Here is a 71,538-nt window from a genome sequence, read left to right on the forward strand (position 1 = left end):
AGAGTGGCCTGACTTTCCCCTGTGGCTCAGGAGGCTCAGGGAGCCGAGCATGTCCTTGTTCTCCTCGGAGGATGGTGAGTTGGGGTCTTGTGGGTCACCCACCTAGGGCAGAGGGTCTTGGTGCTGGGAAGTCACCCACCAATGGGGAGGCGTTTCAGGCTAAGAATCTGTGAGGGATGTCTGAGCAGGACGCTGGTGGTGATGCAAGATTTGGGCTCTTCCCTTAGCCTGCTGGGCTATTTGGTGTTGTCATGTTTCGACACGGCACGGCTGAGAGTCAGGCTCCTGCTCGTTGGTTTATGGGATGTTAATAGTATAGTCTGTCTGGTTCTCCCACCTGGATGTGGGGAGTGAACAGTGCAGTCACTGGAGCCAGAGAGGGAGGAGTCCTTCCCAAAGACCCTTCTCCAGTTGTTGGTGTGGTGAGGGTAGTGGTAGTGGGGAGGCTCAATTCCTGCAGGGTGAGACCAGCTGTATGAGGGGTTTAGGGGGAACACATTTGCTTCTGAGGGGGATCAAGACTTCAAGAGAAAGCTATGAAGGGCCAAGGAGAATATAGAGCTTGGAATGGGGCTGGGGGGTCCCTGGGAATGGCATCACTGAATTTTCTCTACTGGCCTGAAGGTTGGCATCATTAGGCCCATCTCTCCAAAAGAAGAAAGTGGGGCACCCAGAGATGAAGTTGTGGATGGTCCACAAAGTCAAACTCGGGTCTGCCTCAGACCTCTTTCTTTCTCGATGCTCTTTTTATGGTCATTCCTGGGCAGGGCAAGCGCCATCCTTCTGCTCAGGAGCATGGGGGTAGGTGACTTGCAGAGGGCACACAGCCAGTGAGGGCAGGCCTTCAGCCAAGTCAGGTGTGATTGCCATGCACTATCCCCATGCCTCACAAGGTTCTGTACCTTCCGTAGCCCGTTGCTGACTCCCCTCACACTGAAGGCTCCCTCCACAGGACAGGAAATTCACCAAAGATGAAGAAGGGAGCAAAAGCCACTGTCTCGCAGGGGTGTAAGGTGGAGGTGGCCCTGGGAGGGCCTTTGGTCCCCTCTCACGGCCAAGAGTTCACCTCAGATAGGGAGAACATCCCCTGCTCAGGGCAACCTCCAGAGAAGGGTAACCCATATCCTTCTCTATTTACCCTCTTAGATATATAGACACCATCCAGAAATCCTATCAACTGTGGTGACCTCAGACGGACCTGCTCTGCTAGTCTATCCTTAGTGAGAGAGAGGTGTGGCTTGCTTTGAAAGGTCGCCATTTTCAGCAGCTTAGTGCTTAAATGTGTGTGTGTGTGTGTGTGTGCACATGCTGGTTGGGAGACCTGGTGCTGTGGAGAGACCACTGGACCAGCAGTCACAAAGTAGAGCCCTGCCCTGGTTCTGCTCTGGGCCTTGGTTTCCCAGGTTGGATGCAAGCAGGTTGGACTAAACAAGCCATAGCTTCTTTCCAGTGCCATAGTCTATGCAACTTTCTCTGCTCCAAGTTAAATAACCCCAGTCCCTAGAACCTTTCCCTGTAAAGCACATTTTCCAATCCTTTGATCACCTTGGTTATTTTCCTCTGAACTCCCTCCAAGATGCCTATGTCATTGGGTAAGTATGTCGCATAAATTAGTTAGTAAATCAATCTGTCAACATCTCTCTTGAGCAACCACCCTGTGCCTTGCAGGAGGTGCTGGGCTGATACAAAAAGAGTTTTCACTCTGGCTCAGACCAAGGGTTCATTTGTCCAGCAGTGGTCTGAGTCACTGGAGTCATGCTGGGAGAACATGGTTCCTTTTAATGCCATCATCCCCCAAAGATCAGGGCCCTTCCCCAACACCGGTGTCTGAATTGTCTTAAGTAAACACCTACAGGTACCTGCTCCATTCGGAGCCTGTGCTAGGCTCCTCGAGGATTAAAAAATGAGTGCCATGCAGATCCTGGCCCTCAGGAGGAGAGGCAGGGACTTGAGGTGGAAAGTCGAGGTACAGAAGCAAAGAGGATCCTAAGTGGGGAACTAGCCAATCTCAAGGCTGCAAAGGGCCTTTGGTGTTATATGTGGCTTGCTTTGAAAGGTTTTCTCCCAGATGCAATATGATCAATAATAAAGTGAAGTAGCCAAAAGAATTCAGAATCTGGAGAAAACTATTTCTTTATTTGAATAGTGGTTTCACCACTCATTATTTAAGCTTTCTGAGCCTCAGGTTCTTTAAGGACAACGTGGTAGGATTACAACCTTACCAGGAAGGATTGCTTGAGCTTTGATGACGTCATATTTATAAGTGTCTGGTGCATAGTAGGTGATCCATATGTATAATCTCTTCTCAAAAAAAAAAATCATGATCAGTTTCAAAAGAGTCTTCAGCTCTTATGGATGGATATATGGTGTTGGCCATCCACTAGTTGGTTGTTAGGTGACTATGTGTTGTATACAACAGTATATATTGTCTCTGCTTATTGATTCCAACATAATTTTTTTCAAGGTTGAAGGACAATCTTTTATTTATAGTATAGCATATGCTTCACCATTTTATAGTCTTAGATCAACAATTATGATCTTGATCTTGTCTCTTGATTTTTATCTTTATGGTTGGGGAGGTATGGCCCATACTCTTTTTTTTTTTTTTTTTTTTTTTTTTAGTTTAGTTTAGCCTCTGATTTTTGTATTAGAGAGAGCACTTAGACCTTGATGAACAACCTCTGGCTAACCTGGCAGGGTATCTTGGACAAATCACTGAGGAGCCACCTTGGTGCAAAGCAATCACTTCTCAAACATGTGTGTGGGTCAGAATCATCTAGAAGTCTCAGGGAAATACAGACTATTGGGATCCACCCCAGAGTTTCTGATTCAGTGAGTCTGGGTGGAGCCTAATGATTTACATTTCTAAGAAGCTCCCAGGGATGCTGAGGCTATGGGTCCAGGGCCTGTATCGTGAGAACAGCTGGTGTAGGAAGAACAGCCCTGGAGTTTGGCCCAGTGAATAGACCCTTCTGAGCCTGCTTCTTCATTTACAAACTTCTACCTTTCAGGTCAGAGTTAAAGGTTATAATTAAACAAATTATGGTGTGGAAAGCACTTTATACCCTATAAAACGTAGTGTACCTATTAATAGCTTAATATTCTCCATCAATTTTAACTTACCTATAAAATGGGGATAATGATAGTAATTTTTATAAAGATTAAGTGAGATGACCTATGTAAAAGCAATTTGTGAAAAATAAAGAACTATAGATTCTTGCTCTTATAACTTCCCTAAGCCTCAATTTCCTCATCCAAAATGTGACAGCATGGCCAATGGGTTCATCTTGGGTGCCAGTCTTAGTCATGTGGCAGGTCATAATTTCAAATATGAATGCAAGTTAGTTTTCAACACACTGCTGATGCTGCTCTGTGTCCTGTTGACCCTTTGGTCAAAGCTGCCTGTTGGGCCACTGTTCTGTTCGATTGCTTCTGGCTTCAAGAAACAGAATTCCCAGCTAAAAGTCAATTTAAGATATGGTATTTGTTGTCTCATCTAACAAGTGCAGAGGCAGGGAGGTTTCAGGGTTGTTTAACTCAATGGCTTGACCACTTTAAGACTCTGGAATTCTCTTAGCTCTCTACTCATAGCCACAAGGTGTCTGCAGCAGTGCCAAACGTCCCATCCACACACAACAACAATCAAAAGCAGAAAGAGATGAATCCCTAACTTTTATTCCTTTTAAAGAATAAAAATACTTCCTTAGAAGCCACATATTGGCCAGTGTTGTAACACATGCCCTATGACAAGGGAAATGGAATTTCATGACTGAATTAGAGGAACCAGTATTCAACCTCTATGGCCTCTATGGGAAGAGGCCCAAGAAACACATGATTACCCAATCATGCCTCTGCCAGCAAGTGAGAAAGTGGTGTGGGAATGGCCGAGGGAGGAGACCAACAGTGTCTGCTGCACTCCAGTGTCTTTTTCCAATTGGAATCAGACCTTTAAGGGCTTTACTAATACATCTGCTAATAACATGGTGAGATCTTCCTGTAGCTGGGAGTGCAGCTAGAAGAGGTTCCCAGCAGAATCTTGAAAGGCTGTTTAAGTTGGTATTTGTGAACCTTTGCAAGAGAAACTGAGCTCTCTAGGACAATCCAGCCCCCTGTCTTGGTGAGGCAGGGTCTAGAAGGACAGGGAAGACCACAGCCTCTGGATTCAGAAGCCACTGGGCTTTTCCCAGGCAAAGTGCCTGACCCTGAGGATTCACAATTCAATACCACAGCATTACTCTGATGTGTGGTGTATCCTCCTGAATCTAGCATAAGGTCAGTGCCACAGGTGCCTGATAAATACCTATGTTTTTCTTAAGAAGGAAGCTCTAACAGCCATTATTTAAGTTGTTTGGTCAGCAAGTGTGGATGGGGAGAATGAAGAAGAAGAAGAGAAAGAAGAAGGCTTTTGTAGTGTAATAGGCTTTGGAGCATTCTAAGAAAGCATGACTGTCTGTGGGTTGTTATTTCTCTATAATCTCATTCTTCTTTCTCTGTAAGAGCTTTGGTAAGTCCCTTAGAGTGGCAGATCCAAGAGTTTTCTAAGGGAAGGGAAGACCCCACCAAGCCCCACCAAGTGTGTTTTATTTTATTTTATTTTATTTTATTTTATTTATTTTATTTTTTTATTCTAAGGAGCAGGCTTCTGTCTGGTCTCAGTGATGGCCAGCAGCTCTGAAAGGAAGCAGGGCCAGGAAGAGAGGGAATGGCTGTAGCCCTTCATGCTGCAAGTAGATGTCCTTGACCCTGAAGACTCATTCTCGCTCGTGTTAAGTGTTGTGGGAAAGCTGTGAAGTTGCTATCCTTACAGGTGTCCCTAGGGAAGGTATCTGCGGGATAGGGCCATCATGTCATCTCAGTGGGAACTCAGTCATTTTCACAGGGAGCTCTGACGGTGGGACAGCTCTTTACTGCCATCTCAACGTGGGGCAGGGTGACCAGGCCGCCATAGCTGGGCCTAGATCTGTCATTGGATGTGCGCTGTCTTGTAGGGGGTGGCCTTGGGTAAGGCTGTTTTCTGCTGAAGCAGTTCTTAAGGGGAGGGAGGGTGACAGCTGAGGGTAACATTTGAGAAAAATGGGTGCAAAGTACTGGAGAGCACAGACACAATAGAGGCCTTCTGTGCCCCTCCTTTAGTCTTCACTGTTATCTCAGCAGCCCTCTCTGAGGGGAGCAGCACCTCCTTGTTTTGTATGTAAGACACTGAACAACTCAGTCACTTACTGGCACATAGTGGAGGTGGTTGAGAGCTCCAACTTCCTATCTGAATCCAGGGCCCTGTCCATGCCTGCTGCCCTTAAGTGTGGGCCACAGAGGCTCTGCCATGGGCCGTGGGCATTAGAGGGACTGGCTTTGGCCCTGCTCCATCTGCACCGCTTCCTAGAGGATGGGTAGTTCATAGGGATATGGGATGTTCCCTACCCAAAGCAATATCCTTCCCTCCCTTCTTATCCACACAATGGGACCCAGAGTTTCCTAGAAGATTCTGAGATCTCCATCAATTCTTCTCTGTGTCCATCCTCCCTGTGAAGTATACAAAATCCTTCAATGGCTCAGAAATGAAAAATACATTCTTACTATAACACACCAGGCACCCAGCCACTCAGAAACCAGCACTGATGTCCATACTTCTGGATTCGAACCCAGCTCTCCACTGCTGCTTGCCTCTAGGTAATTGAAATCTCTGAACCTTGTCCAGCTGGTGTAGCTCAGTGGTTGAGCATCTTCCTATGAACCAGGAGGTCGAGGTTCCATTTTCTGTCAGGGCACATGCCTAGGTTACAGGCTTGGTCCTCAGTAGGACCAAGAAACAGCCGATCAATGATTCTCATCATTGATGTTTCTCTCTTTCCCTCTCCCTTCCTCTCTGAAATCAATAAAAAAATTTATTTAAAAATCCTCCAAACCTCCACTTCCTCCATCGTGAAGTGGAGATGATGATGGTGGGTCCTGTGTATATGTGTGTGTGGGGGGGGGAGGGGAGGGGAGGGATTTGGGGGGATCAGGCTGGCAGGGAAAATGACCCCTAAAGAATGCTGCTGTTCTGAGATCCTCATCACCACAGCCTCTCAGTAATATCCCTGGCTCTGACGACGCAATGCTGTCTGCATGGCACCTTCTGCTTTTCCTCACACAGTTTGGTCCTCACCTGTCTCCCAGACCAGCTTTTCACCTGTCTCCAAGCTCTGAGCTGCAGGGGTGGCTCTATCATGTTCTCAAGAATAAAGATGGGGCAGAGCAGGCACAGGGCTTTGAAGGAATCAGGCTTCCTGAGCAAGACAAAGGGCAAGCAGATTGGGAGGAGAAAGCCAACGTCAAATAACGTGTCCTCCACCTGACCTGGCTGTGACAGAGGGACTGCACTCCCTGGCCTGATGGGAAATAGCCTTTAGGGTATGTTTCCTAGGATCACCACAGCCCTGATTTACAGGTGTCCCATTTCACAGTTGGGAGGATGGAGGCCCAGGAAGTGAAAGCGGAAGGCTCAAGGTCACACGACTTCCCTCCCTTCCCTCCCTGGCCTTCCTTTTGGGCAGAATGTGCCCATCTGGGTTAAGTTAGCTATGATTCTCCAACCTGGCTGGGCATTAGAATCACCTGGAACCATAGCTCCTCCCCATTCCCCACCTGCATAGGTTTGGATTCAGTCCTATGGTGTTTGGAAAATCTGTGACTTCAACCAAAATCTCATGGCTTGCATATGTTTGACCTTGAAGACTGATGTTTTCTCATTCCCACAAGAACCTGACACATTATAAAAATCCAAGAGAGCACTGTATGGGCTCACTCAATGGAATGCCAAACGACATTAGTACAAAAATCACTCAAACCAGTGGTTAGTGTTATATAAACCAGATAACTGGCTGATTTTTTTTCGCCTTTAGTGCAATAACAGCAGAGTGCCAACCCAGCAGGGCTCTGGGTGGGTCCTACCAGGCAGCTGCGTTTAAGAATTGCCCCCCCCGCCCCCCCCTGGTCACCGGCATCATGGCATCCTCAGGGCAAGCTAGTGGATAGGCAGGGATTTTGTTTTTTATTTTATTGACTTTCAAACCTCAGAGGGAAAGTAGGGGAGGGTGGGGGTAAGGGGAAGAGATCAACCAAAGGACTTGTGTACATGCATATGGGCCTAGCCAGTGACCATGGACAACAGGGGGGTGGAGGCATATGTGGGGAGGGGTTTGGGATGGGAATGGGGGAATGAGGACAATTATGTGATATCATAATCAATAAAAAAAAAATAAATGGTGAAAAGGCTGAGACCTAAAAAGGTGAACAGACCATCCAAAAGCTAGGGAGAAAAGGGCTGCTTCCGTGTCTCTGTTCAAGATGCTGTAGCCTGCCCTTGACCCAGTCCACGCTCAGTCGCACCGAGCTGCATATAGTTGAGAAGAGGGCTGAACCAGGCCCTGGGGTCTCTGTGCGCCTTCAAAGGGCAGGGGTGCGGCAGAGGTGGGAGGCAGTGAGGCAGGTGGCCTCGCTCTGGAGCTGCAATTTGGAAGTCACTGGCTTCCTACAGAAATACAGACCTGCAAGGTGGACAGACTCTTTAGGGGCCATCACGTCTGGCTTCTTCACTTTTTTGGAGAAGAAATTAGAGTCCAGAGAAGTCCCTGAGTCCTCCTTACCCCAGTGAGGCAGCATCTGGTCACCGGGCCCCACTCCCGAGCACTCCCTGTGATGCTGGTTGCCTGGCCTTTGAATGGAGCCCGAGACTTCCTGGAGAAGAGGGCCAGGGGGGCTGTAAGCTTTCCCAGAGGCAGAACTGAGCTGGCTGCTCTCAGGATATGCATCCCAAACCTGGCAGCTCACCTCCTTGCTGACAGAGGCTGGAAGGCTCTACTGCCCTCCCTCACCACCACCCATTCCCTTTCTGCCCACCCCTGGCCATGTTTGCCAGGATGACACAGACTGCGCCCAGTTTTATTGCTCTGGTCTTGTAAATCAGCTCCTTGTAACATTCCAGTTGCTTCCATTCTCTGAATTGCATGGATCTATTCGCATGTTTCTGGACTGGATGCTTTGCCACACACCACCACCTGCCCAGGTGAGAGGTAGCTGGCAGCCCCCAGGGGAGGAAGGAGTGTTTTTCCAGCTCCCACATGAGGTTGTTGGCAGAACCGGGATCTCCTCTTTCCTGGTGCTGGGACCAGTTTTCCTCTCCCAGGCAGGAAATGCCACATTCCAGCTCTTTCCAGACTCGTTGTCATCTGGAAAAAAGAGACAGATGGGAAGACATTGTTGATGTTTTTCTAGGGCATTCATGTACATGCGCTCCCCTCCTTTCTGAGAAGCTAAGAACGTGTCTCCCATCACTGATCCCCACGTCTTGCAGTGACTTCCCAGCGGATTGGTCATCCTCTGGAGGAAGTCAGATTCGGAGCCATCAGAAAGGAAAGATGGAACATGAGCACCTCCTGGGTGCCAGGTGTTTTCAAACACACGCTCTCGTGTAAAACTTGGGGTCATTTTAATTTTCTTCTTCAGATGAGCAAACGGAGGCTTAGGAGCCTAGTTAATTCCAGAATTATGTAATAGTAAGGAGGGAGAAAACCCAAAATTTTACTTCACCTGGGCAGCTCTCAGCTTCACTGTGCCTTGATTAAAGCTCTGCATTAAAAAAAGAAAGAAAAAGAACCCCCCTGATTTTCCTCTTAAAAAAAAAAATATATATATATATATATATTTTAGAAATTGGTCAGTTTTGCTAGAGCATATGTCCTATGGCTTATGCTGCCTAAAAGCACTGTGCTTGCTTTTTAGCCTTCACTTCAGCTAGCTGTCTCAGGAGACCCAGGTGCAGACAATTCTGAGTACTGCCTGGCGGTACTTATCAGCCTGCTGTCAGAATAAAACACACACCATTCTGACATTAAAAAGAAATGACTGATTGATTTTAGAGAGAAAGAGGAAGGGGGAGAGAGAGAAACTTCTATTCTTTGTTCTATCCACCCATGCATTCATTTTGAGTTAATTTTTGTATAGGATTGTATAAGTTGAGGTTGAGGTTATTTATTTATTTATTTATTTTTTACTATGGAGCTCTGATTGTTCCAGCACCATTTGTTGAGAAAGCTAGCCTTTCTCATTTTTCATTTTTGCCAAAAATCAGTTGAACATAATTCTGTGAGTTGTATTTTTGGGTTTTATATTATATTTCATTCATCTATGGGTCTATTCCTGCAACAATAACTTCTGGGGCTTTTAAAAGAAAATTATTTTTACCACATAAAGTAATATTACATGATAGAATATCGAATATACACCCTTGGGTTCATGAAACAGAAATACTCATAAGATGCTCAAATAGCAAAGCATATTAAACAAATTGAAAATATCGGTGGGAAGCAAAGCTAAAGAGGTGGGACAGGTTAACACAACTGTATTACCTGAATTGTAGGTTACACAACGTCCATGATCTATCTCTCTCTCTCTCTCTCTCTCTCTCTCTCTCTCTCTCTCTCTCCCCCCCCTCTCTCTCTCCCCCTCTCTCTCTTTCTCTCCCTCTCTTTCTTTCTCTCTCCCTCTCTCTTCCTTGTCTTCCTCCTTCCCTCCCTCCTCCTTGTATTACCTTTCCTGCTGATGATGGGGTTGCAAAGACTAGAGCTGAGGGTGAGCAAATATAACACTCAGCAGACATAATGTGTGCTTTCTCTGTGAGCACAGGTGAGAACAGCTGGCCCCAGCTGCCCACCTGTAGCTCCTCCCATTAACCCATCAAGCAGCTAATGGATTTGTCTGTGTCCTTCTATCTGACGAGACCCCTTATTTGTTTTTAGCTCTGGTCCCAATAATTCCAACCCTCAATCTGAGTAGGAATTTTAATCTAATTTTGTAAGAAAAAATTCAAAGGAATGGATGATCGCAATTCTTTCTTTAACTTTTTTTTTTCTGTTTGATTCACTCAAATTTCTGTTTAAGTCTCCAATATCCGTGGGAAGGTCCTACTTCATCCTCCCCAAGTGCCTGTGGATAAATGAAAGTGTGTTTGCATGGGTGTTTAATTTGCATAGGTAAGGTTAGCTTCTACTTTTTCTTTCACATATGAAACACACATAAAAAAAATATTACAAAGCAGTGTTCGCCGATTGTTTCTCTCTGTCATGGATTTAGGGCATGTTCCCTGGGTCTGTGTTTGTACCTCTTAAGCTGCTCTGGCCTCACAGGCCATCAGCTCCAGGAGTGGGTGGGTGCCATTGCCACTCTGCAGAGGGCACCGGACCGGGGCTGCAGACAAGAGGGTGGGGCCATCCCAAGAACTACTTCCTTATCAGGAGGATACAGAGTCTTGAAAATCCCCCCACCCCCGGAGCTTGTGTTTCCTTTTGGATCTCTGGGCATCTTTTGATCTTGAAACTAATCCATTTTTCCTCTCGCTCTTCCTATTTCCCCCCCTCTTTTTCCCCTCCTGTCTCAACAAATTTAGGGAAATAGAGCTTATGTGGGAGATAAGTTCCCACAAGTTCCAGCCACATTAACTCTTTCCTGCAGAAAAATCTCAGCGGACAGGTAATTAACCAGAACATCTAGCATGTATCCAGTAGGTTGCCTAACTACAGAGGACGGTCTTTTGACTCTACTTTTTATTGATATGTTTATTCCTCTATATGTTGCCAAAAAAGACCTAGAATATTCTTCCGGTCCTCACATAACACCTCACACTGTAAATGCTCATTAAATTTATCATTTAATTGCCTTGATGATTCATTGTATTAGATAAATAGTGTTTTAGATAAATAGCTCTGCTCGGGGGACAAGAGGGCCTGTCACTCAGCAGGTTCTGTGACAAGCTGGAGGGCTCTGGAATAGGAAGCTGATGCCTCTGAGTGTGCAAGTCTTAAGTTTGGGTCTAGATACCTGACCCTGAAGGTTCTACTCTGTTGGCCCTGAACAGGCCTTTCTCCTCTCTGGTCTCATGATCTTGTGCACTAAAATGTTCTGTCTGTCTCCTTTACAAGGTTGCTGTGGGATCAGCTGAGAGTGGGTGCAAAGAGCTTCCCTAAACAGGGCCTTTGTCATGGCCTCAGGTCCTGCGGCTGGGCCGGCTGGGGAGCTGTCTCAGGCTGACAGGCTGACCTTTGCCCTGTGCGCTCTCACTCTTCTGGGCGCCTGGCAGCTTCCCAAGGGGCATTTGTGCCCAGCCGGCCCCAGTGACAGCGAGGATGGGTTGGTTCCGACAGGCTACGGTGTCAGGCCCCGCTCTGAATTACCTAATCCCAGCTAAGAGCATTTCTGATTGCTTGACCGCTGACCTCCCGCAGCTGGATTATCAAATGTGGCTTTGGGGAATAGGCTTGTTTATAATGCCCGAGACAAAGGGAGGAAACGCAGAGCAGTTAAAGCAACAGTCCTTCCTGTTGCCCCAGCGCCTTTCATCCAAGGAGATCATGATGAAGGAGGCTCCAGGGGCTGGCGGGGCCCTGAGATGCCTCAAGGAGGAAAGGGAAGAGGAAGGCAATGAAGGCAGGAAGGCACAGGTAATACTCACAAACCTGCAGGGCAGGTGGTGATGTCTCTACTCTATGTAGGAGTGGTGGCTGGGCTTAGACAGAGACATTCATGAGTTCAATTCAATGAAGCTGCTAAAGAGTAGCACTGGGGCTTTGAGGGAGACTGGCTTGAACTCTCTTTGCTTCATGTTGCCATCTTCATACTGGACGAAGCAAGGGTTAACCCTTCCCATTTGCCCCCAGTGCCTCTCTCCAATGCCTAGACATGAGGGTCCCTGGAGTCTTTGTTACCGACTCAGAAAGGATGAACATTGGAAGGACCCATAACATCATTGAGTTAAAGAACTCATTTTACAGATAAGGAAATTGAGGCCCAGAGAGGTAAAGCAACTCATCCACACTCACACAGCACTCCACACCTCACCTGGCAGTGGCAGGTCACCCTCAGCACTGCTTCCTTGACAAGCAGCTCTGTACAGCGAGGGGAAAGGGAGGGAAGTAGAGGGAATGGGCTGCTATAGAGTTATTTAAATAAAAAGATTTTCCCTTTCTCTGTTTCATAGTTGCCAGGAGAAAAAACATTAGAGAACTCTGTCCTGAGTAGCCTTTCTTGTAAATGCCCAGGACCTAGTAGGTATTCAGTAGGTAATTGTGGGGTGAATTGGCCTCATACACTAACACAGGTTTATTAGTTATGGTTCCTTAAGATGCCTAGGAGGGAGCAGAAGGTATAAGAAGCATTGGGTCTCTAGGGCTGGGTTGGAATGGCAATGCACAGTAGGGTGAAAAAGCCTGGAGGTTAACTTGGGAGGTGGCTGGATACGTAGAAGGTGATCCTCTTGGAGGAGGTGATGGGATCACAGGCACTGAAGCTCACAGGTTACTTGGAAAGCACCTGGGCCTTCATCTCCCCCAGCTTCCCCAGTGAGATGAAGTGACTTCCTCATGGCAGAATCAGGATGAAGAGCTAGTCTTTTGACTCCTAAGCTTTGCCTCTGGCATTATAAACAAGCCTATTCCTCAAAGCCTCATGGCAGAATCAGGATGAAGAGTTAGTCTTCTGATTCCCAAGCTTTTGCTTGTCCCCCCTCATCCCTAGTTCAGGTGTTCTGTGCATTTATTATTATTGGCCATGTAAATGTAGCAAAGAGGAGACAAAAAGCTCACAAACAGCGCACACTTTCATTTAGGTATGGCAGAAAAAAATTGGTTAAGAAGGCTCCACACTACCTAGGACCTGGTGGATGCATTCTGACGGAGGTGGGTCCCTAATTCCAGGCAAGGAGGGTCCCAAGGAGACTGGAGAGGCCATGCTTATTGGTGTCTCTTGAAGAGGGGAAATCCAAGTTGGGGCGAGTGGGCTCATTCCAGGTGGAAGAACCATAATGCCTAGAGATGGGTTTGCTCTGCCCACAGATGGGGGTGGGGCTTCAGTGATGTTGGAGCAACTATGCCTATAGGTCCATTCCTGTTGGATAGCCACTAAACCCTTATGGCCTCCTAATTCAGCAAGAGCCCAGGGACTTAGTACTATTCTGCCAACTGCCCTGCCAAACCTAGGGCCTCCTTCAGGTCCAGCAAGTGGTATTTGAGCAATGCCAGTAACTTTGGGGTGGCCCTGGACAGTCATGGAAATCAAGAAACAACACCATATCCACACCCACTTTCTGTACTCGACAGTCTTGCTTTCTCTGGTTTGATCATTTTCAACTATTCACTATCACATAGAATCAGTTCATATACTTGCAGGAGCCTCAAAGTTGCCAACTTGTCCTGTAGGATGCATCTTGTCCTGTGGTCCATATGGTGAGCATCTTGCTGCTCTTGCCCACAGCCATGGATCCTGGGAGAGCATCTATTCTGAACTGTTTGCAGAGGAGAGGGGGTAGACATGTGGTTGAGCTTAGGCAGGAGCTTGTGTCAGAGAAGAGCCAAGGGTACCCACCTTCTCCCCATAGCAGGTGCCTTCATCACTTTTTTTTCCTCTCAGACATCTGTGGTGTGGCCCAGCTTGACCCTCTGAGCTCTGTCTGCTCTGCTTTAGGAGCCTCAAGCCTGCATTTGGGAAGCAGGGTGAATTTGGGAGCCTGGTCAGATCTTCAGCCACCCTTCTCAGCCACGGGCAAAGAGAAAGGGTAGAGTTTTCAGTCTGATACTTGGATTGTTCTCAGCCCTGTTAATCAGTTTTTTCACCTGAGAAAATGAAGAGGGGGTGGAGCGGGATATTAGTTATTATATCTCTAATGGGACTATGTTAGGATTTCATAAAATAATATGAAAATGTCTCATAGCAGTCACCCACCATGAATTTCTGGTTACTACATGACTTGACATAGGTCTGGAGGATTTGGGTGGCAATTTGGGTCACAGACTGCAGGTTTGGGGCCCCACCTCGTGTTCTGGGGTTGCCATCAGATTCAAGAAGGATAAAAAATAATTTTTACTTCTCTTCCAGGACTGTGGGCAATGCTGGTTAGGTTTTTGACTCTCAGTGCCTCCTCAGGGCCTGGCTCACAGCAGGGTCATGGAGAGTGTTTATGGAGCTTGCAGGCACTTAACGTTTCAGGGCTGTAACTGGTGCCCCTGCTCAGGGTTTCCTTTGGCTGGAAGCAGATCTCATTTGGGGTGTCTGGCTTGTTAAATCTCTGTCTGCCTCTCCAGATCTATTCTTAGTCCTTTGACTTAGAAGTTTAACTGCTATGGATTGCCTCATGGTCTCCCTTGCCCTCTGGCTTCTCAATGGGCAGCACCAGCTGGAGGTCAGAGGGCAAGAGGATAGAGAGGTCAGGGTATGTATTTGTTTCTCCATTCCCTGCCCGGCCATAAGTTTGGCAATGTCTGCATTCCTCTACTCAAGGCTATTGGGTGGCTGTTCTGTAGCTTTGACTTTCACTGGTCCAGCAATGCTGTTTCCTCTCCTGGCCCTTCAGGCCCAGGGACAGTAGCAGCTTCCCACTGCTGCTGTCTTCTAGGCACATCACTGTTCCTTGTTGGACACAGAATGTCAGACATTATACCCATGTTTCTTCTCTAAACTCTCTTCAATTAACCTTTTGCTATGTCCTGCATTTCCCACGAGCACCCTGACTGACAGAGGTAGATGCCATCAGATGTGGACCCTCACTCTCAGAGTGACTTCTGAGGTTCAGTGGTGCCAGGCCCTGAGCTTCTGTGGGGGAGGCCCAGCCCAGCATAATAGGTAAGTGAGGGCAGTGGCTGAGGTACCACTCATTATATACCACAGTCTCAGTCTAAGGAGGGGGGAGATGATTGATAGATGGGCTGAACATCTCAAAGGACAGGTAGGTCATGTTTGGCTCCAAATAGAGTTAGACTATCAAAGGGTCCTCAAATGCTTTTAAATTCTAATATTGATCACATTGACCCCATAATCAGGTCAATTTCGGACTAAGAATCATATGGCCATTACTTCCAATGCACATTCATTCATTTACTCATTTAGGCATTCAACAAACATTTCCTGAGCACCTACTATGTGCTGTGCACTGTGCTATGTCCTGAGGACTCCAAAATAAATGGCCTAACACTATCCTAGTATAGTAGGAGAAATAAGCTGTGTATGCCCATACAATTATACAGTCAGCATAAGAATGAGAGAAAGAGAAAAGTACTGTAGGAATTCAGGGGAGAAAGGAAATCAGATTCCCCTCTCCTGAATTTTGGATGGATATAATCACATAAATCAATAAATTGGATCGTATAGCCAAGAGCTGATTGTTTACCTATTAAGTAAACCAAAAGGGAGACCTAATTTTATTGCTATCTTACTATGTCACAGGCACTTCATAACCATACTCTCAAACCTCTTGGTAAACACAATTCTCCCCACTGTGCCCAGCAAGTTCCAGATTGCAGGTATGTCTCTCCCCAGTCTATTCTACATCCACATATTACAAATTGCTTCCACCCATTTCCCAGAGGAGAAAAGGCTGAATAGAATGTTCTGTCTCCATCCCAATGAAGGTCATAGAGTAGAGTACTAGCCAGTTGTAACTAAACCTAAACAGGGAAAACAGGGCTTTCCTGCCATGATTGCAACCTGTGGTTGCCTCAGGTTATTTTACAGCATTGATCAGATCCAGGGTGTGATGGTTAATGTCATGTGTCAACTGGGCTAAAGGATGCCCAGGTAGCTAGTGATACATTATTTCTGGTGTGTCTCTGATGGTCTTTTCTGAGATTGGCATATGAATCAGTTAACTGAGTAAATAAAGAAGATTGTTTTCACCAATCCAGGTTGGCATCAGCCAGTCCATTGAGGGCCCTGATAGAACAAAAAGATAGAGGATGGGACATTCTCCAACTTCTTCTGTCCTGGTTCTTGGGCAAGTAGGACCTACATCTTGGTTCTCAGACTTTTGGACTTTTGGTCCTTATAACCCTGCTCCCTTGGGCCATCAACTTACAGATGGTAGATCTTGGACTTGTCAGCCTCTGTAATCACATGATTCAGTTCCTCATAATATCTATCTATCTATCTATCTATCTATCTATCTATCTATCTATCTATCTAGTCATATTAGTTTTGTTTTTCTGGGTAACCCTGACTAGCACACAGTGATAGTCTGTGAAAACAAAACCGACCCAGCCTGCCATTCTACCTCCCCTTTGGGAAAGGTCTGGTCCTATCTTTGCTCCCTTTCCTTCCACAACAGGACCTGGCCTCTGGTGGCCCCTCCCCTCCACCCCCTCCCACTGTGTGAAGCATGATGACAAAATGACAAAAACATTCTCAAGGAAATGAGCTACCCCGCTCACAGAGGCCACAGCAAGTGTCAGAGAAAGCAGGGTTTGGAGTTATTCATTCTACTTCCATGGAACAAGTCCAAATCTGTGCTGGCTCGCTCCCCCTTCCTGTTTTTGAATCCAGACACTTGCTATCACTGTATGGTCCCCACGGCGGTGCAGAATCTTTACAGGCCTCTCATCCTTGGTTTTTATTTCAGCAAGAGTAGGCTGTTTCTTTTTTGCCTTCAACTAGTCCTCATCAGCAGATCAAGGGGGAGAGAGCATGGCATTTGCAGTCTGAAGGGCCAATAAGGCTTGAGGCATTCATAACCCTGAGGCCAGGAGACAAATACCCTTTGGACCCATGCCCAACTTCGGACTTCTCCTTTGTTCAGGGGCTTTCCCGGCCTTGCCTCTCCTCGCAGGGTAGCCGTGCTCAAGCGTGCTCCCAATCTTGGCTCCTTCCTCCTGTGAATAGAACCATTGTCCTCCTATAACAGTATAGATTCATTAGCCTGTTCAGAACTATACAAAAGATTACATATGGTATGATTTTTTTAATATATATAGTTAAGGATTCTTTAGGCTTTGTGAACTCTTGCTGAGCCGTGGTTGTAGATGCATTATGTAGTGTGAAGAAATGCCATTTCCCTATTGTGTGTGTATTTTAGGTACTGTTGTCATGGCAATATCCCCACTTGGGTGTTACTCTCCTTAGACCCTTCATTCCATCCTGCTGGTTGATCTTGGGTGGTCGCCACTTTCACGACATCGTGCCCTGCTCAGAAGTCTACCAGGTTCCTGCCTGAGGTGACTGCTTTATTTATGACCCCATCTCCCCAAAACAGGCGATGCCATCACTCCTGAGATTTAGGTGTTCACGCCATCAAGCAATGCTCTGCTCCCAAAGTTGCTGCAGGCCTCGCCCTGCTCTATCAATGCACATCTTCCCACCCCGCAAAGTCCCACCTGGAAGTTTTGGTCAAATTCTCCAGATGCCATGACCAGTCTCTCCTTTTAGGAACCTGTGCTGGATTTAGACTTAACATCACATGGGTTGGAATGCAATTGGCATCCAATTGAGTCCGGGTTTTCAACACTGGCTGAGAGTCAGCTGGGGAGCTTTTAAAAGAAACTGAAAACCTTTTTTAAATACTAAAAGTTGTTTGGGCCAAAGCCGGTTTGGCTCAGTGGTAGAGCGTCGGTCTGCGGACTGAAAGGTCCCAGGTTCAATTCCAGTCAAGGAAATGTACATTGATTGCGGGCACATCCTCAGTAAGGGGTGTGCAAGGGGCAGCTGGTCGATGTTTCTCTCTCATCGACGTTTCTAGCTCTCTATCTCTCTCCCTTCCTCTCTGTAAAAAAAAATCAATAAAATATTAAAAAATAAAAAATAAAATAAAAGTTGTTTGGGCCTCAGGACAAACCAAAGACTCTGAATTTCTGAAGGTGAAGTCTGGGTGTCAGTACTTTCAAAAGCTTTCCAGGTGTTAAGGGCTGAATTGTGTTCCTATGCCTCCACTCCACCCTGCCACATTCATACACTGAAATCCTCCTCTCCAGTCCCCAGTGCCTCAGAATATGACTGTATTTGGACATGGGATCTTTCAAGAGGTAATTAAGTTAAATAAGGTAATTTATTAAGGTGGTCCTTATCCTGTATGACTGTATCTGTATAAGGAGAGATCAGGACACAAGCACACACCAAGGGAAGATCATGTGAAGACGATCATCTATAAGCCAAGGAGGGAGTCATCAGAGAAACCAACCCACTGATACCTTGATTTTGGACTTCCAGCTCCCAGAACTATGAGAAAAATTCCAGCCTGAGGTATTTTTTATTTTTTATTTTTTATCAAAGCCCTAGCCAACTAATATATCAGATGATTCCACTGCACATCCAGGGAGCAAGCCTTCTTCTAGTACCCTGATCTCCACACCCCACCTCCCAGCTGGATCATAATCTTCCCGGGGGCAGGGGAGGAACTGTATTTTTTGATTCCTCTGTCCATAGCAGGCTATTGACCCATCGGTAACTAACGGCTTGTTATGCCAAAAGACATGGCCTCCTTCTCTTCATGGTTCTTTACTCTAATGCCCCATTATACTTGGAGATGCTTTGGACTCCCCCACCCCAAAGTTTTTCATGCTTATCATCTTGGCCAATTTTACATCATAAACAACTTGTATCATTTTCTGTTAAATGCCAATTTTTGTTCCAGGGATCCTAACTTTAGTTGGTATGTTTAATATTTTCTCTTATTTTGGGTAAACATCTGACTCTTTTGACCCTCTTTATGTAGTAAAGTGAGTCCACATGCCACTTCCACCAATGATTTGCCATCTGATAGGATTTTAAATCTTATTCAGGGATACCCCTGATCTCACCTACCTCCCATCTCTCTGGAGTCATCAAAGTCTCCTCCCCCTGTGCATTCAGGAGAGAACCTTGCCAAGGCTTCGTCCACCTCCACATGCCTGTAAGACCATCATGCCTAGGAGAGCCCCTCTTTTCAGAAACTGGATGGTCTTGCAAACCACTGAACTTGGGATCTGGAACTGAACCTGGAGGTCATTTTACTTACGGGAAACTGGGGCCCAGCCAGAGGTGGAAAATTATTGGCCCATGGTCATAGCGCTAGGCAGTGGCCAGGCCCGTGTTGGAGGCTGTCTGTCTGATAATGCAGAGATCTTTTCTCTGACCCACACTGCTGTCCTGCAGATGGGGATTTCCTCTCTTGGGAAACAATGTGGGCATAAAGCAAAAGCAAAAGCAAAACCCTCCATTCTCCAGAATTTTTTCCCAAGCCAAACTGTATCCAGCTTTATTAAAGATACGTTTTATAAACAATCATGGTATTTCAGGCTGGACATGGGCAGGCAATCGATAACAGTATACAACTTTCAAGCTCCCTTCTTTAATGAACTACCAAAAATCCGAAAGCCACTATAAAACTCAATTAAATCTTTATCTGATGCTCTGAACAGAGAAAGTTTAGAGGATTAACGTTTCGCATTAAACATGCTGTTTAACAACTTTTCATAAGCCTACCCTGACTTTCAGGAAATGAAATGAAAATGGCAGAATATCAATCTATAGATCCACAATCTAAAAAAGGAACTGCTGCTCTTTTGAGGAATGCCATTTTAATGGTGATATCGGAAAGTCTAGATTGCCCATTATACTAGTAATCAATTTTGGGGGGTCAGGTCTCAATAGGTCTCTGAGCTTATGGGAGACAAAGTCTATGCTTAAAGTGGAGAGGGAGAAAGGGGCATAAAAATGAATTTTAGTTTCCCCACACCACAAGGTGTTTGTGCCAAAGTGTCTAATGTGTGTGAGCTTCAAGGGATCCCTCCTAGGAACCAAGAGGAAATCTCTCAAAATTAGAAGGGAAAGTTTTTCCCCCCATGTCAATCCAGCTTTGGAGACAATCTACGAATACTGTATGTTCTCCCCCCAAAAAACAACAATGAAGTGTTCTGTGTGCTAACAACATAGCTAAAACAAAATTCTGAATTTTTATAAAACTTGATAAAAAATAGTATTTCAAACTGAACAGACACCAGCGATACACAATTATAAAAAATGCATACTTCATTTGGCATCTCCAGCATCTTCAGCTTTCTGTGCCTGGTCTGTTTTGGCATCTCCATTTTCTGCACCGTTATTCCCATCCTTGCCAACATTAGCTTTCCCCTTTCTCCCTTTGGGTACCTTCTCTCCCTTCTTTGCAGGGGCCTCTTTAGGCTTGGGCTCTGGCTTTGGAGGAGCAGGTTTAGCTTATACCCTGGCAGATCTTCTCTGTGGTTTGTCCTTCACCTTGGCTTTATCTCCTTTAGCATCCCCTTCAGCCTTTCTCTTGGGCATGATGGCCATGGTGGTGGGATGCCTAGGCTAGATGCGGGAATGCAGCAGCATGTAGGCTTTAGTGGCTCCAAGGGGTGGTTCTCACGTTTTCCTGTTCTCTAAAATTTGCCTTGAAGTTTTCTCTCCATCTGTCCTTTATTGCCTCAAACTTTATATCACTTTCTTCACTTGAATGCCAGTGATGGCCCAGATTGGTCATCGCTGACATGCTTCATCTCCCACCTCTGCTGTGGTCATGTCCAGCTCCCCATGCAAGCAGTGATGGCCATGTACACTCTGCAGGGGGATGGGGCAGAAGTTGTTAGATAAAGATGTCAGGTCAATTTTCCAAGGGGCTAACTCAGTAAGTGTCTCTGCTTTTCTTCCTCCTCTTACTGGAATGAGGATGAGTGGGAAAAAGAAGGGCACAGAGCTGGAAGAAAGCAAGACAGGGTTCTGACTCCCAGCTCTCCACATTCTACTCCCATCTTGGGCGCAAGGGAAGGAGTACCAGCAGTGGGGGAGGAATATCTAGAAAAGGTGAGCGATATTCCAACAGCAAAGGGCTTTTGTCCAGCCAAGATGCATGACTGAACTCTAAAGGAGACCTCTATTTGGACTCCCCTGATCCTACTCCTGCTCAAGATAGGGCTTCATCAAGGTATGTTTCGAGAAATTTATCAGAGGAGGTTCTGATGCTCAGCTTTCCTGAGCCACTTGGATGGTCATGACCCTGCAGGAGCTCAGGGGATGATTGGAAGCTGGGGAATCTTGGTGACTGGGGAAGGAGACCATTAGTTTCAGGCTAAGTGAATCCCAGTCAAACTGCAGGACCTACAGTAACTATCTTGTGATGATAAGAAAATTGTAGGAAAATTATCAGTAAGGCCAACTAGGTAGAAATATGGAAGATGCCAGAAACTTTAATGGCATCATGGAGCTTTTGTACCAGCTCAGAGTGTCTATCTCCAGCTTTCTTTTATGTGAGAGATAAATAAACTTTTACCTGGATTATGTTATTTTGGGAGGAGGTTCTCTGTTACTTCTAGTTAAGGCAAATTCTGATTCAGCAGTCATCTTGGGATCACTCTAGTTGTTTAAAAGTTGTTTTCTAAGTTGAGCTGAGATCAGGCTCAGTGTCCTAGGAAAGCCCTGGCTATTAATAACTCCTAGTTCTGCCCTCTAGGGTCACCCCAAAGAAATCTAGTCCCTTCCTTCTCTCCAGCATTGACTTATTCATCTTCGCTCCAATGCTTTCACTTGCAATTATATGTTTGTTGGACCACAGGTCCCCTTGGTTATTTTCTCAGCTACTCAGGCCCATGGACAGCCTGAGAGTGTGCATCTTGTCTGTGCATTTCACAGAGTCTCCCAGCTACCTCCAGCCTATGGCAATGGTTGGATTCCAATTTTCCTTGCCGGTTCCCTCCATGCACTAGCCCATGGTTGGGCAAGAAGAGCTTTCTGCCCTGGGGTTATCCTGTCCCCATTTTATTACTATCTTACTCTTTTTGGACTATACTCCCCACTTTATTCTTACCACTGCATGATCTCACAAGCATCATTCATTCAGCAGTAGGGACAGACCCAGAAGTACTTACTGCATACAAGGAGCTCAGACATCCCACTTAGCATATTCCACATTGCATTTTAAGCCCTGTAAATCTAGGCCATCTCATTAGCCTACTTCCCTTGTTGATAAGCTATCTAGAGAATATTAGCAAAGTGTGTGTGTGTGAATTTAGTGGGGGATTCACAGGAAGGGGGATACAGGAAGATACTCTAATGCTGGTTTTGTGTTTATTTGTTTTTAGACAGGGTTTCCAATGATTTTAGTTCCTGTGTCAATCTCAGGGTTCTTCCAATCTTAAGTCTCTTTTCCTGAGTTGTCATGGATGTGCCCTTCCTTTATCACCACAATGAAAGGGAACCATTTTTGAAAAACTTTTCCCAGTAGTTATAGGTTGAACTAGAGAGAGAGAGAGTCTATATTCACAAACAGGATCTCTTTCTTTCTTCCGAAGCCACATCAGCAGCACATATTGGTCAGCCCAGAGCTTCATGGTCTTTTTCTCTATTGTCCCTCCTCTTAGTTTCTTAATATCCAAGGACTACATCAAAGGTTCTTTTATGGGTTGTTGAAACTTCTACTCTTTTAGCAAATTTCTACTACACAGCACAGTGTTATCAACTATCATCCCCATGTTTTACATTAGATCCTCAGACTTAGATAAAAGGTTCTTAACCTGGGCCTTCTGAATCTCTGGGGTAGGGAGCTCCTATGGGTGGATTTCAAAGGCCCATGAAATTATATGCAATACTCTGTGCATTTGGGAATGTGCTCATTTTTCTGGATGGGGACGTCCTTCATGGTTTTCACAATTGTGAAAAAGGAGGGTTTTACCTGGAAAGTTTTAAGAACGAATGCCTTTGATCTTTTCTCAAGAGGTCTTCCAGATTCAAAGGTAATCATTTATAGCACAGCATCCTGTGCTATCTTTTCCTACAAATTCCTAGTCTAACCTCAGCAATCCTTTAGTTTAGCTCCTGTATTTTATGATTAAAGTAACTAAAATGCAGAGAAGTCAAGTAGATTGCCCACAGTCATCAGCTAGTTACTGGCACAGCCAAGGTGGCTGAGCCAGGGATAGTCATGTACCATAGGGCGAGTACTTCTGTTTTCTCCCCTGGATTATAAATTCCATGGGGCATGAGCCCATCTCTCCACATTGTGCCTCATTCTCTGTGTCTTACCAAATGTCTGTCACATAATAGGCATCAATGTTTGTGACTAGGTTGCTTTATACCAATTATTCAAAAGCCTTCCTCTCATTAGACCCTCCTTTCTCTCCCTCTGTTTACACTGTTCCTGAATCCACCACTCAGAACCTTGAGCCCAGGGAGTGCCCAATCTGCCATGTGGAGCCAGTGTGGTGTTTTCCTCACCCCCCCACCACTTCTGCATCCAGCTTTGGGAAGTCTTCATCCACCAAATTGCCTTTCTTAAAGGACAATTCATTCCCTTTCTTTCTAAGGCTGAATAATTTCATCATGTGAATGTACCACATTTGGTGTCTCCATTTGTCAATGGATACTAAGGTTGCTCCTACCCTTTGGCTATTTTAAGTAATGCTTCTATAAACATAGGAGTGCAAGTATCTGTCCAAGATCCTGATTTCAATTCTTCTTAGTATGTACCCAGAAGTGGAATTGCTGGATCACATGGTAATTCTACCAGTATATCTAATTTTTGAGGAATTGTTATACTATTCTCCATAGCACTGCACCATTTTACATTCCAATAAGCAAAATTTCTACATCCTTGTCAATATTTGTTGCTTTCTGTTTGTTTTTGTTCTTAAAATACTCACCCGAGGATATGTTTTTATTGATTTTTTGGAGAGAGAGGCCTGGCGAGAGAGAGTAAAATCATTGACTGGTTGCCTACCATACATGCCCTGACTGAGGATTGAATGTGCCCTGTCCAGGAATCAAACCCACAATGTTTTGGTGTACAGGACAATATTCCAACCACCTGAGCCACCTGGCCAGAGCTGGGTTTTTGTTTGTTTTTTTAGTTTTTTTTCTTTCTAACAATAGCTATTTTGATGGGTGTAAAGTGGTATCTCATGGTCCTCTCCTCTTTCCTAGGAGTCACACTTACCCGTTTGAACATCATGACATGACGATCAGGTTGCAAACTTGCCTCAGTGCCGTGGCTTTATCATAGATATGTGTACAGCCTGTGCTTGGCTCTTTGTCATATTGCATTTCACTGACTTTTTAAAAAAAATATATTTTATTGATTTTTTACAGAGAGGAAGGGAGAGAGATAGAGAGCTAGAAACATTGATGAGAGAGAAACATTGATCAGCTGTCTCTTGTACACCCCACACCGGGGATGTGCCTGCAACCAACATACATGCCCCTGACTGGAATCGAACCTGGGACCCTTCAGTCCGCAGACCGACGCCCTACCACTGAGCCAAACCGGTTTCGGCTGCATTTTACTGACTTTAATACACATGTTTTCTCCCCATGTTTTAATATCTCGGAAGTCAGGATGCACCTAGCTATAAATAGCATGTCCTTATCTTAGTTTGCCACCATTTTTTTTCTTTCTTCTTGGCTCATAAAATAGTGTTGCTCCTTGGCAAACTGGAGACACTAAAAGCCGGTGCTGGAAAAGGTCTAGACCTCATATTGCCTGTGTAGACCCGTGTGGCAGAGGAGGAGCCGCTGCTAAGCACAGTGGTTCTGGTGCTTTCTAAAGGTTGCATGTCATAAGCATTTTCTTCTGGGGACATGTACTATTCACATCATGGTAGCTGTCCACGTGTAATATCAATCACCCTTCACCTTTGGCCACGGCACTCCCCCCTCCTTCCGGCTCACTCCCTCTTAGGTTTAGCCTTAGTGTCATTGCCTTAAAGTTTTCTTCTGCTCCCCCCACCCCCTAGCCTCCATCCTGCCTGCAGGCTTCTCTCACTGTATTTCTTCTCTTCCTGAACCCATCGCTCTTACTGCCTGCCCCTGCCTCCAGCCCCTCACCCTGGCCTCACTCACTTCCAGGGCTGGTGACAAAGCTATTTCCTCCCCTGCAGGCCCACCCTGCTCAATTCCTCCCACTGCCCCTGTCACCTTTCGGAGCATTTCCTGTGACTTCTATTTTTTCCTCCTTTTGCCCCTTAGTCTGTTTTTCTCTGTCTCCCTCCCCCACCCACAAACAGCTGGGATGCCTTCTCGGTTTTCTCGTCCTGCTTCCTCCTGAAATCCCCTGGCAGCCCTCTCTCATCCTTTGCTGACCTACATCAGTCCCACGATGGTCTGACTTTGCTGTGGACCCTGAAGTTTGCTGGCACCCCTTTAGCATCAATGATTCATCCCCCCAGTCCCCATTTGCAGTCTTAGTGCTCACCTATTCCCTGAACTCCTGCGTGATCCAGTCCATACCTCCTGGCACCCAGGTAACTCCAAAAAGCTGAACATAGAGCCTCCTCTAACCCACTCTGCCCAGCACACCTGGATGAGGCCCTATCCCAAGTGGGAGTGGGGAGTCCAAAAGGAGATCTCCTTTAGAGCTAGTCTTGGGGGTGGCTGAACAAAAGCCATCTGCTGTGGGAGTATCTCCCACCTTATCTGGTGGTGGGACTTTTTCCCACCACCATGGGCACTCCCCCACCAGACCCCAAGCTGGGAGTGGAGAGTGGAGAGCTGGGAACCAGACCCTCCTTGCTGTCCTCCAGCTCCAACTCCTTCTACTCATTGCCCCTTCTCCCTGACTCCTTGCACTTAGGAGCCAGGCTTCTCACCTCCATAGCCTTCTCTTACTGTCCTCATTCCCGCTGAGAGTTAATGGGGGAAGGGCTATCTCCCATCTACAGTGAGTGGGGGTCTTGACCCTGTGGCCACCTAAAAAATGGTGGCAAACTAAGATAAGGACATGTGTTCATGATATGGCAAAGGGGACTCAGGTCATCCTCTCTCTGGGCCAGGCCTGCTATCTAGTAGCTTGTCTTATTAAAGAGACCAAGTCCTTTCCTGCTCCTGCTTAAGGAGAGGAACCTCATGATTTTATTTTGTTGTTAATCCTCATCTGAAGATATTTTATTTATATATTTATTTATTTATTTATTTATTTATTTTTATTATTATTTTTTTAGAGAAAGTACAAGGGGGAGGGAGAGAAGGAGGGAGAGAGAGAGAAAAACATTGATGTGTAAGAGACACCTTTATTGGTTGCCTCTTGCATGCACCCCAATCAGGCCCAAGGACAGAACTTGCAACCCAGATACATGCCCTTGACCAGAAATCGACTTGGTGACCCTTCCATGTGAGGGCTGGCATTCTAATCACACTGGTTAGGGTTGAACCTCATGCTTTTGAAAGTAGAAAAAGCACTGAGGGAAAAACCGATCCATGCAACTTCATGTATCAGCTGACCCGAGGGCCTGTGCTATGTTCTCTCCTCCCCCTACCCGCACTGGCACATAGGAATGGGACAGTTGTCCCCTATGGGAACACAGTGGGAGGATTTGTTAGGGGCTTCAGAGCTGCATCCCCTCTTCCCTCTTTTGCCCCCCAGGGGCCTTCCTGACTCAGAAATGCAGCTTTAGAATCTGGGAAACGCAGGGCACTCACTGGGGCTGCTCTATCGCTGTGTGTTCACCTCTCAAATCCATTAAGCTAAGGAGAGAGTTGTTGGCTCTCATAACAGAAGAGCCCAGCTTTCTAGTTTGGGTTCTGCTTTCCAGCCTCACTGCACCCAGGCGCTCAGCCAAGTCACCAGGACTCAGTTTCCTATCCTTCATGGTGGCATCTTTTTCTAGGTCCATGAGGCAACCCCTGGGGGTGGGGGTTTGATCCTGTGGCCCATCTGGAGGTGCAAAAGGAGATCACCTTGAGAGCTCGGTCATGGGGGTGGCTGAACAAAGCCTGCCTGCAGGGCCAGTGCCCAAAAGAGGCCACCTGATCTAGGAACTGCCCAGGGTATGCAGACAGTTAGTTGGGGCAGGAGGTGGGGGAACATTGGGTCTTGGCTGACGGGCTTTTCAGTGCTAACACTGGAGCAGTCCTGGGTACACTGGGACAGTTGTCAGCTTGACCTGTAATTACACCTGCCTCCTATTGCTCCTTTGTTTTGCCATCCTCTGTTATCCTCCTCCTCCTTTAGTGACCTGTTCTTGGGTCAAATGTAGGAACCTCCTGAGTTTGCTCTTGTCAATCATTAGCCTTTTAGATGTCAGGGGACCAGGGCTTTGGGTTCTGCTGTTGAGGCACCTGGAGCCAGAGCTGACCTTGTAGTGTCTGTGCTGCTTCATCCTCCCTGGGGTGCTCATCACACCCTAACAACTCAGAGGGGGATGCACTCACCTGCAGTGTGCCTGTTCCTAGAGAGAGTGGCGCTTCCCACCACTCCCTCACCTCTGCTTCCCAAACTACTCCTTACTCCTCCTTTCTGCTGGGATGACACTGAAGGACACAGTGGCATTGAGAGACACAATGATGTTGGGAATATGGTAATTATGGGGGGCACGGTTCCCCAATGTTACTGTGTCCCTCAATGTCATATCTCCCAATGTTACTGTGTCCCCCAGTGATGGCATGACCCACAATGTCACTGTGCCCCCACACCATCATGTCCCCACCACCACCACCATCCCTGTATCCCCCAGTGTCCCTTTAAAAAATATTTTATTGATTTTTTTTTTTTTTTACAGAGAGGAAGAGACAGGGAGAGGGCTAGAGAGGTAGAAACATTGATGAGAGAGAAATATCGATTTAGCTGCGTCCTACACACTCCCTATTGGGGATGTGCCCTCAACCAAGGTATATGTTCTTGACCGGAATTGAACCTGGGACCATATCTACTGGGACGTTCTATCCACTGAGCCAAACCGGTTAGGGCCCCAGTGTCCCTTCTTTTTCTTCTTGGTCCCTCAGGGAGGGCCAAGAAGGATGCTCACTGTCATGAGTGAAAATAAAAATCCAGTGAGGAGAACAGTTAGTCCTTCGGGAAGGCATGTGGAGTAGCAGCACAGGCAGCTGCATGGCTGTGAGCAGGAGGTCTGAGACAGCGGCTTAAAGGGATTAGTGGGGAGGGAGGAGGCTGGAGGAGCTAATTATAAAGTTGGTGCCAGAGATGAGAGAGGATTACAAGGCCTCTTTGTGCACCAAGGTTTTGAAAATGAGAGAAGAATCCTTCCCCCTCAGAGGAATGGGGTAAAAAGGGAGGCAAGTAAGGAGGGGAGATGTGGGTGCTGTAGGAACTGTAAGCAGGGACCATGGCTGCAGCAGGCACATTAGTGAGGGTCTGGCATGGTCTGAACCACATGGAAGCAGGGACGACTCCTCACCGGATCACAATTACTCAACTATCAGCTTATTGGCAGGCCTGGGCTCTGTATGAGGCTCTGGGAAACACCTGCCTTATTAATCAGTATTAATTTCCTGGGTCCCTGCTATGTGCCAAGTTTGGGGCTGGGTGCCCCAGGGAGCACTGGTTTTGCCTCCCAGGCCTTGGGGTAGATGGCCAGGAAAGATACAGCCCAGGATGTGGGCAATGTCAGGGAGCCATGCTGAACATAGAAGTTGCCCCAGACTTGGGAGCTGGGGCAAGTTCCACAAAGGAGGAGAGCCAAGGCAGGGTACAAAAAGGTGGGGGTGGCCTGAGACAGGCAGTTGGATTGGAGTCGGGACTTCCTGTAGGAAAGAGCAGGAGCTGAGAGGCTTAAGGAACAGACCTGAGAGGCATCAAATTGTGGGATAAAGGGTAAGAGCTTTTTCTGCAGACACTGCAAACCTCCTGAAGAGCTTGGAGCTCAGGAAATATCTAGGTAAAACCTGGGTTTCAGGACAACTTGGCCAGCAGGTACATAGAACAGAGCATGGTATGGTGACCTGGAGAGAAAGAGTCAGGGTTCTGCTGGAGTTCCAGGTGAGACAGTGAGCTCCACACAGTGAGAATAGAAATGAGTAGTTGGACAAATGGCCTTGACCCAACCATGAAAGGCCTGAGCCCCCAGTGTCCATGCAGTGGGCAGGGGTACTCATCCCCAGGTTTATCAGGCATCTTCCAAAGACTTTGGAGAGATGGGAAGGGGGACATTCTTTTCATAGGAAAGCAAACATCATCATATAATGGAAAGCACACTACATGGAGTGGTGATGTCTCTTTGTGTTACAGGTCTCTTTGTCTGCACTCTGGTCCCTGAAGGGTTTGGGACCCTCTCACGGGGTAGTTGAAGGATGAAAGCCCAGCTTTCCGGGCATCCCCCAGGGCCACACACATCCCCCAGGGCCACACTGAGAGAGTGGGCAAGGTGCCCAGGCCTCCTGACTGCTTGCCCTGTGTTCTTGCATCTGTATTCTATGGTCTTCTCCTTATTTACCCACTTCTTTAGGAGATAAAGCCTAAGGTGTTCAAAGGATCTCAGGTGGTAGAGTCAAATAATAGAAATAGCAAGAGGAGGGAAAGGAATCAAGATGTACTGGTGCTTGCTCTGTTCCTGGTGCTCTATGTCCATAAACTCATTTGCTCGTTGTAACCACTCTGCAGAGTGACTGTGGTTGCATCGAACAAGGAGGTCTACCCAACACAGAGCATGTCATTCACCTCCTGGGTCACATGGAGTAAGAGGGGTGAGGAGGAATTTGAACTCACATCTATCCAATGCCAAACATTTGGCCTTCCTTCTATTCCATCAACATGGATTAACTTGCCTGGCTGGCTTGGCTAAGTGGTGGACTTTTGGCCTATAAACCAGGAGATCACCGTTCTATTCTCTGTCAGAGCCCATGCATGGATTGGGGAGGGGGGGAGGGTGTGTGTCAATCTCCAATGGGGGGTGTGCAGGAGGCAGACAGTCAATGATTCTCTCATCATTGATGCATTGATGTTTCTACCTCTCTATCCCTCTCCTTCCCTCTCTGAAACCAATAAAAATATATTTTTAAAATGAATTAACCTGCTCATACAGACCAGAGCAGAACAAATTTGGAGTGGGCAGGAAGCACCTTTGTCTCCAACAAGAGAGGGGAAATGACGAATCTCTGGGCCGCTTTCTGACTCTCTTCCTTGATCAATTGCAGCCGCCTGGGCCTCCATGCCATGAACAGCACCCCAAGGGATGCCCAGGCCCCAACCTACCGAGAGTGCCTCCTGCCTTCTGTGGCCCGGACCCCCTCTGTCACCCAGGTCATGCCAGCTAAGAAGATAACTTTCCTCAAGCGAGGGGATCCTCGGTTTTCTGGGGTTCGCCTGGCTGTCCACCAACGCACCTTCAAGAGCTTGGGCACGCTGATGGATGAGCTCTCTCAGCGCGTGCCTCTCTCCTTTGGGGTGCGCTCCGTCACCACACCGGGGGCCTGCATGACCTCAGCGCCCTGGAGCAGCTGGAGGATGGTGGTTGCTACCTCTGCTCTGATAGGAAGCCGCCCAAGACCTCCAGTGGGCCAGGCCAGCCGCGGGGGAGAAGTTCCTCTGCTCAGCAGTCCCAGGATGTTGAAGACCAGTGTGAGGGGCCAGGAATATCCTCTTCCCGGAAAAATCCTAAAACCCCAAGGAGGATAACGTTGGTTAAGAATGGGGACCCTCGATTCCAGCAGACAGTGGTCCTCAGTCACAGAGATACCAGGAGCCTGTCGGCCTTTCTCAGCAGAGCCGCGGGCCTTCTGCACTTCCCCGTGAAGCAGGTGTACACGCCAAGTGGGGAAAAGGTAGGCTGTCGGGAATGATGTTTTCTTTAAAAAGTTCTCCGGACCTCAGAGCAAAATTCTTAGATGGGATGGGGAGGTCATCCTTAAAAAGAGGGGCTGCTGCCCAGCCGATGTAGCTCAGGGGTTGAGTGTCCATTTATGAACCAGGAGATCACTAGTTCGATTACATGCCCAGGTTGTGGGTTCGATCCCCAGTGAGGGATGTACAGGAAGTACCCAGTCAAGATTTTTCTCTCTTCATTGATGGTTTTCTCTCTCTCTCCTTTCCTCTTCGAAATAAATGGGGAAATATATATATATATATATATATATATATATATATATATATATATATATATTGAGTGGCCAGATTATTATGACCTCTGAAAGCATAATAATCTAGCCACTCAGTATATATATTATATATATAATATACACTCAGTGTATATGATATATATATATATATATATATATATATATATATATATACACAATATATACACTGCTGAGTGGCCAGATTATTATGCTTTCAGAGGTCATAATGGTATGATCATAAATATGGTGGAGACATTCATCAGTTAATCAGACAATTGTTATTCATATTATTAGCTATCATTTAGCGAGCACTTAGTGAGCCCCAGACACTGCTTTGCACATTTTCATGATTTTCTGATCCAAATCTCCTATTATCCAATCTATTGCATGAGAGTTCAGTGCAGGAACTACTCAATGTACCTTAAGCAGAAAACAGTTTAATGCAAGGCATCAGGGGGCTTCCAAATCTTCTGCCATCTGCAGGGATGAAGTCTGGGTTACAGAAATGGCTCCCAAAACTCTGCAGGGAGCTGCTACCTCTGCCTGGAGCTGCCATGATCACTGAGCTCAGCTGGCATCTCAGCTGTGGCATCCAGGCTTCTGAAGCTGAGATCGGAAGCTGAGATCAGAAGCTTCCGCATGTGCACCTTGGCACACAGGAACCCTGGAACTCCGAGTCTGACCAGTGCTGCGGGGCTGCCACGTCTCTGTTTAGAGCTTTCTAAGTCCTGCAGGACTGGGATGCACACCAGGAAGAGAGTGGGTTAGACACTGATGAATCTAGGGCAGAGCCTCCACCACACTGACTCAGGAGGCAGTCAATATTATCCCATTTGCTGAGATAAGACAATGGAGGCAGAGGTTAAGTAATTTACTCACAGCTTTATGGCTGGGAATGATAGGGCCCGCCTTCATGGCTTCAGAGTTGTGCTGTAAGAACACTTCTGAATTGTGGTGCATCGACTGTGCACTAGCATGTGCTCCATGCAGATGTTGCAGACAAATACGACTAGGTCCCTACCATCAATTGGCCACAGTTGTGAGAGGGAGAGAGCAGGTGCAAAATAAATTAATTGGAGGAAAGATTAGCATATTTCCATATAGACTTACTACAGAGCTATTAGCATTTCTGTAAGCAAAGCGACTTCATTGCTCCTGGGACAGGCTTTGTCATGATTATTTGATTATTCATTTGCAGACTCTCAACTGGATGGACACTCTCAATAATGTTATTTTTTCCCTCATGAGTCCTAGACCTCTACCTCTTTCTAAAAAGGGAGCTTCTTTTAGCCTTGAACTCTGCTTTCTTCCTGGGGAAAGTCTGACTTCCTAGAAGCATGGCTACATCTATAATTGGTAGAGTTGGGTCACCCACATTTGCATTCATGCGATGGACAAGGGATCTGAACCAAAGGTGAAATGTACCTGGTAGTTTGACACCAACTTTTTAAAAAATATATATTTTATTGATTTTTTACAAAGAGGAAGAGACAGGGATAGAGAGTTAGAAACATTGATGAGAGAGAATCATCGATCAACTGCCTCTTGCACACCCCCTACTGGGGATGTGCCTGCAACCTTGACCAGAATCGAACCCGGGACCTTTCAGTCCGCAGGCCAATGCGCTATCCACTGAGCAAAACCGGTTTTGGCTGACACCAACTTTTGATGAACTGGGTGGAGAGAGCTGTTGGACCGCACACTGAATGTCATGGTGGGAGGAGAAGCTGCATGCATTCTCTCTTTTGTTTTCATTTCCTTGTTAATGAACATACCCTTCTAATTTGAGAGAATGAAAAAGAGCAGATTCAGCACTTTAAAGATGGAACTAAATTCCCCAACACTGCTCATTACAATGTAATGCTATAAATAGTGCAAACCCTCAAATATGCAGCGGCCTCAGGGGCCAGGTGAGGTTTTTCTGAAAGCAGGGACCTGTTTCCTGGAATGCAACCCAGCACTGATGTTGCCCACTCAACTCCCAGCCCAGGACATCCTGCTAGTGGGGCTGTGGCTGGGCAGGAAGGAGATGGCAGGAGCGTCTGGGCAGGAGTCTGGAGAACCCTCCCTTGGAGGAGACTGGGCTGGACGGGCTCCCTGTGCAAAGAGCAGTGCCTCCCCTTCTCCACTCCACGAGGGCAAAAACAGGTGACGGGCTCAGATTATACTGGAAAACACAGATCAAACCCAAGAGAGGGCTCTGCCTGAGAAAAGGGTGGAATAGTGAATAAGGTCTCTGTAAGGAAGCTGGTTGCTTTAAAAAAAAAAATGCTTATTCTGGGGGGTACAAGTGTGGGCAGAGAAGCAGACCAAAGCTTCATGAAGTCTTTTCCAGCTGAGACATCCAGCATAACCTCTATACCACAGCCTCTTACAGGAGGGTGTAGGTGAGAGGAAGATCAGGGTGGTAGGACCTCAGTCCCACACAGGTTATGGCAAATGGATGGGGATCCTTTGCTTGGATCTGAAATCTGGTGTGAAATGGGCCAACGTCAGGAAAGGGCCAGAGAGCAGGTTCTTTCTCTACTTTTGTGACTCTGAGCAGCAGGGAGGTTCTGCAGACCAGGCCTCCTGACTCAACACTTTCCTTCTTCAGGTGGGGTCTCTGAAGGCTCTGCTGCGCAGCCCCTCGGTGCTGGTGTGTGCCGGCCATGAGCCCTTCAGACCTCTGGAAGGTGCCAAAAGAAGTGGGACTGGAACTTTATTGGGGCAGACTTCAAGGAACAAAAATGGTGAGTGGGTGTTGGAGTTTCCCCGCCATGCAGGTTTGCACTGGATGGTGGATCAGGAGAGCTGGGCAGCTATTCCTTCTGGGTAATTTAGGGACCCTGCCTTTGGCACCAATTCTTGGACAGCCAGTTGTTTGGGGTCTCTCTTGCTTCTTCTTCCTCATCACATCACCATCAACCTTGACCGGGTTGAGCATTTGGCTGGGGTATGAGAGAGGGAAGTCTGGTATTTAGAGATTAGGGATTAGGAAGAGATCTCTAAGTTTCCAGGATCTAAAATAAGCTTTATTAAAGACCATGGTGGGCACAAGATTACAGAGGCCGCAGGCTATAGGTATGTGGCATTTTCATCTTTTAAGAGCCATGGCTCTCTTAGACAACAGTGAGGGCCAAATGGGCTAAAATGAATGATACCCATCAATCATCTATCCAATCATATATCCATCTACATATCCCACCATATCCATCTAAAGGCCTACTATGTGCCAGAGTTTAGGCTTTGTTATAAAAAAAGAAAGAAAGAAAAGAAAACAACACATTTTTTCGAAAGCACAATTAACAATTGTAGAAGAAGAGCTTCAGCAGTTATTGGAATGGCAATAGGCAAGTCAACAAATAATATCCTTGGTGAAAAGCTGTTGAGAAATGACAACAATGGTGTCGGTAATTGCTGCATGCCAGGCAAGGGTGCTACAGAGACCCTTTAGCCACGGCTCCTCCCTGGAGGTGCCCCCATTCTCATTCGGTGCTTATGAAAGCAGAGTCTTACAGAACCTCCTCCTGCTCAGATGCACTCACGGTGGTCTGCTCTTTTGCTGGCCACAGGCCCACCCTCCACTAGCCCCTTCCTCTTGCCATGTATTAGCCCATGAAGTGAAATTAGAAAGTGCTAGGGCGCATTCTTTCTTGAGGTTCATTTCTTTCTGTCTGCAGTAGCCCCTTCTCCTTTTTCATGGATGGGAGGAAGTGGGGTGTAGACTTGACTACCAGAACCTGCTATTGTGTGTCCAGGTCCTTCTTGCAATAATTTATCAACTCCAAAGCTTGATGAGTGTCAGGATGATAAATCACCACTAATAATTGCAAAGCATTTTACAGTTTACAATCAGATGTGTATGCAGTAGCTCATTGATTTTACTTCTGGGGGTGGGTGGGCATGAGCAGGCTAGGAGTTAGCGCTGGGCACTGCTACTCGGCTGGCCTCCCGTGCTGTCTATTCAGAACCCACTTTGTGCTAATAATTCTGCAGGATGTTTTTTTTTTGTTTAAGTTTTATATGCATTGCCTTGCAGTGTCCAAACACACTTCCAAACACAAACCATTATTCCTATTTTACAGCTCAGAAAAGAGGCTCTGCCCAAAACTACACAGCTAGGAAGTGGCAGGGTTGAGACTGAATTCAGGCTTCAAGTTCATCTCACTTTGCTATGCAGGTTCACAAAGCATACTGGGTATCTGTTCTAGAACAGTTTCTGCCCTGCATGTGGTTTGGAGACAGGTGTGAGAGGCTCCTGTCCGGCCCTTTTGCTTCGGCCCTAAAGCTCCCCCAGCCGCTCACTATCTTTTCCTTTCTCTTCCTCTGCTTTGTGTGCCAGGGAGCTGCGGCCCCAACGCCAAGCCGAGCATGACCCACTCGAGGTCCAGGCTGGGCAGCAGACCGCAGCGGTCTTCCTTGCTGTCGGAGAGGGCTGATCTCGGCCACCTCCTGGTGTCCCCACATCACACCAGGATGGGCCCTGCTCCCGACGGGCACCCTCAGGACATGCCTGCCCAGCTGGGTCCGTTGGTGGCTGGCGACGGCGTGGAGAAGAAGGTGCACTTGAACGAGGACGGCAGCCTGTCTGTGGAGATGAAAGTCCGCTTCCACCTACTTGGCAACAACATGCTCCTGTGGTCCAGGAGGGCCGGGAGGACCAGCGGGCAGGGCCCCATTCCCAGGGAGGCAGACCCCCTCCACTGTGTGTGGGAGGGCCACCCTGGGGGCTCCTCAGAGCCTGGGACACAGGCGCTGGGGACCCGAGAGGCAGGATGCACAGAAGCCTTTAAGCGAGGCCAGTGGCAGCCAGGGTCCGGATACGAGATCTGGACGAACCCCCTGTACACTGCCCAGAGAGAGGGGACCGCCTCCTGGCGGAGGTCCTGGCGGGCCCAGCGCTCCCCCTGCAGGGGCCCCTGGAGCCCAGGGGTGGCTGACAGGAAAAGAAGCAGCAAGGACAGCAGCACCCCTGCCTCCAGTGATAGAGCCCCTGAGGTCTCTGAGCCAAACTCCTGCTGCTCCCGGTCCCCAGAGGGCAGCATGGGCAGCTGTGCCCTGCACCTGGCCTCCGGGGCTACCCTCCAGAGAGGACTAGGGTGGGGAGCTGGTGGCACACCCCAGGCTGCTGAAGGCCCAGCTCCAGAGGGAGCAGGGCTGGGCAGCATGGGCCACCGCAGCCTGGAACCCAGGACCGAAGGTGCTGCAAGTGCTTTTTCTGACCCCTCAGCAAGTGCCCAGGCTCAGGAGGAGCCCAGTGAAAGGGGTGAGCGGCAACAGGGCCATGCCAGCAAGACCAGGCAGGTGACTTCACCACAAAAGGCCACCCTGGTGTCAGGACCCTGTTCCTCTACTGCGAATCCTTCGTCTTTGAGGAACGAGGACCCACAGACGGAGGGGACTGAACAGGACACTGGGAGGAGACCACCCCTGGCTTTGGACCATTTGAGCTCTGGGGAACCTGCAGAAGGCTGCTCCCCGGCCTCCACCTGCGCCTCAGCCACAGGCAGGAGAAGAGAGCAGGAGAGCAGAGCCAGTGCCGTGTCCTCACCCGGCATTTCTGGCCTTGGCCGAGGGGCCCATGGAGGCCGCCCCAGGCAGCACCACGGCTGGAGGCACACCCATTGCCGGCTCCACTCCCCTGTGTCCGGGCCAATGCTGGGGTCCCCCAGCACAGGCAGGCTCTGCCCCGCCTGCCTAGCACCACGCTTTTCTGGAAGCTCCTCTAGGGCCAGGAACCCGGCCTCCCGGGACCCAGGGCCCCCCTCCTTGGCCTCTCCTCACTTCCAGGACGCACGAGGGGTCAGCAGTGTCCCCATTACTCCTGTGAGCAGTTCAGACTGTGCTTCCAATGTCTACCCCCCATTCTCTCCCTCTGCCGAGACCGAGTTCAGGTCACACTCACTCTCCACCGCATCCGACCCTCTCAGCTCCCCGGGAGGGGGTCTGGGAGGAAAGGCAGGGGCCGTCCCCAAGGCTTCCCGGCCCTTGAGCCTGCCTGTTGGACAGCAAGAGGGGAGGAAGCCAGGAGCCCACCAAGGGGGCTCACAGATGGGCACACCCCGGGCCGGCAGGGCCCCCGGTGGTGAGATGCAGGCCTTGCTGGTCCCCCAGCCTCAGGGGCCCCTCTCCGAGGCCGGCTTGGTGTGCAGGGGCTACTGTCCCACTCCGCCCAGGACACCGCCCCCTGTCAGGAAACACTCTCTGTGCAGCAGCAACGGACACTACGGTGCTCCCAGGGGGCCAGGGGGCACCGAGCAGGGGGAAGAACCGCTAGACGTGCAATGTCCAGGCCACCCCGGATCTCAGTCAGGAGCCACGGGGACAGCAGTCAGAACAGCGAGAAGGGGCAGCCCCAGCCTAGGTCCCCGGCCTGAGAGAAGGTTCCAGGCGCAGGTCGCTGGTGGAGGGGAAGGCCTGGAAGAGCAAGAGGACAGTGGTCGCATGACACCAGGTGCTCTGCCCCGGGCCTCGCCAGAAGCCGTGGTCCGTGGATGGCTGAGCAACATCCCGGAGGAGCCCATGCCCTTGAGCTATGAGATGGTGGATGACAGCATGGAGGTGGCTGGGGGTGGCCCAGAAGGCCCCACAGAGGGCCCTGTCAACACACAGCCCCCCAAAGGCCTGGAGGAGTCCATTCAGGGTAGGCGACCATCCCTGGAAGGGGCCGCCAGCAAGAAGGCAGACCCAGAGGGAGCCCTCCCGGTGGCTGGTGAGGCTGGTCCCCAGTCAGGAGAGGGTCTTCCTCCCAGCAGGGCTGCAGAAGCCCCCGAGGAGGCTGGAGCAGGGGAAGGGGCCGCTGGGGACCGCGGTGGGGGCCAATGTGTGCTTCCCCGGGGGGTCTCTGTCTCCATACAGATCATGAAGGCGCTGATGGGCTCCAAGCAGGGCCGGCCCAGCAGCCTGCCCGAAGTGTCCGGCCCGGAGGGCAGGAGGCTCAGCCGCTCGATCCGGGCCCTCATCACCTGCCTCTCCAGGCTCCACTTCTTCCATGGAGACCGTGGGTCTCCTGCTGGCAAGGCAAGGTTCACAGACTCCTCTGGGTACCAGGAGCTCCTGAGCACCTTGCAGGCCTCGTGGCTGGGGTGTGGCCTCGGGCGGGGCGAGCTGGCCCCAGGCTCCCAGGTGTGCGGCAGGAGCCAGGCGCTGGCGGGCCTCGGGCCTCACGCTGTGACTGAGGACTTCACACCAACGTCCTCCTCCGGTGTGGACGTCAGGAGTGGTTCTGGAGGTTCGGGGGAGGGCAGCGGGCCCGGTGCCATGGACTGCGCCCTGGTCTCTGAAAGAGGAGAGCTGCCCTCGGAAGCCCCCTGCCAGAGGCCTGATTCCAGAACCTCAGAGAACCCAGAGGACCCAAGAAATCATGAGTCAGTTGGTTCTGTGGCCTCTTCAAGTCCCCACGCATGGGCTGGTGCCACCAGGAGGAACGAGGCAGGAGGAAGCATCGGGGAGCAGGCGCGGGGTAGGGACCTGGACCAAGTAGTTGAAAACAGGATGCAAGGAGAGGCGGTGCAGTTAGATGAAACACAAGAAGAAAAAGAAAGAGCAGAGCCTCACGGTGAGGGTGTCCATGGATTTCCAGAAGAGGAAAGAACCACAGGGGAAGACTTACCAGGACCTGGCTCTCGGGACCGGGCAGGTGCCCGGGAAGATGAGAGGGTGCAGGAAGAGGAGCCACACCCGGCAGGGAGGGGAGAGAGGACCCTTGGCAGCCTCACCGAGAGAGACTCAGATGCCAGCGGGAGTCAAAGCAGTCCCAGTGCTGAGCCTGGTTTGGAGACGCTGCCCAGAGCAGCTGACTCAGACCATGAGCAAAGCCAGGCCAAGTTCACCCAGGGGGCTGCGGAGAAGGGCACTTCTGTGGCCCACAGAGTGTCTCCGGACCCTGACCCCCTCTGGGTGGCCCGGCTGCTGAGGAAGATGGAGAAGGCCTTCTTGGCCCACCTGGCCGGCGCCACGGCTGAGCTCCGAGCCCGCTGGAGCCTGCAGGACCACGACCTGCTGGACCAGATGGAGGCTGAGCTGCAGCAGGACGTTAGCCAGCGGCTCCAGAGCAGCACCGCCAAGGAGCTCCGAAAGATCCAGAGCCGGGCGGGGAGGAAGGCGCCGGGGCCTCCCCGGGTAGCCCTCAGGTGGGAGACGTCCCTGCAGACAGAGCAGCGCAGGAGTCGCCTCCAGGGCCTGCGCAACCTCTCCGCCTTCTCTGAGCAGACCCGGGCCCTGGGTGCCCCCTCGCTCTCTCTGGACTATGTGCCAAACCTCAGTGGAGCCCTGGGGACCCGGCTGGGTGGGGAGGCCAGCAGGGAGGAGTTCTGTCCCTGCGAGGCCTGCGTGAGGAAGGAAGTGGCCCTTGTGTCCCCAAAGGACACAGTGGGCATAGCCAGGGCACCCATCAAAGAGGCCTTTGACCTGCAGCTAATTCTGCAGAAGAAAACAGCAGGAAGTACTAATGAGGAGACAGCAGGCACAGACCCTGAGAAGACTGGGATGAAGTTGCTCCAGAAAGACCCCTCGGGGATAGGGACTGTCCAGAGAGCTGATGGAGGCCTGGAGCTGGGGTTAGGCCGGGGGCCTGGGGCAGAGGAGGGGGATGAGGATGTGGGCAGAGGTGAAAGTACAGGAGGAGAGGAGGATGCGGCTGCTCAGAAGAAAGGGAACACAGACCCCCGTGGAGGCCACCCCTTGGAGGCAGTGGGGTGGGAGGGGCAGGAGGTGGGTGACCAGGGAGAGAACAGAGAGGGGGGCTTCGGGGCGGAGGTCAGTGTGCAGAACGAAGCCTGGGGAAGTCCAGCAGGACAGAATGACACCAGAGAGGTCCGGGATGCAGAAGGAGAGGGCCAGACAGAGTTGGGAAGAGGAGATCTAGGCGAGAAGGAAGGGGGTCCACAGGCTGGACCCAGGCAAGGCCATTCGGACGAGGCTTCTAGACACAGCAGCCCAGACCAAGATGGGGGGTCCTCACCACCTCCTGCCTCAGGTGGAGACACCCCAGGCCACAGGTCAGGCTGGAAAACAAGCCTCTCCTCATCCAGAGCATCATCTCTGGGAAACTGCTCTCAGCTCTCCCAGAAGGGCTCTGAGGAGGGGCCTTCAAATGGAGACATGAACACGTTTGGAGATGAGCCCAAGGGAGTCGCCAGCCCTGAGAGAAACAGCACAGGCGAGCCTCCAAAAAGCTCCACTTCTGCAGGAGAAGGGCCCCCCTCGGGCTCTGGGACTCCAGAGCGAAGGACAGACAAGGGTCTGACTCCAGAGCCCAGAGCAACCCAAGGCTCCGACTTAGGAGCAGAGAAGAGAGTTAAAAGTCTCTCTGGGACAGAAATTAGGTCTGGCAACCTCGCCATGGGCAGGACCCATGGCTTTGGCCAAGAAAACTTAAATTTCTAGAGATCTAGCAGTGAGGTGCCCATGAGTCTGCAGCTCTGCTTTTATTCTTGTATTGTCCACAAACCTGAGCATAGCTCAGCCCCCTGGCAGTGCACAAGGAGCGTGGGGGAAAGATCAAGGACATGCCAAGGGCACAGCCACACCATGCCGTCCTGGGTTCTAAATTCTGGAACTTCAGAGGGCCTGCTGGCCCTCCCAGGCACGGTGTGAAGGTTGTCTCAGCTCCACCTTGTTATTCCAGGTCAGTGCCCCCCATCTGCCTGCGGAGCCCGAGAGGGAGGGAGATGGGACTGCTTGGCAGAGCTCCAGGAGAGTTTTTGTTTGTGTGTTTGTTTTTTGCGAGCAAGTGTTTCTCTCATTCTTTTGTCTATTGATCTCCTGTTATTTTTCTCCTTGGCCTCTCTTGGCACTCACCTCGTTTGACTTTGAGGTGCTTTTCTCTAAGTCTTGAATATATTTGGAGACTCTGCAGATGTGCAAAAATTCAGGGAGAAGCAGATAAATTCAGGGTCATTGGAGAAAGTTTGTTCTGCATTTCCTTTTTAAAATATTTAAATTGATTTGGAGGATAGAAAGCGAGAGTGAGAACTTAAATTGATTTGGAGGAGAGAAAGAGAGAGAGAGAGAGAGAGAGAGAGAGAGAGAGAGAGAGAGAGAGAGAGAGAGAGAGAATTGTTATTTCACTTATTTATTCATTCAATGGTTGATTCTTGTATGTGCCCTGACTGGAGGTCCAACCTTCAACCTTGATGTATTAGGATGAAATGATGCTCTAATCAACTGAGCAACTTGGCCCTGCTTCTTAATTTATGTACATATTTTGGGGTAATGGAAAATGTGAAAAAGGGGAAAGGAAAAGCAGTCACCTATGATCCCACCACTCAGAGATAACTTTTGTTAGAGGTTTGATTTTTTTCCTATCAAATAGTTTTTCTAACTATTTGATGGTGAATGTCATCCTTACACACTTCTTTAAAAAAACAACAACACAACAATGTAAACATATTCCCTCTTTATCTCTAGATCTTTATAAACCTATTTTAAATACCTGAATAATACATTATCTATACTAATAAAAGGGTAATATGCTAATTAGACTGGATAGACCAGATGTCTTCTGGATGTCCTTCTGGACAAAGCCACAGTGACAGGGGCCAAGGTTAGGGGTGATGAGACCAGCAGGGGAGCAGTTAAGGAGAGACCAGGCCGGCAGGGGAACATAGTTAGGGATAATCAGGCCAGAAGGGGAGAGTGGTTAGGGGAGATCCGGCTAGCAGGGGAGAGCAATTAGTGTTGATTAGGCAGGAAGGCAGTTGAGCGGTTAGGAGTCAGCGGTCCCGGATTGTTAGAGGGATGTCTGACTGCCGGCAATTGGACATTACCCCAAGGGTCCTGGATTGGATAAGGTGCAGGCTGGGATGAGGGACTCCTCCCCCATGCATGAATTTCATGCACTGGGCCTATAGTGAGAATATAAAATACTTTACTGCCTCATTTCACTCTTGTCAACCATTCAAATGGTTCTATAATTTTAAGAAAACTTTTTTTCTCTTGAACTGCAGATGATTTCTTTAGGATAGACACCCAGGCATGGAATTACTGGGTCTAAGAATATTGACTTTTTTTGAAGGCTCTGGATATCCTGCACCAAACTGTTTTTCCAAAGGCCTGTACTAACTGACATCACTTGGCCTGACTCCCTCTCATCAGTGTTTGGTCTAGTCATTAAAACAAGAAATATTTTGCTAACTTCACGGGCAAGAAGAGTATCTAATTTTAATGGGGTGTTATTTTAGTCATATTTGATTATTATTGAGATTACAGAGTTTTCTAGGTTTTTACAAAAGCTACTTGCATGTAAGTTATATATATAAAAATGGCTTTTGCCCATTTGTTAAAATTGGAATCTTACCTTTTTTTAATGAATTGATTTCTATGTGTCCCTTGTAATACCTTTGATATTCTATTTATCATTTTTGAGATTTTAGAAAATGCCCTTTCTCAATACCCTTCTGTAGCCAGCATTGGCCTGGGTCGGGAGCTTCGTGATGGGGCTGAATTTCTGTGACTCATACATGACCATTTTGTGTACTGAGACTGATGAAAATGGGAGTCTGTGCTACAAGAATAGCTGTTGTTCACTGGTTATTTAAATGTAAACATTAATAATAAAAATAAATAAGTAATCTATAATAATAAAAGGGTAATATGCTAATTAGACCAGACGACCTTCCTGATGATCCCGGAGCTGCAGCCACGGGATTGAGGAAGCCGCTGTGGCTGCGAGGATCCAGGCAGCCACTGCAGCTGTGGAGACCTACTCTTGCCCAAGTTTCGTGCATCAGGCCTCTAGTGATAAATAAAGCAAATGTTGGGCCTCGGCTGTGCCCTCATGCCTGCACCCTTTGTTCCTCTCTGTTTCTGAGTGCTGGAGATATTCTTAATAAAACTTGACATGTTTTTAAAATATCTGTGCAGGTGATTCTTTAAAGCTTTTACATTAAAATTACATCTCTCTCTACAGGAAGTAGCACCTTAGCGGGAAGCTCCCAGTGCAGCAGAATGCACTGTGGGCTTGGTTTTGATGAGGTGTTAGGCAGGGATGTCCAGCGCTTAGTGGACATGGAGCTCCCACCTCTTCTGTGACCTAAGTCCCCAGGAAACCCCTAAGAGATGCTCCAACCATAATCTGCTATCTCCACAAATGACAGAGACAGCCATCCCTGGCACCTACTGATCTGACACTAAGTGGTGAGAGAATGCAATGGAGAGACCACTGCTTGTTCCTGTCACCTCAGCCCTCCCCTGATGCAAAACTCAATTCATTCGTCACTTCAAGTGTTGCTGAAGCATTTACGGTATCAGTAGTTATGCAAACACTTTTAGACAGAGAGTTCTCCTCGAACTACGTGATGCAGGGGAGTAAGGGGTGGTGGAAAGAAACCAACCTCTTCCTCCTGGCCTTGTAGCTGGTGGGGATCAGAGATTCCAGCTCCAAAGCACCATCTTTCTGTGGCTGAGGACTAAAGAGCAGGACCCAGAGTCTAACCTTACGGGTCTGAATTAGGGTCCCAGCCCAGCTACTTGGTCAAACTCCCAGAGGTGTATAATGTTCCATCGAGGTGGCCCACCCCTGATTTAGTCCAGCTTCCTTTTTCCAGGTAAGAAGACAAACCCTTCTTGCAAAAAAGAAGCCTAAATCACACAGTTGGGTAGGTGGCCAGGCTGGGACCGAACAGCAGGGCTTTCTTTTTCTATTCCTCTCTTCATGGCCCCCTTCACAAAGCTTCAGGCAGCCCTGCAGAGAAATACTACAAGCAGTAAACCTGCTCCTTTGTGCCCAGCCTGTTCAACCTATGAACCTATGAACCATGGCTCAATTCCTGGTCAGGGTATATGCCCCAGTTGTGGGCATGATCCCCAGTGTGGGGCATGTAGGAGGCAACCAATGAATGATTCTCATCATTGAGGTTCTATCTCTCCCTTCCTCTCTGAAATGAATAAAAATATTAAAAAACAAAAACCACCTACCCCTTTGTAATCCAGACCTGTGCTCCCCTCACCTGCACCCCCACCTACCCTCGTCTTTGCCCCAGTTCCCTGCGCCTGCGTCTATTCCTGTCACCCAGGCTCTGTCTCCAGAAGGGTCCCTGCTAAGGTGTCCAGCGGAGAAGTCGCCTGCCTTTAGTCTGTGAAGCCCACAATGCGGTGCAGCTTGCAAGGGGTCACGTCCTGAGAGGTTTCCAAGCTAAGCATGGGCCAGGTTTCCCCTTCACTTTAATGAACATGCAAACCACCCCAGAGCTTCACTAACATGGACAGCTCCACTCAGGAAGCTCTGGTTCAGTGTATCTGACGGTGGGCCCAGGGTCACATGTTTCAATGAGCAGCTGTAGGAAAACTCATGTAACCCCCTACCCAGCTGCCTGCTAGACCATTAGCTTTGCTGTTCTCCCTCATTATGTAGTCTCCCCAAGGGACAGTGCAGGTCAGTTACAGTCAACCTCTCTCTCTGCCTCCCTCTCCTGAGAGGCAATTAGGGTGGGTAAAGCGAAATCTCTCTCTGTGGCCCCCTACCTATCCCCAGTGTCCACAGGCACAGCCGGCAGCCCTGGCCCCTGGTTATCCATAGGACTCACCTGGGGCAGACATAGACCTGGGCCACCAAAGTCCTTGAGTTTATGCCCTTACTCACCAGCTACCTGGCAGAGTGACCTAAACCAGTTTCATGACTTCCATTGAAATGAGTCAAGCATAACCTCCTGGGGTAACTGGTCCATGATTTCAATCTCCATCCATTGATACTTCCCAGCATCCAAGCTGAGCCCCAGGATCCAAGCTGAGCCCCAGCATTCAGGGGTAGAAGGTCGCTGTCTCATGATGCTTCTACCCTGGGCCATGTTTTCGCCCTCCCATTGCTTCTGCTCCCTTTCCCCAGACAGCCACCTGTGCCTTTGTTCCTCTAGGGATTATAGAGACCTACCTATGTTCTCCTGGGATCTAAATGTTTAGACCTGGTTGGGGTGTTCACAGCCCAAGGCATCTAGTTTGTCAATGAGAATACCCCCATTGAAGCTCAACAGGTCAGGAAAATGGGCCACCACCCATTGCTGCTGCTATCCCTCCCCCATTTGCATCTAGATCCCCCTCCATCTCAACTCACTGCTCCCGCCACCCTCTTGGCCAGGACATCACTGCTGGTTGATTATTTTCCAAACTCGGGACTTTGTTCATCCATCATCTCCCTGGATGGAGGTGGCCCACACCCCTAATGACACCCTTGTGGCTCTGAGACTATGTCTCCTCTACATGTCCCTCACTAGTCCAGCTCTGGCTGCTATTCTCTGCCTGCACTTTGAACCTGAAACACTGGCATCTCTCCACCCTCAGCTCATTGCTCTCTCTCCATCTCCCTGGATGATTGCTGTTTCTGCTCCTACATTTTGGCTCATGATTCCCAAATCCAGGACTTCAGCTTCCAGCCCAGAGAAGAGCTCTTCTCTCTTCCTCAGCCCATTTCTCTCCTACATACTCACCTGACACAGCTAGCATCCATCCTAGATTCATTTCTCCCCTCACCATACCATGGCACTGCCAGCATCCATCCTAGACTTATCTCTCCCCCACCATGAGAGCATGATGTGGATAAACCATCATGAACACTTGAATGGGCAAGACACCCTTCAGTTTGACTGTCCAGGAAAGGGCCAGGTGAACAGTGACACTGGGCCTGGGTCTTGCCTAATAAGTTTTGGTGGGAGATGAGGGGAAAGGCATTCCAGGTGGAGGTGATGGACAATAGGAGCAAAGGAGCAGAGAGGTCAAGCATGAGCTTGGATGGTGAATAGTGATAGTCAGGATCTCTAAAGTCAAGGGTGTGTGAACAGAGAGAGTGTGGACATAATCAGGGCCCCACAACACTTGAACCCCTGGGCTCCAGGATAGCCCTGACCTTTGGCCAGAGGCATCAAAAGAGCCCTGGGATTAATTTGGGCTGTTGCCTTTCCACTGGGCTTGAGCCCCTGCTGTGGGAATTCAGCTCAGTCTGAGTGCCCTTTGATGGAGCGTCTACTTAGTGCTTGAAGGTACAACTTCCTCTTATCCAGGTGCAACTTCCTCCTATCCTCCCTCCTATATGCCTTAGGAATGCAATCTTTCACTGTGTTTTCTCCTTACCCCAGTCCCAGCCCAAATGCCACAGGTATTTTTATTGCTGCATTTTGTAACTGGGAGACTGAAATTCAGGAGCAGACTGGCTTCCCCATAGGGAGGCATAGGGCTAGGAGTGAATCAGCATCTTTCCCCTGATTTCTGTCTCTCCTACTATCCCTCAGAAAAACTGAGGCCGTTTCCTAACATTCCAGGCTGCTTGAGAACACCCTGCCTCAAGGCAAAGGGATGAACTGGGAAACCTATCAAAGCTTCATCAATCACAGTAGTTCCAGGAAAGGACAGACCCAGGGTGCAATGGATGGAAGGGTGGAAAGGGTAAGAGTTGGGAAATGATTCATTCCTTGGAAAAGGCTGAACCCCACATCCTATTTTGTTCTGTTCCAGCATGAGGAGCTTTTCTTGGGCTTGGAGACAGGCCCCAGCAGGACAGGCAGCTCTAGAAAATGTTGGGGACCAAGAGGAAAGAGAACAGCTCTTCTGTTTTGCCTTTAGGGAGCAACGATCTCTCTTCCCCAATAACCTCAGCCTTCCATGCACACCTGGCCTTCCCAAATACATATCAGAATCAAACCCTCAAAGAGTCTGAGTGAGGAGATAGAATGCCTTCATGATAAGCTGAGTCTAGTCTCTCTTTATAAACCCTTCTATGTCACCAGACAGTGCCCAGTTCATCCTGACCTTGAAGATGGAGAGTATGATTTCTGCCAATGGGTTCATTGCGATCGGATGTCACAACAGCACCACGAGGCTGATTGTGAGAGGGTTCCCTGCATTCCTTGGGCCTGCGTTTCAGAGCGCACCACTCACCAGGAAGACTGACATTGTTAGGACTCTCATCCAGCTCATGTTGAGCAGCTGTTTGGTACCATGTGCCAGCTGCTGAGGACAAAGAAATGAAACCACATGCCCTGATGTGTCCATTTCCCTTACCTGCCTGTGTGGCCCTCACTGGGGTTCATTGGTCAGCAGTGCTACCCTCCTGATCTATAAGTGAAATAGCAAAGCGGTGTTCCTGCTCCATGTGGCCATGTGACAGTGGAAACCCCAGACAGTGGCTGAGAAACTGGGACGTGCTGTGGACGTGGCCTCAGCAGCAACTGCGGCAGCAGGCCAGGCTGTGTGCCTATTGGCATGGTGGGCTGGGTGTTCTCCAGGCAGGAAAGACTGGCTCAGGATGGGGTGAATTCATCATAAGCTGAGACTGAAGGTCAGGGGACCGTAGGGTGGGAGTGACAGCAATTAGGAAAAACCATGGAAAGTCATGTGGTGTGTGGAACGGTAGTCTGTGGGTAGAGGGTGTAGGGCAGAGAGGGGGCTAAGAACCACAGAAATGGGGCTGCTCTGAGGATTCCCACAGGCCAGTGACCAAGAGGTACCCAATCTGGAAGACAAAAGAGTTTGGTTAGAATGAAGGGGATGGAGCTTTGGCCAATGTGAGGGCAGGCCTCTTCCCATGCCTCCAGGAGGACCAGGCTTCAGCCAGCACAGCTGGCAGCTAAGGTGGCCCCTGGCTTGAATCCCCAACCAGCCAGCAGGTCCCAAAAACACAGATCCAGGAAGGACTGGTGTGAGGGGCCAGGATGCTGAATGCCCTGCAGCATGTGAGTCAGACCCTCACAAGGGTGGGTAGTCCCACTCTAAATGCCAATCTAATGAGGTGATGGCAGCTGTCAGGCTGGGGAGCAGCCACCTGAGGCAGAGAGGAGCCAGGACTATAGGGGCCCCTGGATCCCCGGGGGAAGGGCCAGGCCTCATAAGGGGTGTGGTCTCAGATCCAGTGTTTCTGCCTGAGGCCTTGCGCTCCGCAGGTCAAGATAGTCTTCCTCGCTTCTAGTACTGGCTTCTAGTCCTGGCTCTGTCCCTAACCCACATCCTTGGAGGGTCCAGCCATTCCTCCTTAACTCAGGAGGCAGGATTCACCAGGCCCTCCCTGTGGTTAGCAGCCACATCAGAGGACCCAGAACAAGACTGACTTCCCAACTGACCCAGAAATGCTTGGCTTCCAGGGCTGGTGACAGTGAAGTGTTGGAAAAGTACTGCCGTGTTTCAATTCTCTTTGTCACGGAAGCCTGAGACCCTCAGACCTTATGCCTGCTGCATCTTGGGTCTGCGTGTATATATTTCTGTGTCCCTGGAGCCTAGAGCCTTGCTGGACAGATAAGAACACAGAGGTCCAGAGAGGTCACGCCCTGGCCCAAGGTCACAGAGCAAGTCAATGCAGAGTCAGGCCTGGAAACAGGGTTCCCTGATTTACAGGCCAAGCTGGCTCCCCAGCCCCCGAGCTGAGACCTCAGAGCCCAGGCGGCCTCCTCTGCTCCTGCGGGTGAGAGCGCGGGCAGGGAGGGCAGTGTCCCAGCCTAATTAGACGCTGTAGAGGAGCAGGGACATGGGGGCCCGTGCTCGCAGAGTAGTGCCCCCTCCATAGATCATAGGCATGCCAAGGACATAATAAATAATCTTCCCAAAGGTTTTAAAGGTAAAAATCAGCAAACCATTAATAACGTTCCCAGCACCATACATCACGCTGAAATCTTCCCATTACCGCTCCCTGAGCCGATTCGCATTTTCTAGGCTGTTTCTCCCCCCTTCCCTTTCCAGTGTATCCTGAGGCAGGCTCGAAGCCCCTCCCCGCAGCCTGCCTGAGCCCGGAAGAATGGGAGTGTGGAACCTTTTTGGACTTACCGTGGAGGTTCTGTTCAGGTGTGTGGAGGGATGGACAAAGGAGAGACGTCCCATTCCCTTTCTGGTTACCCTTCTGCTTCTGCTTTTCCTTTCAGTGGGTGGTATGGAGCTTGCCTACCTCTCTCTCCCTCTGGCTTTAAGTAGGAATAACTCTGTGGCCTCCCTCTCTGAGAGGCCAAGGAGGTTTAATTAATGAATGCAATGGGGTCACTTTAAATCAGAAAAGTGCTGATGGCTGCACTTTCCAATTCCTGGTGTTCTGAGCTCTGAGGAGGCAGCGGTCTGGGGCCCAGGCTACGAGATGGGGTTGATGGGGCACGCTATATAATTTGAGGACAACATGTGGTATCAAGCAAATCAAGAGCTGGGATGAGAGGAACTAGGAGGGGAGAAGCTGGGGCAGCAGACTGGTGGCCTGTGCCGTGGGGTGGCACCAGGATAGGTGACAACCCAAGGTGGCGGAAAGCCAGGGCGTTACGCCTGAGTCCCCTCTTCAGCACGAGGGAGAGACTTGGCCTCATCACCCTCTTTGGCCTCAACTTCCTCAGTCAGAAAAGACGGTCCTTTGCAGTGGCCACGTGACATCCTCCATGAGTTCTTTGAAGGGCACATGGCTGAGGGCTGAGTGGCTCATACAACTGTCACAGGTAAGTGGTTTCTTGGATGCAGAGTCTACACTGAAGACAGAAGAAGAATTCCATGCTAGTCAGTGTTCCCTCCTACGAAGGTCTCCTTATGGGACCACCGTAGGGGGCCTCTCCTGAAAGTGTGGGAAAAGGGGGTCCCACCTCAGCTCTTTTGTCATCACCTGGGTGGCCTCAGACCAGCCCTTTCACTCCTCTGGGCCCGTTTTCTCACCCACCACACTCCTCAAGTCCCTTTCCCGCTCTGCCTGCTGGGCTGAGCCACCTCCCTGACTTCCATCCAAGAGCAGAGCTATGTGCTGGCGGCTCCTCAGGACCTCTGCCACGGTCCTAGCTGGGGGCCTGCCAGCCTCAACCTTGACTAAGATATGCACTTCTCTGTGGCTCAGGGTTTTGTTCCAGTCCCCCCACTTCACCCCCCAATCCAGCTGACCGAACCCCCCCATGGGAGTGGCACTGTATTTTTTACAAAGCCCAGCCCGGTTTCCGCAGTCACTCAGCATGACCCAGTGAAGAAGCAAGGTAAAATCTGCCCTGATGTGGGAGGGTAAATAAGTGGGTTAGAGAAATCCTCTTGGGCAGATCCCTCAGGTGGTGGCAGCCAGTGGCTTCTCAGAGAACTGGAGGAGACCGATGTCTGCTGGACAAGGACAGTCCCTCTCCAGGGATGAAGGACCTGTCCTCAAGCATCTTGGGGTTTGAAGCAAAGCATGCACCCTGTGAGCCAGGACTCAACTGGGAATCACATTTCACAAGGAAAAGTCAACCCTCAGGACTGTGAGTCCCATCCCACGTGGACTGTGCAGGGTGAGCTGAAGCAGGCCCCACTCAGAGAGGAGATTGGGCCCCTGACACCAAATGTCCTCCCCGGCTGGTGGGATGTCCCAGGATCCATCATCTCAACCGCCTGTGTCCTGAGGGAAGCCTCCTTCCAGTGAAGGGGCCCCAGGGGTATGTGGGCAGATCCTGAAGTCCCCTTTCGCAGACCCCTGCTTTTCTACCTATGTTTGCCCGTCTATCATACACTACTTGTAATTTAGGGCAAGTCACCAATGCCCGAGAGCCTCAGTTTTCCCACCTATGACAATGGGCCTAAAACCCACCTGACGAAGCGGTTGTGAGAAGGAGATGGTATAATAAATATGGACACATTTAATAGGTAAATATTTAATAGGTAAGTTATGATTGTGACAGGTTATAAATACCTGCTTAAGAGGTAGAGCATGCTCCTGGTGTACAACTGAGGTAAGCACATTCAAACCGGAGGGGAGTGAATTGGGGAAAGTTTCACAAAAGAGATAGCCTCTGATTGGCACTTTGAAGAAAGAGCAGTGTTTTGACCTGGAGGAGTTGGGAGCTGCGGTGGAAGATTCCAGGGGAAGAGACAGAAGATCAAAAGCTCAGAAGTTTAGGGAGGGTCCCAGCTTGACAAGACACAGGCGTGTGTGTGTGTGTGTGTGTGTGTGTGTGTGTGTATAGGGGGAGAGGGGTGATGGTTTCAGGCCTAGGTGCCTGGCTCCAAAAGTCCTCCTCCTCGCGCTGGGCTGCATGCCACAGCCCAGGAGTCAATTCTGATGATAAAATGCACTTTGCCACCAGCTGTCCTGGGAGATTCAACTCCCTGTCATGGTGACAGACCCTCGGCCCGTCTCAGGCCTTGATGGATGACCCCCACACTGGATGTCATACATCTCCGTCTTCCCCAGAAGCTGTGACACAAGTAATTGGTGTCATCTCTGTTGATTGCATGCCAAATGCTGACAAAACAGTCCGTAACAGGGAGCTCTGCACACTGCCCTTGATTGTGTGGGTGAGGGCACTGACCCAGCATAGCCCCCCAGCTCTCTGGGGGTACCCCAGGGAGAGGCAGCAGGCCCAACTGGACCAGTGAGGAACAGATGCAAAGGTATCCTGGCCCCAACCTGGAGAATGTGCTAGAATCTTTCTAAACAGGTGCAGTTCATGCCGAAACCGGTTTGGCTCAGCGGTAGAGCGTCGGTCTGCAGACTGAAAGGTCCCGGGTTCGATTCCGGTCAAGGGCATGTACATTGGTTGTGGGCACATCCCCGGTGGGGGGTGTGCAAGAGGCAGCTGGTCGATGTTTCTCTCTCATCGACGTTTCTAGCTCTCTATCTCCCTCCCTTCCTCTCTGTAAAAAATTAATAAAATATATTTAAAAATAAAATAAAATAAATGGGTGCAGTTCAGTGTTCAGTGGCCAGGATTTGCTCCCAGGGCTGCAGCTGCTGTCTGACACATACCTCTCTGGTCAGTGAGGCCCCTGGCTGCTCTGCATCCTGGGGACGCGGAGGGGGAGGCCTTCTAAGGTAAGGTGACCAGATGTCCCACTTTTGGCGGAACAGTTCCGATTTTTAACAATTTGTCCCACGTCCCGTGGCATTTTAAAAAAATCCAAAAGGTTTAAAAGAATCTTTCCAAAAATTGGGACTTTTTAAAAACGCCACGGGAGGCTGGACAAATTGTTAAAAATCAGAACTGTCCCGCCAAAAGCGGGGCGTCTGGTCACCTTATTAAGGTGCCCTGGCTCCTGCCAGCAAAGCTGCTACCTTTCCTCTACAGATGACGCCGCTAAGGTTGAATGAGTTTTACCTACAAATAACAGATTGAGGTGTGTGCCAGGGGCGGTGTTTGGGGTCAGGTGGGAGTACTTAGGAGGGTAAAAGCCAGGTTACCTGCTCGTGACCAGGTAGACCTTGCACTGGGCCAGGCCCAGTCTGGCTTGGCTGGGTCCACGACCTGGCTGACCTCCGGAGGAGATGGGTGGAGCAGCCTCTCACACCTCTGATCTTTCACAAGGGGATGGTGGCCCCACCCACAGCAGAGGCCTGCGCTGAACCGGGAGCCCACACAAGGGCCCTCCCAGGTGTTGCAGACAGAAACACCTCCGACTCCTTACACCCCATTCCCAGCCAGAGCTCAATAGAATCAGGGTCGGCGGAGAATTGCCTGGGGGCTGTGTGATATGTCCAAGTCTTCTGATAACGAGAATCTGCCCCTTAAAATTTTGCCTTGAAATGAAGCCAAAACAGCAGGCAGCTGGGCCCATGGGTCACATCCCAAAGCCCCTTTCTAGGCCTTCCATCCCGGCCCTGTATGACCTGGGAGGAGCTCTGAGGAGCAGCCCTTTTGCTGGGGAAGGCGGCATTGCCTCACTCTGAATTCCCTCCGTGAGGACTTGGGCAAGAATTGGTCTTTGGTTTTAGTTAATAAGGTGACCAGACCTCCCGCTTTTGGCGGGACAGTCCCAATTTTTAACAATTTGTCCCGCGTCCCTCGACTTTTTAAAAAGTCCCGATTTTTGGAAAGATTTTTAAAAAATCTTTTGGACTTTTTTAAAATGCCGCAGAACGTGGGACAAGTTGTTAAAAATCTGGACTGTCCTGCCAAAAGCGGGACATCTGCTCACCTTATTTTAGTATCAAAAATAACATTTTAGTATTTGGGTTCTTCTTCTAGTTATTATTTTTTGCTCCTTCCAAGCAACAGCTGGTGATCAGGTTTCTCTCTCAAGGGGCCTGCTGCGTCCGTGTCCCTCGCCTGCGTGCTGGCCTCCGTGACAGGCCCTGTGTGGACACCCCTCTCCCCGCTCGTTTTACCTCCCGGCCCTTGTTTTCTTTTCCCCCGGACTTCCTTCCTTGTTTTATTTCATCTCCTGATATTTCCCGCATCCTGTAGGTAGCTTGAAGTCCTTTTCAGTTTAAGGTGGGCTAAGCAATGAATAAACAGTCTCAGGACCTGTGGTCTGGGCTTTGTACAGGAAACAGGCAAATATTCCTCAAGGCTCACCACTGACCCCTTGGACCACTCCTCCTGTGGTCTCCTACTGTCTCCAATTCTGGCCTGGGGCGGGGTGGGGTGGGGTTGAGTGTACAGGGCTGGGCAAAAGTCGTTCACATGGAAAATAACACAATAATGAATAAATAATAATACAAGAATAAATTCTGTGTTTCGTGTACTTACAACTGTAAACCTACTTTTGCCCCACCTTGTATTCTACATACATTTATTTGCTTCATACCTACCATATGCTGTGTACCACAGATAACCTGGGGCACCTTAGCAGATACCCCTGGCTGAGAGTAGAGGACTCAGCCAGCAAGACAACTAGGTCTAATGTTTGGCCAAACCCCGAGATATTTGTCTATCTGCTGCCCCCCACAGCCAGAGTGATTCTCAGGCCTGTCTTTGTGTCATCCTGTGGGTACCCAGCTGCTCTGCACCTATGGGGGTGGGGTGGGATGTTGAAGAGCCCTCTTGCTTGGCATGGACAGGCAGGGAGGCAGGAGAGTGAGTTTGAGGTTGAGGGGCTCCTGGGGTCAGCTCTGTGGTCCTCCTGGGAGCCATCGTCTCCTGTTCTAGCTGTGGACATTTGCCCTCCTGACCGGGGAGGCCCGGAAGGCCCTCCTCGGGTTAATGATTCCCTGTCGGCACCGCCCCACCCACAGAGAGCGAGAGAGGAGTCTCTTGGGGATTGGAACAATGTGACGGCTGCTCTAAGGAGGGACAGCCAGCCGCCAGCCCTCCTTCCTGGGGCTCCGGGCACCCCCCTCACCACCTCCAGACACAGAGCAGTCTCCGGCCTGGCCCTTGGGACCTGCAGCTCTTTCCTCGGTCCCGCCTGGCCTGGGAGAGTCCCCGCGGCCGGCTCATTGTCCCACTCCTGCACTTTTCCTCTGCCGCATTGTTCCCGTTATCAGCATCCTACAAGCTGCAGCGGCTGCACAGGAAAGTGTGGCTGCCGCCAGGGCCGCTGCCGAGGCGGCGATGGGCCCAGGTGTCCTGCTGGCGGGGCCGCCTGCACAATCAGGTCCCCCCACGCCTGTCTCAGAATCCTGGCCGCCTGCCAGGACCCTGGGGAGCAGGGTACAAAGCTGTGCTCTCTTTGGGGTATTTTGTTTCTTGGTGCTTGTGGCTCTGGGCCCACGCCCCTTGCTCTGGGAGGCACGCACAGTTTCTGCAAGTCTCTCCACCGTGGTCCCTGGACCAGCCAGGATCCATGGGTCGCAGTTTCCTGCTCCGTGAAGCCCAGGCCTGTCTGCTTTACTAAAAGGCCACACAAGGCTGAGGAAATGAAAGTGTGAAGGGCCCTCTTCACCCACAGTTCCAGGCCCTTTCCCAAGTGAAGGGTTTAGGTCAGAGCGAACCTAATAAAGCAGCTGCTTTACAGAGTTTGGGGGGTAAAGGGTCTGCGGGGAGGGAGTAGGACCTCTATTTTTGGTCTGCACTTGACTAGACTATTTCAGCTGTCTTATGAGAGCTGGGTGGTACAGAGTTGGCAAATAAAAAGAAAGGACACCCAAATCAATTTGAATTTCAGAGAAACAAAAAATAATTTGTAAGTGTAGGTATCCCCCATGCAATATTTGAAATGGGTGTCCTGTATTGTATCTGGCAACCCTCTGGAAGACCCCCTGTGTGGTCCAGAACACTGCAGGAAGGCCTTGGGGATGTTCAGACAGGATTAGCGAGATGAGGCAGGGAGGTCGCCTTCCTGGACCTGTCTCATTCCCAAAAGCTTCTCTGGAGCATCTTTTCCAGGCTCTTCTAGAAAAGACCTGCAGGCTAGAAGCAGCTCTCCATCCAGGGCACGGGAGATGCTGCAAGTCCCCAGGGTAGCCCAGGCCACAGGTCCAGGCTCAGTGCTCTTAGCAGGCTCCTCAGGTGAGGCCACCTTCTCAAGAGAGGCAGGAACATAACAAGAAATCTGCAGAGCTGGCCTTGCAATCCAGGCAGACCAAGGAAAGTACCCTGGCTCTGGAGTCCTCTCTCTTCCTACCAGTGGGGATCTCTCGCCCTCTGCTGGCAGATGCAGGTATGACAGGGCTTCTCCTTCAGGCATGATCCCAGGAAGAATGGCCAGATAAACCTCATTTACCACCTATCTTCAATTCCGCTCACCTTTCTCTGCTCTGGGAGAATCTGCATGGTGGCTTTTCTGAGAAGAAAACATTTACCCTCATGAATCTTTGCTGTCGAAAACCCAATTTCTTTGACTCTAACCAAGCAGGAACTCAGAGAAAACAAAATGTAAACTCCACTAATTTTGTCTCCCAGAAGGAGTGAATTTGAAATGTCAAGACACAGAAAAATACACAATGGCCAGGGAAGTAGGGTGTCTCCATGTCATTAACGGTGGTGGGAGCATCAGGATAGGATGACCACACAGAAGGACCTCTTAGCCCCTCTGGACCCTGCTCCCCAGGGCAGGATGCCATTATCTTGTTCACTGCACCAGGAACTCAGTTCTGAAGCCTCCGGTTTGGATGGTTCACTATTTGAGGTTCCCTTCCATGACATAGAAAATTAGATGCTTCCTGTGATCCCCTTCTGATTTAGCACAAGACAACTCCAAGTGACCAGCAATCTCAGGGCAAGATCCTTTGCACTCTTCTCCCAAGGCCAGGAATAGGTTCCAGCCAATGGAGGGCCATGAGAGGGTCTATTGCCTCCAGCCAAGGAATCATTTTACTTCATGGACTGAGTACCGAAAATAGTGACACTTTTTCACCATCTAGGCATTTATAATCCGAATGGGAAAATGACATAGTTATGAGTTAATATAGCTGCAAGGATTTATTACATACAAACAGGTCAGATTTGCATTTTGTGGGGACCTCAACAATCTGGGAACTTCTTAAAGAAAAACAATACAAGATTGTGAATGCATAAGTAGGCTCAAAAGTGAATATTTATTTGGAATGAGTTAACAGATTACAACAAATTGCCTTTTTTAAAAAGACTATTTTTAGAGCAGTTTAATATCCACAGCAAAATAGAATACAAAGATTTCCCGTATGCACCCTGCCCGACACAGGCATAGGCCCCCAGCCCCATTATGAACATTTCCCATCAGAGTGGCACATTTTTTACAATCGATGAGCCTACGTTGATACATCACTATTACCCAAAGTCCATAGCTTGCAATGGGATAATTCTTGATTGTATACATATGGTGGGTTTGGACAATGTATAATGACATGTATTGATATGATCCACCAGTATAGGATCATACAGAATAGTTGCACTGCCCTAAAAATCCTATGCTCCACCTTTTCACCCCTCCCTTCTCCTAATCCTAGCAATTATTGATCTTTTGACTTTCTTCATAGTTTTGCCCAAATAACATATTTTAAAAGATAAAAAAACTTTATGAATCTCACAAAACCAGAAAAATCGTTCAGTCAAGCCCTGGCTATGGATATTTCAAATCTTGTGCCTCTGTGAGGTATATACTTCCAGGGTTGGGAGTCTTAATACATGTTCCACCCAGCCATGTTTCTAGTCTTGAACTTCTATTTTATGGCACCAATAGGCCACTGGGGTGTGCCTGGGTGGAACACATTGTTAGGGAGGGCACATAGCCAGTGATGAGGGGCCCTGAGGCTTAACCTTCATTGACTTCATGATAAACCTCCCATTGCATCTAGACCAAAGCCAAATATGAACACAAATAAAGTTAACATCTTCCAAAAAAAAGTGTGGCTAAATATTTAGAGAAGAACACTATGGATGTCTTGTTATTTTCAGTGTCTTGGGGGCATTTCCCCAAGAATCACAGCCCATGAGAATGATTCTGATTTTTGCCTGTGCTTTACAGAAACCAAGCTTCTCACCTATTAGCCCAATAAATAATCAAATGCTCTTTACTTACTGTATCTAAGTTCTAGCTTTATCCTGAACTCTCAGAAATGTTTCATTTAATCTGCTAATGTTCAGATAAGTACTGTCCCAACCCTCCCCTGAGCCCCACCCCAGCAGCATGAACATGGTAGGGAATGCTGGGTGAACAAGAATAATAGAGGGAAGGCACCTTGGGGAAGTAACCCGATCTGCTGCAATATGAACAGGAGGTTCAAAGTCAGTGGCACAGAACAGAGGAAACGTAACACAATGGGTGCAGGTCGGTGTAAGGGTTTCTTGGGAAGAAGGACTGCCGCAGCGGGACTGAGTTCCCGAGGAAGACCTGGGAGCGCTTGTGAACTTATGACCTTCTCATCCATGGGGCTGGTTTGGACATGTTTTGGAGGAGACAGGAGTACTAGATAGATGGCCATTCCTAGGGCATCCAAGTTATTTGTCGTGGCCAAGGTTCATGCTTGGATTTTAGGTAAACAGCGCCCTCTACTGCTAAGCAGCTCCCATCACAGCACGCAGGGCTCTTTACCCTGAGAATCCCTGAAGGGGAGTGGAACAAGATGGAAATGATGGCTTGATCCATAGAACACCAAGAGTCTCCAACCAGCCTGGCCAGCAGGCGTGGCCCAGTGGTTGAATGTTCCCTTATGAACCAGGAAGTCATGGTTCAATTCCTGGTTGGTCGGGGCACATGCCAGGCACATCCCCAAATTCCAGTGTGGGGTGTGCAGGGGGTAGCAGATCAATGATTCTCTCTCATCATTGGTGTTTTTACCTCTTTCTTCCTCTCCCTTCCTTTCTGAAATCAATGAAAATATATTGTTAAAAAAAAGTCTTCAACCAAAACAGAGTTTTCTGTGTCAGATTTAAAGATAACCAGGAGACCCTACTCCCAAGGAATTCAGGCTGTTTTTCTATCTACTACTGTATCCCAAGGACTGCTAGCTCGTAAGGGTCCTAAGAGTTCAGGTTGGCAGGCATTCACCCACCTGATACTAGGCTGGAGAGGCCTATGCCCTCTAGGAGCTCTTGGCCAAGCTCTAATTGCACCTGATTCTCTGGTGCCCCAACTCTCTGCTCTGAAGGAGGCAGCTCTCCTTGGAGATCTCAGACTTTCCAACTGCTCTCCGCTTGATTTCTTCTCTAAGCTCTTTGGCAGCTGCAGATGGGCTTGGAGAGCCTGATACAATTAAAAAGGAGTCCATGTTATTTAACCAGGTGCCCAGTGAAGTCCTGTGGGCATGGAAACCTCCTCAGAAGATAGGAAATAATAGTGACAAACAAAAACAGGGCTGAATGCTTCCCCTTTGATCTTTGATTTCCTCCAGAAGGGTCTTGGCATCTGGATTCAATGTTGTTCTGTTTGGGCCTTGGTATGGAAACACGAACACCAACTTCCATCTGAAGGCCAGGAGGAAACTCTCCAGGCACAGGGTCCTGTTTGTCTCCTCTCTCCACCTGCCTGACCTCCAGCTTTAGTAGGTCAGATTGATGTCTGGGGGTTCTTGGCACCCTAATCTGTGCTGAGGTTCAGGTGGAAAACGTGGAAAGTGAAAAGCCAGGCATGATATCCTGTACACACACACACACACACACACACACACACACACTCACACAACCCCTGACTGTAAATACAGGATTCAGCCCATAAAAGAAACAATAAGAGCAGGATTCAATGAGGCTCCCCCGACAAACGGAGTGTTTAGGGTTTTCTTGGGATTCTATTGTGTAGACTGGAGTTTCTTAACACAGTAAGACAGCAAGCGGCTTCCTGTTATGGAAACAGCCAAACCCTGACATTCAGAAAGTCAATCTATACAGCAACTGGATAAACAACCAAGATAATGATCAGCCATAATCGGCACAATAGCCAAAATGGAATTGCTTGGAGAAAAGGGGCTGGCGCAGGCCCAAGCAGTGCAGATGAATACAAGCCATCTCCTGCGCAACAATCCCCATTCATTGTACCCCAGGCTTGTGCACACAACCCTGTCCACGGCAGCCGGGAGTGTGCGGGTACAGATCCCAGTGATATTTATAGGCAGCTCGCCTGGAGCCCTGTGTCTGGCTCCTGGGTGACCTTCCTAAGACCTGGGGCACTGTGCCAGGACAGGTGTCCCCTGTATTTGTCAGTGCTGGTGTCCCACTCCAGGCCCTGTAGCTCGTGGGGGTTGAGCTTATCTCAGCCAGTTTTTAAAAAATATTTTTCATTGATTTCAGAGAGGAAGGAGAGAGAGAAAGAGATAGAAACATCAACGATGAGAGAGAATCATTGATTGACTGCCTCCTGCATGCCCCCCACTGGGGATTAAGCCAGCAACCCAGGCATATGCCCTGACCAGGTTCATAGGTAGATGCTCAATCACTGAGCCACACTAGCGAGGCATCCCAGCTGGTTTTTGGATCCGGGTCTCCATTTCCCCACCTCTATAGGACCATCCTAATATGTTCGGGTCACTCTGCTATTTCCTCTGAAGATGGCACAGGTAACAGTGTCTTTGGAATACAGAAAAAGGGACAGCAGACATGGCTTTGTTTTATAAGATGTCTGAGCACTGGGCTGGGCGCCTTGGCAATGGCAGGCCTGGTGCAGTGAAACTCAGCCTGGCTCCCTGGATGCTCCCTCCAACTGCTGCCCAGGAACAAGGCCTGACCTGGGTGAGGAGAAGGCCCCGGGACCTGCTACAGCATCCCATCCCCGCAGCTCTACCTTCCCCACACCCAGAGAGTGCAGGAGAGACAATAGGCCAATGGATGACAACCTTGAACAAGACGAGAGTGTTCAGGTCAAGAAAATCAATCCTAGAACTCAAAAAGCATGACACTCCCTATCTCTATGGCAGTATAGAAAGCTCTTTCGTGTCCGTATCCCGTTCTACCTTGACAACTTCCCTGTGGGTCTCATATCCCATTATCCCATTTACAGACCAGAAGAACTCATGTCCACAGGTCTAAGGAACTTCCCTAAATCCACATGCCCAGTAAGTCCTGGAGTCAGAATTTCACTAGGCCCTTTGGCTCCAGGAGCAGCGATCATTTCACTAACTTTCCCCAAACCTGAATCCTCCACTTCACCACTACACAGTGTCCACTCACACAAGTATGAGTGTTTATTTCCACCCTGACTACAGATTTTCCACTTGCTCACTCCTCATGACCATTCTTTGCCCATCCCAGGGACTTGGTCTGCTTTTCTCTGCTTTCCTTGGCCTTGACAAGGTGATAGAAATTAATGATGAGAAAAAGATCCCAGCCAGCCAAGTTCATGCCCAAACGGCACATACCTTAGAAAGGCGTGAACAAACATGAGACAACTGGGCTCCTAACTCACTCTGCCAAGAATGGATCCCCCATTGCAGGTGCTACAGGTGGGATCTCTGTCTTCCCAGAAACTGTAGCATGACCTGCAGTATCATGAGATCACTCCCAACCCAGGCCAAGAGGCTCAGTGCAGGTGGCCTCTTTCTTCCTCAACCCTTCTGTGCTCTCTTTTGTCTGCTGAGAAGTCCTGCCTGTTTGGATGCCAAGGCTTCCATGATCTGGGTCCCCCATGCCTTCTGACCAGCAAGGCTGCTATTATTCTCTCCCTTTTCCCACCTGTCTGCAGGCCTCCTCCTCTCCATTTCTCCAAATCTTACGCATCCTTCCAGGTTCAAGTCACACGATGGCTCCTTTGTGAAATCTTTCCTTATGACCTTGTTTTGCAAATGAGGAAGTGGAGGATCAATGGGATTAAAAACTTGCCAAAGGTTGCACAGCTAGCGAGTGGTAAAATACAGATTTCAAACCAGGCCTGCCAGATTCCAAAATCAAGGCATTTTCTACTAAACCCTACCTCCCCCAAGGGGCAAATGGATGAGTACTCAGCGCAATAGCAAGTATGAAGTGCCAGAGCGCTGTGAGTCCCCCTCCCCCACCTGCCTGAGGGCAGGAAGCACTGGATGTGAATAGGGCCATGCTCATCCTGGGTGCTCCGGTAGAGTCCCTTTCCATAGAGACCACAGAATTACAACAGCTTCCACCTACTATCTTTATCAATGATAGTAACTGCCATTTATTAAGACCCAACTATGTATGGAAAACTCTGCTAACTTCAAATACATCACCCCATTTAATCCTCACTCCCACATCACACATTAGATATTATTTATTTCCATTTTCTGAAGAAGACTCTGTGCTTAGAAAGACCCAAGCTAGGCATTTCCCCCAACAACCTAGGTCTCTAAGCTAGGTCTCCCAACAACCATGTGAATTATGAATGGCTATTTCTATGTTACAGTTAACAATATTGGGACTCAATGAATTTCAGCCACTGGCCATTGTACATGATGGAGCTGGGTGAGAGCTCACGAGGCCTCTCTGCCAGGGCTGATGGAAGATGAGATGGAGACACTCCAACCGGGAGTCCCGCACCAGTAACTGTGGCCTTTGTGTGATCTGAGTGGGTTTCCACTATTTAACTGAGTAGAGAAAACAAGAAGGAAGGTGAGAAAGGGCACAGTGCCCATTCACAAGAGAGTATAAAAAGGTCCCATGAGGAGCAGCGGCTGAGAGGCAGCCATGTGGGCCCAGGGGATCCAGGTTTGGACGCTCAGGATATGGAGTAGTCTGGAGGGAGAGAGCATGGTGGAGAAGGAGGCATTCCTTCATTTGGAACTTTCACCATAGTCTCTTCCTAGGCTGGGCATGTAAAAGTCAGGGGCTCTCACTGGACCCCAGCAACCAATCTCCAGCCTCTATTCCCTGGAAAGAGAGACAATCTGGAGAAAGGAAGGCTCCTCTGTGCACCTCCCATAAAGCAGGAGTTAGCTCTGCCCTGGGCCTGCAGAAAAGTGGGAGCTTTGTTCTTAAGGGAAACAGGCCCAGGACGGGCTCAGCTGAGAATTCCCTGCAGAAGGAACCTATAAGGCAGGTGGGGCACCAATAAAGAAAGCAAAAAATTAAATTCCACACAGGTACTGAATGGAGATGAGAGAGACACAGCCACTGCCCTCAAGTGCTAACTCTCAGGGAGGGTCAGGGAGCCAACCACAGCTGGGCCCAGAAAAATCGAATCTATCCAGTATTCCATCTATGTGTGTGGATCTCAACAAATATTCTTGGAACTGAACTCGAAGATAGAGGAGAAAACAAGTTGGCAAACCCCTAACTAAAATGCAGGGTGTTGGTGGTACATGCTAAGCCACAAGGGTAGTGCAAGCTCCTTGACCCTTTTGGGCTCAGGAGAGCTAAGCAAGCTTCTAGGATAGGGGTGTCGAACTCAATCAGAGAAGGGGCCAAAATCTAAAATCCAGCCTAAATCGCGGGCCGAATGGTTTACTGAACAGTCATAAACTGACAATGTCATAAACTGACAGCGGAGTGCAGTGATGACAGCGCGGTGCGGGCCACATTGCAAGGCCTGGCGGGCTGGATTTGGCCCGCGGGCCTTGTGTTTGACACATGTGTTCTAGGAGGAGGAGGAGGCATCTGATGTGGGCTTGAGACAATGAAGCAAGTCCCAGGATGCATGAGACTGTTAATAGACTCGCGCTCCCTAGACCTGGAATGGGATCTTCCCTCTGTTACTAGCTGTTTGCCATTGGCAAGGAACTTGACCTCTCTGAGCCTCCATTTCCTTTACTTGAAGATAATGATAGTAAGGGTTTATTCTTCATGTACCAAATCATCTACCGAGGGCCCACTGCAAGAGAACAGAGTGTATAAGGAAGGTCCCATGAGGAGCAGCAGGTTGCCCGTCTGGGCCTGGAAACATAGTGGCAGATGTGACAAACAACGATCTGCTCCTGTGGTGCTTTCTTTCTAGTGAGAAGAAGCAGAAAGTGAAGCAGTGGATAGAGTGTTGGCCTGTGGACTGAAGGGTCCCCGGGTTTGATTTCAGTCAGGGGCACATGCTGGGGTTGAAGAGGCAGCGGATCAATGATTCTCTCTCATCATTGATGTTTCTATCTCTATCTTCCCTCTCCCTTCCTCTCTGAAATCAATAAAAATATATTTAAAAAATAAGCAAGATCCCTTCTGGTGGTGATAACTTGATAACTGTGATGAAGAAGATGAACAGGGTGGGGTTGGGAGAGACTATACGGTGTGGGTCTTTCCCTGCTGACTCCATCCTCTGCCTTGGCAGGAGCCGGAGCCAGGCCAGAACTCTTTCTCCACTGTGCCACTGGAATGAGTTATTTGCCTCTTTGTGTCTCCCACAAATTCATATGTTGAAATCCTTCAGTGAGATGGTAGGAGGAGGTGGGCCTTTGGAAAGTGGTGAGGTCATGAGGTTTGTAATAATAAGAAAGACCACCATACTCCTCACCTGCTTTGGGTATCTGGAGCTCTATGCAGGATGAAGGATTGAGAGGGGAGGACATATGGTCATGCTTCAGGTCCAAGCCCTAGGCCTGCTTAGCTTCTCAAGGAGCTGGAGGTAGACCAGGGTTCCCATGTTTTCTGAGGCCTCAAGATGGGATGAGTGCCCTTAGAAAACGAGAAAGAAGAGACATGAAGGAGCTTGTTTCCACTCTCCACCATGTGAGGACCAACGAGAAGATCTGTGTCTACAAACCAGGAAGCGGGTTCTTACCAGCCATGAGATTAACCAAGCACCCCTGGCCCTAGGTTGGGAAGCCCCCAGAACTGTGAGAAATACATTTTGTTGTTTAAACTGCCAGATCCAAGGTAACTTGTGAGAGCAGCTGAATGGACTAAGACACTGATTTTTCCATCTATCTATTAGTCTCCCCATCTCAAACTCATGAAAGCAGCCATCTTACCAGGAGACCTCCTCCCAAGGGATTCTAGGACTGAACACTCAGCCCGGGGGTGGTTGGTTTGTTGTTGGTTCAGCCACCTCACAGCCCTGGCAACAACCACAGGCTACACCAGAAACCCAGGTGCAAAACTATATCTGCATGAACCCATGGTAACCTCAATCCACCTATCCTTTCTGCCTCCCACCCTCACTTTTGGAAAAGCATGCAGATCAGAAAGAAGTCCACGGCCAACACCTGTACTGGAAGCATGGTAAGGTCTAGCTTAGGCCAAGGGGAGCCTGGGGCTGTCCTGGTTGCTGCCTGTGAAGCTTCCTGGAAAGTGAGAGTATGAGCTCAGTTTGGAAATTGCAAAACAGCAAGTGATGTGGTTTGGCAGTAAAAAGGGTGTGGGAGACAGCCCTGGGGAAGGAGAGAGCTGGAGCCAGTGGGGATAAGAGGGGTGGCTGTTGCATTGCTGCTCCAATCCAGAGCCCTGAAATGAATTTGGATGGCTAAGCACAGAGGGGAAAGATCCCTAGTCAGAGCAGCACTTATTTTCTGCTCTTAGTTTCTTCTTCCAGGTGAGGGGATGGCTTCTTAGCAGCCTCCACTGACTGGGCTTCTGGAAGGGGTAAGTGGGCCCCAAAGAGCACTGGAGTAGAATCATTCAGTAATAAAACTGGAGGAAATACAAAAAGGATGCCATTAATTCCCTCATTTTACAGGTGAGGAAACTAAGGGTCAGAAGGGAAGGTGTTCATCTAGGATCACACAGCTTATAGTCTGACACAGGTTTCTGCCCTCCAGTGTGGCTCTCTTGTTCCCACCATACTCCTCACCTGCTTTGGGTATCTGGAGCTCTATGCAGGCTGAAGGATTGAGAGGGGAGGACATATGGTCATGCTTCAGGTCCAAGCCCTAGGCCTGCTTAGCTTCTCAAGGAGCTGGAGGTAGACCAGGGTTCCCATGTTTTCTGTAAGAAACACTAAAGCCATCCAGTCCTGGAGGTGTTCAGAGCACAACAGATTTCCGCAGTGAGGACAACAATATTCAGCCACTCAGCATCTCCTGGGTGATGCCCATTCTTTGCAGACCTGACTCTCTAGGTTGAGGAAGCAAAAGATCGTCTGTCACTTTCTCGTTATGAGACTTCTGACACACATATGACCCTCATGCTTCTGAGTCCTCATGCTCTTACCTGTCCAATAGTACATGCCTTTCTTACATCATGTAGTTGTTAAACCCAAAATAAAATACCTGATGTGAGAAATATATAGCTCTGTATTTGCTCTGAAGCTTTATCTGTATAGCATCAACATCATCATCACCATTTTTATCACCATTGTTGCCTGGAGGAAGCGAAGATGTACATTATTTTGGATGTTATGATGCATAACTCTAATTGCTAATTACCAAAGGCCTTAGGTGACTAATAAAGACAGCAATCAGACACCTGGACTGTCCGTAGTCAGAATTTGCACTCCAGCGGGCTGCTGTCCTCCGGGTGGTTTCTTAGTACATATTTATTGCCTGGCTCATCCACCTGCCTTGTAGATGGAACCAAGAGAGGCTAGAAGAGGTAGGAATTCGGGGTTTCTAGTTGGTGGTTCTTCTGCCTGCCATAGTGATACTGCCAGAATGGAGAGATCCCAACTACTATGTTCTAGTGACCATAGGGTTGGCTAACCATGGAGTCCAGGTAGTATCCTTCTAAGTTGGGCATTCATGGCAGGCTTCCTGGAGGAGATGGGCCTTCCTACACGTGATGGGGGAGTAGTGACTGGTTCCCTGTGCAGCGGTTGGGGCCATTGCTGGTCCAAGATGTCTTGCCCATTCAGCTAGTGTGTTTTGTAAAACCATATACTATGTAGACAGCCAAGACATTTGTGACACATTTTCTGCTTCAAGAGAATGAGTCCCCCCACCACCCATTTCAGAACTAAAACAGTTAAAATGCAGCCTCACCATGCCATTGGCTTCCGCAACATCTGGTGACAGAAGGCTGCCTTGGTGAGGTCCTCACCTGGCAGCAGACAGGTATGTGCCCTGTGAGCTGGGTCATGCTGGACTCCTGTTCCCACAGTCCCCCTTCTCATACCAGGTTAATCTCACTCATCTGTGCTCCTGCCTGGTTCTTGTGGGCATCTGAGACCAAAGCCACCTTTTCTAACTTGGTTAGAAGCATTCCTGTCTTACAGTCTGATTTCAGATTGCAGGAAATAGCCCTGGATGGGCAACACCTCAGGAGCTAAGGGGTAGGCTGGGTGAGGGAGTGGCACGCAAGATCACAGGACTAGTTAGTATCAGACTCCAGGAGGGGCCTTTGGGCACCTGCCCCCAGCTGTATCAATGTGCCCCTGTTTCTCAGTACTCCTTCACCAATGGCCTCCTTTTCAGCTTCTAGCCTGATCCTCCCTGCTGCTGGGGACCTCCTGGTGCCTGGCCCAAGTCCCTACCCATGTCTACTACCCATAGTTTGTTACCACTTGTCTCCACTGGGTTCCCTCTTGTTAGCTTCTCTTAACAAATTGGGCATGGCCTGGAATCTGGTGATCCCCTCCTCACTCCCATCCTTTGCCCTCTTCTTCACTCTAGAACAAATCCCATGGCTGGGGTCTCAGGGGTGAGAGTGTGTCCATCACTGAGATGCAGGGGTCTAGGCCCAGTGGCCCCTGGTGGAGGCAGTGAGGTCAGGGGAATGGAGCAACTGGCCGGGGTCAGGGCCCGGGAAGGTTTGGCACCCGTGGCCATTCCCGGGTATGAATGAATAGAAGTCCCGGCGGAAACACCTGGTGGTAACGGAAATCCAGGACAACTTTTATTATCCCTGTTCACAGGTCCATTCAGACTACATTGGGGGCTTCCTATTTCCTCTGCCGGCACTTCACACTCATTCATAACAAGAAAAGCCATTGTGCTCCCAGTTATGGGCCAAGGATCCCCACGGGGCGGGCATTAAATGCACGGGACCGGAGGCTTATTTTTAAAATTGTATTCCCTGCTGAGTTGCGGGTTCTTATTTTTTCCTCCTCCCACAAAGAAAACTTCAGTGCAGGGTAGTTTTCTCCCAAGTACTACGGTGAAAAATAACTGTGAAATCCATTTCTGAGTCCCCTCAGTGATGATGATGGGAGATCCTGCTTGGTGGAAAGGGAGCTGTCCTTAGCGCCAGTCCTAGATTCTGGTCCTGGCTGAGCCCACACATTTGCTGGTTGACATTCGACAAGGGATTCTCTCCAATAGTTCAGTTCCCAACTCTCAAATGAGGGAGTAGACCAGATAGTTAGGGTTTCTTCTCATTCCCAAGTGTTGTGAGTACAAATGGCATAGACTGAAAAGTCAAATCCTCTTTCTGGGTGTGGCCCGTGGAGAGGAGTCCCTGTTTTGAGAGGGCAAGGCCATCTCTACCCACGTGGTTGTTCATTTCAGGCCAGAGCCAACCAGAGCTCCAGATACCCAAGGTTTCATAGAGCCCATGATGATAGGTGGTGGCCATGAGCTCAGGCTCCATTTGTAAGTCAGGTCCTCAGTAGACAGGTGTCCAGCTTTGATGGCCCAATTCTGCCGAGGGATTAGCAACAAGGCTGGTGCCTGGAGCTGCTAAGACTTCTGTCCATGTCTCTAGATTCTTCCTCATGGAAGAGAAATCCAACAGCCTGGACTCTTCCACCTGGTCATGACTCCCTGGTCATGGTTGTATTAATAACAATATTCATGATTGTTCCCCCAAAAGCTGACCAGCTAGAGAGCTCATAAAACTCACCTGCAGGCACCTGTGTTAAACAGAGCCACCCGAACAGAGCAGCTATTGGTCTGCTTGCTTTTAATATTACCTGTTAGAGGAAAAATTATTCTTACACTTGTTAAAACAGCAAGGAAGACTTCAGAATTATCATGATAGACATCAAGAGTATCTAGAGAGGGGAGAGAGGTGGGCTCAGCTCTAAATATAATACAACAAAGACAAATAGAGTCAGAGGATGGAAATTACCAAGAACAAGCGTCAACAGTAGAGGAGGATTCTTGCTTAGATAACCAAAGAGGGCATGCGCTGAAGGCAGCCCAGGTGTTCAGATATCACTTGGAGGAGAGTGGGGGTGAGGAGTTGGATCAGATATTGAGAGTAGTCAGATACGAAGGGAGGAGGATTCTCTCTAAACTGACTTAGCAGGACTAAAACTTGCTAAAACTGAACTTTGGAAGAATGGACACAGAAGTCCAAGGATGAGGCCTAACTGAAAAGGACTCAGAGGAACCTATCTACAGTTTGGTCAAAGAGATGGTCTTAGTCATATCTGGGGGAAAATAATAGCTTTTTCTTCTGGGTTTCAATGATCTGCCCCTGGCCGGGGGGGGGCGGGGGGGCAGATAGAGGGGAAGGGAGGACATGCCATTGATGAGTTTTACTTTCCTTTATTCTCCTGGTGGGAGGGGTGAGGGGACATGTAGTCAAGTGGCAGTTGAGGCTAGATTCTGACTCAGTTACCTTTTGATGCTGAATCCAGGATTGAAGAAGTGCTTTGGAAATGACATGGAGGGCTGCTGGGTTCAACCCAGAGCAGCTTGCAAGAACTTGGCCTTTCTTGTTGTTCTTTTTCTTTTCCATCTCACTTCCTTACTGCTTGTAGCTGGGATGGGGGTCAGGATTGTGGGGGGACATGAATAGTCAACTCTGGGAAGACCGGGAGGGTATGGGGCTGTTCTCTGCCATGTGCCTATTCATATAGGGATTCAGTAATTCGTGCTTAGTAGGCATCCGGGTTCGGGGATAGGGGGAGGGGAGAAGCAGGACAGCTTCCGAGTTGCTGTTTGGCAGACCCTTGGGGAGTTGCAGGCTATGTGCAGCTGGGGACGATTGTCCCATCATAGGCTCTGAGAAGAACCCACATTACCCTATCTTTGCTTTCTTAGTTGTGATCTGGGATTTTGCTAGTTTGGGGCCACTGGAAGTGGAAAGTGAGAAAGAAAATGTGCCTCAACATCTTCCTCGTCCAAGACTTTGGAGGGTGGATAAAGGCAGTCTTTACCAGGAAAACCAGCTGAGCAGAGATTTCTAGAGACAGGTAGAGGGTGGTGGAGACAACAAGCTCCTGAGCATGTCCTGGCTCTGTGCTCTGTGACCCCGGGCCAGATGTGCCATCTGTGAAAGGGCAGGAGGACAGAGTGGCTGCCACACCTACAGTGAACTCTGCTTCACATTTTATATCTCTCTTCTGGTCAACCACACAAAACTTCTCCAGCGGGGAGTCATATCCCCGTTTTTACATCTAAGGGAACGGGTTCAGAGAGGTCAATTTTCCCTAAGCCACACATTGCTTCTAGTAAGTGGCTGAGCCAGGATCTGAGGCCTGGTCCCTCTAGCTCCCAAGCCCCAAAGCCAGTATTCATAGCCAAACTGCAAGGTGGATGATCCCTCACGATGATCCTGGGCAAAAAGACACACTTTTTCTCAAGTCCACATTTGCACACACAAACGTGCACAACCATGCACATATACACACATGCATGCACATAAACATGCACTGCACACACACACACACACACACACACACACACACACACACACATGAAAACATACAGGCATACAAGCAGGCATAAACATGCATGTGCAAGCATTCACACGCCACTATAAAGCAGGGCTGTCTGGAGAAAAGCAAACAGATCAACAATGAGGTGTGAAGAAGAGTGGGCTGTGAAAAAAAGTGGGTGTCCCCACATGTTCCAGGATGAAACTAGATGCTTGGTGCGCTGTGGCAACTTACTGGCAAAGAACCCTGAGGCCACCAAACTGGCTGGGTGAAATTTCTTTCCAGGACACTCAGCAACTTGTACTGCATGAGGGCACAGACATATATGCATGCACACACATACGTGCACACACATAAACAGGCGCGCACACACAAAAGTGCACAGCCATGAACATATTTACACGCATGCACATAAATATGCACTGAACACACATGCTCACAGACACACATACAGATACACATGCAAACATACAGGCATACACATAGGCACAAACATGCATATGCATGCATTTACACATGCACACTTGGCAAGGTAATTTGGGGTGGATGCTGGCTTGCCTTTAGGAGTCCTGGCATTCCTTGCTAGACTTTTACTTACCCTACTCTTTGTGGGGCCTAATCTGTGGTCAGGATTAGCAGCCTTTCTGGGTATTAATCCTTAAGTGCCCCAACCCCAATTAGATTATGTCTCTCCAAGTGCTGTTCACCTCCCACAAATGGATCCAATCTCCATTCAGCTCATTTCAATCACAATCACAGATATCATTATCCTTGTACCAGGCATGACTGAGACCTTAACCAAAAGTCCATGGATGGTGATGGGTGGGCTTTAGGCTACCCCAAAATGCAAATGGGTTATACACTGAGGAACTGCCCAAGGTAGAGTGACATGCTTCTCCAGGGCAGGTTCTGGGGTTCTAGACATCAGCCCTCATCCGATCTTTAATTTCAGATCCCACAGTTCTTTCTATTTATTGTTCTATGTCTTTGGCCACTTGACTATTTGCAGTGTTAGTAAACTCTTGGAGATGATCCTAGAGAAAGAGTACCCCAAGTCCTCCTGCTCTAGGTTGAATTGTGTTCCCCCAAAGTTCATATGTTGAAGCCTTAAGCCCCTCTCCATAATATTTGGAGGCAAGACCCTTCAAGAGATCATCAAGTTAAAATGAGGTCATTGGATGGGCCTTAATCCAATCTGACTGGTATTCTTATAAGAAGGAGATTACGACACAGACACAGGAACAGAGGGAAGACCATGTGTTGACAAAAACGGCCATCTACATGCCAATGAGGGAAGCTTCAGAAGAAACCAACTCTACCGACACTTGGCCTTGGACTTCTAGCCTCAGAACTGTTAAAAAATAAGTATCTGTTGGCATGAACAACTCAGGCTGTACAGCCCACCCTATGAGAAAACAGGTGTGTGCTCAGTGCTATGCCCGCTGCTATGAATACCTGGCTCATAATGCATCCATCTGTGAGGACAAATGATTCATTTCAAAGAAAGGTGTGATTCTTGCAAGGTGCAGAGGCGAGGACTCCTCAGAGACTTTATGACCCGCAAGAAAGGTTCTTTCGGGGCAAGTAAGCTATAACAGAGTAACTGTCACTGTTACTCCATCCTCTCACCCTGTAACCTGTCCCCACATTCTAGCACTCAGGTATTTCAGTGTCTCCATCATGATCTGGGACTGCTTCTCACCCAAGCCTTCCCAAGACCCTGTGCTTCTGTCCCCCGCTAATGCTGGGCTGGTGGAGATGGGGTCTGAGCTGGCTCTCGAAGCCTGTCACCAGAGGGGAGCCCTCTTCCTACTCCTGGAAGGGTTAACAGAGTCGGGAGCCAACAAGGCTAGGATAGGAAGCTGGCTTCATGAAAGGGGAAGGATATCTTGCTTTTTATCCGGGTGACAATGCTGAAAGTGAGCCAGTTGGGGGAGGGGCTGGAGGTTGAAAAACAACCGCCCCCAAATAAAATTATGAATGGGCTGCCTCCACAACATACTCCACAACAATACATGAAGGCTGCGGGGAGAGGAGGGAGCCTGGGCCTGTGGACAAGCAGCAAGGTCATGGCCCCCGCCAGCCAGAGCCGTAAACAAAGGCTCACAATGCCCTCCCTTCCTCCAGGAGCCACTCCTCTCCTGGCCCTGGTCCCAGGGGTCCCGGCTGCCCTGTCCCTCATCCTTGCAGGAGTCTGTCACTGAGAAGCCACCGCGACTTCCTCAGGGAAAACCCGGTCTTTTGTAAGCTCTTACTTCCTGCTCCTGTGGGAACCTATCACATCTGCTCTCAGGCGTCTTTCTCAGGGGACCCAAGGTGGGAAAAGAGGAGGGGTGCTGGCCGCAGGGCAGGGGGGCTCCAGGGGGACTGTCCAGTGCTGGGATTGTCATCATGAGGCCTAGGGGAGGGAGAACAATGAGGGGACCCCCAGCCTCCTCCTCCCAGGGGTCCATGCTGGTGGGAGCTTCCTCTTCCCACAAGCCTGCTCTTTTGTGTGTGTGTTTATTGGGGGGTCAGGGGAATTCTTTTGTGTGCTTTGTTTCCCTGTTCTGTTGTTGTTGTTGTTTGGCCTTTGGCTAGCCCCAGGCTTGGGAGTGTGGAGGGGCAGTGATGCCAGCAGGAAGGGAATGGAGGAGCCAGGAGGTGGCCATGGGGTTTGTGAGAGAGAGTTTGTGAAGAGAA

The 71,538-nt window shown here is 49.1% G+C and overlaps 1 protein-coding gene and 1 pseudogene across 2 annotated transcripts; one reads left to right on the top strand and one right to left on the bottom strand.

Annotated features, from left to right (window-relative positions):
• Positions 1-19,794: 19,794 nt before the first annotated feature.
• On the bottom strand, positions 19,795-20,102 carry LOC311623903 (non-histone chromosomal protein HMG-17-like; annotated as a pseudogene). Its single transcript has one exon. The product of its transcript is annotated as a non-histone chromosomal protein HMG-17-like (transcript).
• Positions 20,103-29,656: 9,554 nt separating this feature from the next.
• RP1L1 (RP1 like 1) lies at positions 29,657-39,927 on the top strand (the record flags this gene model as incomplete). Its single annotated transcript, XM_084885334.1, is given in 4 exon segments — positions 29,657-29,906; positions 29,909-30,264; positions 33,155-33,290; positions 34,883-39,927. Coding segments are annotated over 4 exon segments (5,787 nt in total).
• Positions 39,928-71,538: the final 31,611 nt, after the last annotated feature.

This window comes from Pipistrellus hanaki, assembly GCF_964339955.1.
Source record: "Pipistrellus hanaki genome assembly, chromosome: 5".
NCBI classification, from domain to species: Eukaryota; Metazoa; Chordata; class Mammalia; order Chiroptera; family Vespertilionidae; genus Pipistrellus; species Pipistrellus hanaki.